We start from the raw sequence: 72,089 nt of genomic DNA on the forward strand, positions 1-72,089 counted from the left end.
AACATCACTGGGGTTCATTAAATTCTTTACTGAAAAGAAAATATTCTGTGCTGGAAACTTAATTCCCACAACCTTCCCCCCAAATTGGTGACCAACAATCAGCTTAATAAAAATTGCCCCGTAACAGTTGCAAGATGCCAGGACTACTGTGGCACTTGGGTGGGCTAAGATGCAGCGACTTCAGATTGCCAGGAAGAATGTGGCATCACTGCAGAATAATTCATAATATTGTTTTTACTACATCAATTAATTTACATTAACTGATATAAATCCCTCCCCACGGACACATCCCTTGATGTCAGCAACGAGAAATGGGAATTTCTTCTCTTCACAGAGGCTAAGTATTTCCAGCATTTTTAATTTCCATACCTGAAAATTTGTCCATTTAATTCAAGCCACCTGCCTAGTTAGTCCTTACGTGGCTCTATGTTGATAACGCCCAATGAAGATCTTTGGGATAATCATAATGATAAGAGTACTGGTGCTCTGGAATTTAAAAAAAATTGAGTCTCAGAGTAGAAAAGAGGTTTCCCTTCCCTGGCACTGTTTAATTCAGCCAGATAGTACTGCTGCTGTAACTTTGACTTTAATTCTGTTTTATGCACTAAAAAAACAAAACCCACTATTTTATCAGTGAAAGATTGCATGGAGCGAACAGGATTTTTGTTCAGTGTTCAACATGGGAAAGGCTTCTACTTCATGTCTTCAACTGTCCATTCCATAATATTGTTTAGTTAACAATTCATTGCATGTCTTTCTCGCACAAGATGTGGTTGATTCCATCTAAGCTGCATCCATATTGAAGTCAAGCAAGGAACAGGGAAAATAGGAGCTTTAAAACCACCTCTGCAGTGATGTTTTTGGTAATACTCAAAATTTAAAACAGAGCTCCACAGTGACAGTGCCATCATTTTTGTTACACAATCAAAACAATTCAGACAACTTTCATTTAATTCCAAGAAGTAAAGGGCCAATATTACATTTCTTGTTTAATCAATGCCATTTGAGTAAAGAAACAAAAATCCAAATGTTCCCCTTTCCACCTGCAGAGAAGTAGGATCGAGGCCTGCATTATATCGAGTTCACATTCCATACAATAAATGAGGCTTTTGTCTCACTGGTGCTTTTTTCATTCATTTTGTCTTTATTGGGTTTTCCTGAGGCTAGTCATCTTTATTATAACTAAATTATTTTGAGCTATTTAACATGATTTTTGTTCAAACAATGCAAAATTGATTAGCTGTTTACCAGTCATCCAGAGGAATTGATTGATTGAAAGATACAGCATAGAAACAGGCCTTTTGGCCCGAGTTTACACCAACCATCAATCACCAGGTCACCAAGCTCTATGTTATCTCACTTCTGCATCCATTCCTGACACATTAGGGGCGATTTATAGTGGCCAATCAACCTGCCAACCCATACACCTTTGGGACGTGGGGGGAAACCGAGCACCCAGAGGAACCCATGCAGTCATAGGGAGAAAGTACAAACTTCACACAGACAGAACCAGAAGTCAAGATCTGACCCAGGTCTTAAATATAGAAGAATTCCTGAAGATTTTTGATGACATTTTTAAGGGCAGTATAATTAAGACTGAAAGGTCATGGATAAAGCACACATGGACTGCCAATGCCACCTGATGCACACACCCATCAATGGTATCAAAACATATTAATTATGTACAGCTTTCCAAACACCATGAAATCCGATGGTCTGCATTCAAGACTAATAAAACAAGGCTTTACAAATAATATTGATTTAGATAGGAAAAAAGTTTCCACTCTGGATCTTCTGAACTTGTTTGTTTCTCCTTTTATAATAGCTGCAGAATTGTAATGACACCAAAATCAGACTAATCTACCAGAGAAAACTTCCCAACTGGCCCCTGTGAAGAAGGGTCTCGACCCGAAGCATCACCTATTCCTTTTCTCAAGAGATGCTGCCTGACCTACCGAGTTACTCCAGCATTTTGTGTCTGTCTCTAGGATGTTGGCCAAGTTATCTTCCATATCCCACAGTCCAATTACCTTTGAGAGCCGAGAGATTTCCTGCTTCTTTAAAAAATATTTATATATAGCTCAATTGGCAATCAAGGAAACAGAGCAATTTGGAACTTGAAATCTTTGTTGATCCTGGCAGATCTCATGTAAACAGAGACAAAAATAGACACACCACTAAGTTAAGATCCTCGTCTTGTGCTTATGTATCCTGGATAGATTTGAGAGGACCCGTCTTTTTCTATATCCAGGGAATTACCTAACAGACCAAATTGCCCATATCCAGATCTTTTAGTCTTGACACACTTGGATTGCTTAATCTTCAGATAAACCTTGCTGACAGGGAGGATGTGGTACCCATCTGTTGAACCAGACTAGAATCAGAGCTCATGAAGATAATGGCCAAAGGTTTAAAGTGGAACTCGTCGAGGACCTGTTGCCACCTTCAATCAACATTTCCACCATTTTGGCATTGGAGTGGTCCAGAGAAGTCAAAACACAAAGGGTTGTTATGGTTTAACTCTTTCTTCTCTGTTGTAGGATTACCTTTATTATTATCCTCTTACAGTCAGGGGGGTGTGGTCCATCAGTAGTTAATGGGTTTAGTGTCCTCTTGGAACCTCCTAACAATGGCAGACCCGTCAAAATTAATTGGAAATACATAAATGCCCTGTTATATAGTTATATTCCATGGATGAAGCTGCTTTTTTTTCCCATTTGTGGGATACCTCATTTAATTTTGGAGGGGGCAGGGGTGGGGAATGTGGAAATGCCTATTGTAATGTAACCTGCATTTAAAATAGTCTATATTACATTTAGAGCAGCTTATACTGTCTGTAGAGGATGATATCACCAATTATAAATATAGATCATATATACCTGAAACTAATTCATGTCATTTTCCTTTTGGTTCCAATTTTAACGCTCAAAATACATTTTTAATCTACTCAGCAATATTTTAAACCATATATCATTAACAAAAAAAGCATGGAGTCTGTGGAATTAAATGGAAATTATGCATCATGTCGATTGGAATTCTTTCCACCCCTGCAATTCTTCTACTGTTTGCGTTAAAAATAAACATCGGCACAGTTGACCTTTTCTCAGATGTCAGTTCTTGTTCTATAAATGATTATATAGCTTTCTCCCCTTACATCTCACATGTATAGAATCTCTCCAACTCTACAGGACAAATATAGGAGTAACCCATAACTCCAAATAGACAACATGTGGAAATCCCATTTAAGTGGAGCATGACAGTCAGTTACTGCTGTTGCTCTAGCCCTGACCACTCCTCCACGTGCAATTGGACTTTTATTAAACTGTAATAAAATACACCATTTGATTAGAAAAATTAAAATGTAATAATTTCAAAGCAGACCAAAACATTCTTCAAGCATCTTTAGGAAATGAAGCTAATCTGTCATTAAATATATGACTTCTAAAAAGTGAATTCTTGAAACTGGCACTGATTTTATTTACCAAAACTTCTTAAGGGCTATTTTTTTAGTACTAGGAAGTGAAAATAAAATAATCTGAAACTGAAAAGTCATACAGTGAAGCAAGATTAACCTAAAGCTATTAACCTGCACAATTCCACAGATACATCCAGTGTGGCTCCATGTTCATTCTCAGAGTTCACGCACTGTGAACTCCACACTTCAAACGACAGTGAGAAAGAAAAACCCCACTGGGCTCCAGGCAAGTTCAAATGTCATTCAGATATCAAAGTTACAGACATGTAATTCATGTGAAATGGTTTGGTGTCTTTAGTGGCCTTGGGACCATAAATCTTTAAAATACTTCACAGCGGTAGTCACTGGCAACCATTTTTCCCCCTTAATTTTCTTCCTCAGCTACATTACGTAATGAAATAATCATTGCTGTGCCGAAGCACAATCTTTAAGTCCAATAAATCATTTCTTCTTTTTCAATAGATCCTTGTCTTCGGTTGGTGTATTCTCCTCAGGTTCATCATGGCCATACCAGAGAGAAAGCAGAATGATTATATGACACACATGGAGCGAGATCGAGCTGGACACAGTTGAGGGGTATGTATTCCAAGCCATCTCAATTAATCCTAAAATTAGAACTCTGAAAGAACAATACAGAAATTATATCACTTAACAATCTACTTTTATCCTCTTGCATCAGAACAAAATCTGATAGAAAATAATCATAATCAACCCATCTATTATTAATTGAAGTTGAGGACATGCATATCTGCCCAGTTTTCAGCAGATAATTAATCCCAATAAAATGGGTCATCAGTTTAGGTAAAACTATTCCTCTTCTGCACACAATTCATTTAATCTTCTTCTTCAACATGTAAATACCTAGTAGTCTGGTCACTTTATTGTTGATGCTTGAGTAAACTAGAATTAACTAAAATTATGTTGAGAGTGCGAAAAATAAATGTGACATTTGACTAAAAATGAAATTTGAAATTTATCCCAAATTTACAGAAACATAATCATAAATCATTACAAATGCAATTCCCCTTGATTGCCAGACAAACCATGATTGCCAGACAAAAAAAATCACCAAAACATATTTTTAGTTTCTTCAATAATTTAAAAAAAAATTGGATTCAATAAAATAAATTACTATGCATAAAATGACTGTGGACTTGCTCCCAAGTGCCGTGTAATTTTCTCTAGACCCTTATAAAGTTCTATTGATTGGGTCAACTCTAAACTTAAAATAAACTAAGTCCTCAATTAAGTACCTTGGAAAAATCATAGATGGTCCACACTGAAAGGAGTGCACATTTAAAGTGACTGGTGTGGTACCAGTCTAGAAGGATGAGAGGGGATCTTATTGAAACATAAGATTATTAAGGGATTGGGCACACTAGAGGCAGGAAACATGTTCACGATGTTGGGGGAGTCCCGAACCAGGGGCCACAGTTTAAGAATAAGGGGTAGGCCATTTAGAACGGAGATGAGGAAAAACTTTTTCACTCAGAGTTGTGAAGCTGTGGAATTCTCTGCCTCAGAAGGCAGTGGAGGCCAATTCTCTGGATGCTTTCAAGAGAGTTAGATAGAGCTCTTAATGATAGCAGAGTCAAGGGATATGGGGAGAAGGCAGGAACGGGGTACTGATTGTGCATGATCAGCCATGATCACGGTGAATGGCGGTGCTGGCGCAAAGGGCCGAATAGCCTACTCCTGCTCCTATTGTCTATAGTGGGCTGCTTTTCAGAAAGTTACTGATGTTGCACTCATACAGGGACAGAGTGCACTCCATCGCACTCTTCACTTGTGCCTTGTAGATGGCGGAAATGTCTCAAGGTGTCAGGAGGCAAGTTATTTACACCAAGATACAGACAGCTGATGACTTACTCTTGCAGCTATGGTAATTGTGTGGTCAGCCTGGCTATGGTAAAACCATTGAACGTCAAGGGTAGGTGGCTGGACCTTTGTTGAGATCGTCTGGGCCTCGTGTAGCAAAGGTTATTTGCCACTTATCAGCCGATGTTGATTACTGTCTATAGTTTTGCTGCATGTGATGCATCATTTGTTGTGGAGTTGCGAAGGGTATTGAACATTGAGCCAATCGTCAGTGAATATCGCAATTTCTGACCTCATGACAGAGGAAACATTTATACCGTGAAGGGATAAAACTTACTTGAGGAGATGAGCAAGTTTTTTCACTCGTGTGCTCCATAAAAGGTAGGGCAGAGTATGAAAGTACCAGACATAGAATTGGTAGTGCAGTGATCGACTGAAGCAAATACCAATGAAATTCGAGGTGAAGAGAACAAACACAATTTGTACTCAGCAATTAAGGAAAAATTAAGCACTTAAATATTTGAAACATCACTTAAATTGACTGTATTAGCGCAAAGATTAAAACACTTTATGGTGGAGGAGCAAGTCACTTAACATTTAGGACCAGCTTATAATATTAGAAGTAATTCTTTGATTGTACAACGAGCAAAAACCAATCCAATGAAACAATGAATTAACTCATTCCCATGAAAGTACTTTGGGAATGACAGAGTGATTTCCTGTCCACTGCAGATTCCCCCAACTTTACAATTCTTGCCCCAACAGGTAATGGAACACAGCAAAATATCTGCAATTTAAAACAACTCTTTGACCCAACTACAATCCTTGCTTCCTGTGATGTAAGTAAAGTAAAGGGGGAGATGTGATGTAATTAAAGTAAAGGGGGCTGGCCAATGGGCTTGTGCCTTGTGACTGAGGTCAGGTGACCTTCTAGGGCCAATGGGCTTGTGCCTTGTGACTGAGGTCAGGGGACCTTCTAGAAGTTTCCTGGTGATGGATCAGTAATAAAATCTTCTTACAAGATGTCGGGCGTATATTCATTGTGCTAGCCACAACAGGGTCTTACAGTGGACATTACACTTCCTACAAGTCACCAAATGACTCCAATCTGGTTAAAATGTGATTCAATTACTGGTTCAAGATTATCAAGGACATATTGCTAATGTATAAAGACCCCACAGACTCTTTGGATTACAATGACACATTCCTGGAGATATTATGTACATATTACACAAATGAGAAATACTCTGAAGGTCAAGTGTAGGAAGGAACTGCAGATGCTGATTTACACCAAAGATAGGCACAAAATGGTGGAGTAACACAGCGGGACAGGTAGCATCTCAGGATAGAAGGAACGGGTGACAAAGTCTGAAGAAGGGAATCGACTCAAAACGTCAGCCATTCCTTCTTTCCAGAGATGTCGCCTGTCCCACCGAGTTACTCCAGCATTTTGTGCCTACTCTGAAGGTTAGTTTGAACTATCCAAAAAATAATGCAGGATCCATCGTTATATACGCAACGATAGAAATTGCAAGGCAAGAGGCTTTGCTGTTTCTCTGTTAGGTTCGTGCATCTGAGAAAAAACAACTCAAAATAATTGCACTTCAGCTTACATTAACAGTTTCAGTGTCTTACTATCTAGGCCTTGCTTCTCTTGACTATGTTGCCTATTTCTCAACAACATAAATATGCAAAAATCATAACATCAATTTTGAAAGGATATGATTTGCTGTTAAAGTTTGGTGCTGTATTTTTCTCTCTTCTGGGGCCTTCAGCAGTGAAAGTATTCCCTCCTCAGATCTGTAACATAAATCAGGGGAAAAAAAATTAGTGTCATAGTGGAATCAACAACAATTTCTTGTATAGTTTTGAAACTCTTTGCCGCAGATCATGTTTTAGAATAAGCATTTTGTACTCAGATCCTATGCAAAAGATGAGAGAAGTATTTAATACTGAGCGTAGCAATGTCCAATTCATTATGCTTCCTAAACAAAGGAACCTAGTGGGTCAGGCACTATTTGTGGAGGGTATGGACAGGTAACGTTTTGGCATGTGACCCTTCTTCAAAATGATTGGAGTATGGGGAGAAAGCTGGTAAAGAGAGTGGGGATGGGACAAAGCCTGGCTAGTGAGAGATGGATATAGGGAGGAGTACTGGCTGGAGTAAGTGACAAAGACCACGAGAAGGAAGCAGGAGAAGGATATGGGTGGAAGGCAACAAGGGAGAGCGGGATAAAAGAGAAATAGCAGACTCGGGAAAGGGAGACGGGTGTGTGAAGGAGGGGATAGGACCAGTGTGAATGGGGTGTTTGGAGAAGTGTGTGTGCGCTGGGATGGGGAGGGGAGGGGGAAGGGAAAAGGGGGGTATTACTTGAAATTGGAAAATTGGAGGAAGACAAGGACAGAAAGATTGGTGTGAGAATGGGAAGTTAATTAAAATGGTTAGTAACTGGGAACTTCATCAGGCATTGGCGAAGAAAATCGGTGGAACGGTGGCTTCACCTTGCCCATGATTGCCAGAGTGAGGTCACATGCAAACTGGAGAACCACATCTCATATTCTGCTGGGGTAGTTTACAAACCAATGGTATGAACATTGAATTCTCCAATTTCAAGTAATATTCCACCCTTCTCTTTTTTCTGTCCCCCCGACAACCCATCCCGATGGGCACACAAATTAGCACATTTCTCCCATTTCCCACCACCCTGCTTTCTTGTTCTTTGTACGCCATCTCCCACGCCCGAGTCCCACATACCCGTTTTCCTTTTCCAGTGTCCTTTCCCACCTCAATCCAGGTTAACACTTCACTCCCCTTCTCTGACAACCCTTCACTTCCTTTTCACCACTAGATTTTGGCACTTACTCCACCTATCTGCCAATTAGCCCCCTCACCTATATCCACCTATCACTTATCAGGATTTGCACCCCCCCCATCTCTCTTTCTCCCCCCCACCCCATACTCTAATCAGTCTGAAGCACACCGACCAAAAATGTCATCTTTCCATTTGCTCCACAGATGCTGCCTGACCTACTGAGTTCGTCCAGCACTGTTTCTTTGCTCCAGATTCCAGCATCTGCAACTTCATGTCTACACTTGTTTCCAAACCCGATTGAGCCTTTGGAATTCCATCATTGTATCTGGATTTAAAGGAATTTTAAATTATGTTACACAACACAATGGTCCTGGAATACCAGAACAATAATCAATTAAACCTCCTGATAATGATTCAACAATGACATTGGCTCAACTCTCACTCACCCTGTCTTAGACGTTCCCTTTCCGTCCCCTACTCCCAAACACATGCTGCAGCTTAACAAGCTTCTTTTCTCTCCTCCCCCTTTATGACAAAGCATCTTCAACTTGAAATGTTAACTCTGTTTTACCTCCCACAGGTGCGTTCTGACCAAATTAGTATTTCCAGCATTTTTTTTTTTTCATTTTAGGTTTCCAGTATCTACAGTTTTCTTGATTTTCATTCATGGTGTATGTGGAAAGAGATGCAACTTGAAGCAAACGTCAAACCTGCCCTCAAAAAAGGCTGAGCAGGGGATTTCCAGAACGCGATCTCACCCAAAAGGGCCATTCTTAGTCATGGGTGTGACCAAAATTGTGAAAAATTGTGGAATACATCTCTTCTAATTCTGAAAGCATTACAGGTATATTGTTTTGGACTGTATATATGACTTACATATGTCAAAGTTTATCAAGTGAAATGTTTATATGTAATGCTGACAATGTATGTTTAGGGTCAGAAGTCAAGTATGACTGGTCACGTGTGTGACCTCACATGGTCCAGTCATATTGGACTTATTTTGTCATATTTGGTCCAGTCATTTGAGTATGAAGAAGGGTCTCAACCCGAAACGTCACCCATTCCTTCTCTCCTGAGATGCTGCCTGACCTGCTGAGTTACTCCAGCATTTAGTGAAATAAATACCTTTCATTTGTACCAGCATCTGCAGTCATTTTCTTACAATATACCTGTAATGCTTTCAGAATTAAATGTATTTCACAATTTTGGTCACACACGTGACTACGAATGGCCCAATAAGGCAGCGGGTGGAAGGGAAGGGATAGATACGAGGGGGACGGGGAACATGATAGATGAGGAGCCAGCGCTGCCGTCGCAGCTGCGGCTTGCCTGCAGTCCGTCTGTCTTTTGTGTTTTTTGTTGTTTTTGTATGAGTTGTAGTTTTAATATGGTTTAGTGTTTGTATGTTATGTGGCGGGGAGGGGGTGGGAGGGAACGGGAACTGTAAAAAAAATCTCTCTCCCGAACGGAGACACGAACTTGTTTCTGTGTCGTGTCTCCGTTCCCGTTGCGGCCTACCAGCGGCCATGCACCTGGGACCACCTGGGGCTCTGGTTCGCAGAGCCCGCGGCCCGGACTCACCACCTGCGGCGCTGGCCGCCTTCGGATGCTGCGGGAGCGGCTGCGACTCGTCTCCGGAGGCTCCGGCGCGGACCGCGTGGACGTCGGAAGCCCGCAGGCCCCTGGGTGGGGGCCGACATCGGGAGCTCCGGCAGAGGCAGCGTGTTCGCCCGCCCCGAATCACGGGGCTTGGGTCGGCCCGCCGCGGACCTTTCACCGTCCGGCGCGGCCTGGAATAGGCTGTGGACCTTTCACCGTCCGGCGCGGCGCTCCAATGTCGGGAGCCCCGACCGCCCCGACGTGGCAACTACAACAGCCTGACCTCGGGAGAAGACGGCAGGGAAGAGAAAATACATTCTGGCCTTCCATCACAGTGAGAAGGGACTGGAGGAGACTCACTGTGATGGATGTTTCTTTTGTTTGGTGTTAGTGTATGATTGTATGTGTTATTGCATTTTTATTGATTATTCTTATTGGTCTTAATGTTTCAACTGCGGGTAATGTTTCATTTCACTACACATTTATGTGTATGTGACAAATAAACGACTATTGACTATTGAATATTGACTTAGTGTACCCACAAGTAGAAACACACATACTTATTCCATTTGTAGAGGGCAAAGAGAATCAAGACAGTCAGATGTGCCACCAGCAGTGAGAGATGGAAGTAACGATTCAGGAAGATGCTCTCAGGCAGAAAACGCCAGTTCACCGTCCACTTGAAGAGAAACTGGCGGCCAAGGTCAAACGCTCTTGCCATATACCCAATTGGATTTTCCATCAGGAAGGGCAAACCCAACGCCAACTAATGAATAGGAGGAAGAAAAATATTTTGATTGTCCGGTTGTGAATCCAGCAACAGGTCATATTAATCATCCAGCAGAGGACTCGTGTGTCAGCTCTTTGGACAAGCCATTAACTAATTTCACTTCCTTTTCTGACAATTGAACAAATGTTTCCTCCAAGTCTCTTGGAGATCAAAGTTTTACAAATGGCTTGATCATTTTGAACAAGCCGAAAAGGTATCTCGTGAATACACACACCCCTTCCACGCTAAACTTTATATAAAGTGGAGGAGGTATTAATCACTTGTGAACCGTTTACAGCAGGTTAAATTGCACATCAAATGGACAAACCAAACCCGACAGTCCCTTTTAACGGTTTAAAAAAAATAAATCAGCATAATGTAAATAATTTTGTGAACTGGTCCGAGAAACTGAGCTGATAACAAGATAGTCCCCACCACAGTAACAGGAACAGGTGACATAGACACATCATAGAAAAGCCCGGAAGGGCTCAACAGGTGACATAGCATTGCTGCATGGGATGGAAAGAGGAACAAAGTTGACATTTCCAGTCAAGGATACCTCCTCAGAAATTGAAAAGTGAAAAACATGCCTGTTTTTTAAATGTAAATGGAGGAAGGGGTGGAGAGACCAATGGTTCTATATTGTCACGAATGTACAACAGTGAAATTGTTTTGCACAACCACAAATGTGCAATCGCCACAATTTTGGCATTGTTTAAAAGAAAAAAAAGAGAGAATGCCTGCTGCATCAACTACTTTGGCCTGCATCCTGTCACAAACATCCACCTGTCTCTTCACCCCTTTCTAATTATTAAAAAAAACTTGTTTTCCGACTTTGCTGGTTCTGATGAAGGACCTCTGCTATTTTGTTTTTTAAGTCCTGTATGAACACATTAGACAGATGTGAATCTTCTAGATCAGGCAGCCTTGAAACCTTTTGCATCGTGTCGAGACCCAGTGGGCTCAGTGGAAGGCAAAGGTAAAGGAAGTACAAACGACCTTTTCCTCTCCTCCGACGCTGGCAACCTCAACATCCTCATCCTACTTGACCTCAGCGCCGCCTTTGACACCATAAATCACTCCATTCTCCTCACCCGACTTGAAACCTCCTTTAACATCACCGGCACAGCCCTATCCTGGTTCAAATCTTACCTCTCTGACAGGCACCAGTTCATCTCCATTAACAACTGTAAATCCCCCACCGCTCCCCTCCCCTCCCCCAAGGTGTCCCCCAAGGCTCAGTCCTTGGTCCCCTCTTCTTCATCCTCTACCTGTTCCCCCTTGGTCAATTAATCCGCCGTCATGGTCTCAACTTCCACTGCTTCGCCGATGATATCCAGCTCCTCATCTCCACCAAGTCAATCTCCCCCACCACACACTCTACACTGACAAACTGCATCACTGAAATAAAATCTTGGCTTCAATCAAATTTCCTCAAACTCAACTGCAACAAATCTGAAATCATCATCATTGTTCCAAAAACGCTCACCAAATCCACCCAAAACTTTATCCTCAATATTGATGGTCTCCCAGTATCCACCTCCCCTCACATCCGGAATCTTGGAATCATCTTTGATCAAACCCTCTCCTTCGACAAACACATCACAAAGACAGCCTTCTTCCACCTCAAAAACATTGCCCGTCTCCGTCCATCCCTCTCCTTCACAGCTGCAGAAACCCTCATCCACGCCTTCATCACCTCCCGTCTGGACTACTGCAACAGTCTATGGCTCACCCTCAAAAATCATCAGTAAACTTCAATACATTCAAAACTCCGCTGCCCGTCTACTCACCCACTCCCCGATCCGTGACCATATCACCCCCGTCCTTTACAAACTCCACCGGCTCCCCATCCCCCAGAGAATCCAATACAAAATCCTCCTCATGACCTACAAAGCCCTCCATAACCTGGCCCCATCCTACCTGACTGACCTCCTCCACAGGCACACTCCCACCTGCACCCTCCGCTCTGCTGCTGCCAATCTCCTGTCCCCCCCCCATCCGGACCAAACTCAGATCCTGGGGGGACAGGGCTTTCTCCATCGCTGCTCCCACCCTATGGAACTCACTACCCCAAACCGTCAGAGACTCCTCCTCACTCACCACATTCAAAACATCACTGAAGTCTCACCTCTTCAGCACTGCCTTCAACCACTGAAGGTCACCTCACCTTCTGTCTCCTTTCTCTGTTCGTTTACTTATTTATCTATTTATTCACTTCTCTATGTTCTAGAAATCCCTGTAAAGCGTCTTTGAGTGTTTGAAAAGCGCTATATAAATGTAATGCATTATTATTATTATTATTATTACTTACAGGTGACCAGCATGATCAAGTCCTGTATTAATAGTGCCTGCCCGTATGCTGTGATTTCTATCCCAATCTGGACCAGTAGCACAAAGTGAATCAGGACTCACTGTAGAAGATACTAACTGATAGGAAAACAATAATCTTCCCACACAGGAACCAGGTTGTAGTCATGCTTCAAGTCAAGTCAAATTGAGTGTATCATCAAATGCACAAGCACAGTGAGGGCCTTGCACACATCCAACAAAAATCTTACTTGGAGATACATAGACTCCGACAGACAACATGTACATGTTATAGTCTATATTTATATAGAAATACAAAATTATACATAAATTACACCATTTTATAAAATGGAGAGAAAAATATAGTATAAAACAAAGAGATTCAAGCAAAACAATTAGAAAAACAAGTCCATGGATATGCAAGAGATGGTCTGTAGTATTCTGTCACTGAGGTAGCTTAGTCTCAGCTGGTTTACACCGACGTCATTTCTAGAGAACTAGCAGGGAGCTCAGCACTCAAAGTACAGTCTATTGCAGAGGAAACTCAAGGGATCTTGCCAGAGCACTAGCTTGCTTCTACTTTGAGTCTTATATTCCGCATTCTACACTTTTCAGTTGTGTTGAACCACTGATCTTTATTAAATCCGGTGGAGGTTGGAAAGGATCGAGACAAATTGATCCCTTAACATTTCTAACAGCAGTTGCTGGATCCATGAGTTCAGACTTTAACCGTTCCGTCTTTTATTTCCTGTCAGGTTGCTGCAAGCATAGTCAACAGATATTTTGCTGACAGCAATGTGAAGCTGAATAACCTCGGGTTATTAAATTATTTGAGATATGGAAGTAATTTAAAATATCTAAAAAATAATTTTATTTATTTAGGCAGTGTATTTAACATTGTTTGATCTTCAAAACGAATCACCAATACCCACCATAAACTCATTAATCCCTTATAGAACATTATAAAATATTCTCACAAATCAAACAATGCATGTGATAAGAGAAAGCAATTACTCAGAGCAATCCTGTTCTGCAGAATGCTGGCAGCAAACTCAAATAAAAGGCAGCTCATTTAACTAATGAAATGGTGCATGGAGATTATCGGAACATTTCCTTATATTACTGCAAAGCTTTAATCTCTTGCAACTCAAGAGCATCACCGTTGGAGGACAAACACAAGATGCCAATTTTTAGCTAGTTGTCCCAGCATAAAACTGGCATGGCATGATTTCAATGGAAACTAAACCCAGATAAATTCTATCATAGTCAAATGGTCTGCAAAACTATATTATATCCAGATAGCTAGCTGCCCATATATTCCAGAATTTGAAGGCAACAAAAAAGTTGGAAGGATCATAGAGTGGTGAGGTTGCAGAGGAAGAGAAGACATTATTTTTAAAATTTTGTATGTAGATTTTGTACATCTGCAGAAGACTACATTTAATCTGATCTAATCTTTTAGAGATCAGCCTTGAATTAAGCAGACTGAAATACCAGATGTTAATAAACAAGTTTCCAAATGAACACGACTAAATAAAATTCATTCGTTTATTTTAGTGTTGTAGTGGGTGCGGTCACCGCGGTAATCAGGCCAGACGCCAGGTGAGTAATTAATAACTTTATTACCTGTGGTACCAAAACACCGCACTCAAGAAGAACGTGAGTCGACACACCCAAACCCTTTATAGTCCCAGACCACCTGACCCAAGGGGACTGACCCAGGAAGTGACCTAATCCCTCCCGTCCGCTGAGTGCCGAGTGGAATGACCAAGGGAGTGGCCTAGCCCCCGGGTGCCGCCACAGGACCCCCCCCCCCCAAGAACCGAAGGCACGAAACGGACAGAGGGACGGACGAAACGGCCAGCCCGTGTGCGCGCCACGGCGGGCGCAGGAAGCAGAACCACCCCGCCAGGGGAAGGCACCCGCGGGAACTTCGGGGGTAAGGGTGAGGCTGCGCCAGTAGAACCGGCTGGCTAATATCCACATGCGCCGGCTTCAGCCGTGAAAGAGAGACCGTCTCAGGACGACCCCCCATGTCCAACACGAAGGTGGCAGAGCCCCGCTCAAGCACTTTGAACGGTCCCTCATAAGGCCGCTGAAGGGTTGGCAGGTGGGCATCCAGACGCAGGAACACAAAAGGACAGTCCTGCAGGGCGGAAGGGACATGTGACCGCACCGAACCGTGGCGAGACGTCGGCACTGGCGCCAGCGAGCCCACCGTCTCCCATTGCAGGGCGGCTGAGGGCTGTTCTGCCTGACCCTGGGCGGAGGGAACGAACTCTCCGGGCACCGTCAACGGAGCCCCGTAAACCAATTCCGCCGAGGAGGTGGCCAAGTCCTCCTTGGGGGCGGTGCGGACACCCAGTAAAACCCACGGCAACGCGTCAACCCAGTCCGGGCCAACGAGCCGGGCCTTCAGAGCGGCCTTGAGCTGGCGGTGGAAACGCTCCACCAGGCCGTTCGCCTGCGGATGGTACGCTGTGGTGCGGTGCAGGTTAACCCCCAGCAGTTGGGCCATGGATGACCACAGCTCGGAGGTGAATTGTGGCCCCCTGTCGGACGTAATATTGAGCGGAACCCCAAATCTGGCAATCCAATTTGCCGCCAAGGCACGGGCACAAGTAGAGGCACACGTGTCCGGCAGTGGAACTGCCTCCGGCCACCGCGTGAAAAGGTCCACCATTGTCAGGAGGTAGGTGAAACCCCGAGAAGGCGGCAGCGGCCCCACGATGTCCACATGGATGTGGTCAAAACGGTGGCAAGGGACGGGGAACTCCTGGAGCGGCGCACGCACATGCCGCTGTACCTTTGAGGTTTGGCACGGGATGCAGGTGCGCACCCAATGCCCAACCTGCTTGCGTAACCCGTGCCAAACGAAACGGGAAGCCACGAGGGTCGTCGTCGCCCGAATGGAAGGGTGGGACAGCCCGTGGAGCACCTCGAACACCCGGCGTCGCCAGGCAACAGGCAGAACAGCCCTCAGCCGCCCTGACCGCACCCACTACACTGGTGACCCCGACTTTCCCTCGCAAGTCGCGATGGACCAGAACCTGCTACTACCCGACTCTTCCAGTCAACCACAACCACAACCGCTTTTGGACCATCCCGCGGACCCTGCCGCCCGCGCCGCTATCCACGCCGTGTCGGTGTGGCTGCCTCCATTGTGGACCGAGGACCCCGACTTCTGGTTTGACCAGGCCGAGGCACAGTTCGCCCTGCGGGGCATAACTGCCGACGCCACTAAATACTATCACGTCGAGGTCACCAGTGTAGTGGGTGCGGTCACCGCGGTAATCAGGCCAGACGCCAGGTGAGTAATTAATAACTTTATTACCTGTGGTACCAAAACACCGCACTCAAGAAGAACGTGAGTCGACACACCCAAACCCTTTATAGTCCCAGACCATCTGACCCAAGGGGACTGACCCAGGAAGTGACCTAATCCCTCCCGTCCGCTGAGTGCCGAGTGGAATGACCAAGGGAGTGGCCTAGCCCCCGGGTGCCGCCACAGTGTAGAGATACAGCGCGGAAACAGGCCCTTCAGCCCACTGAGACCACTCCAACCAGCGATCCCCGCACGCTAACAATATCCTACACACACTAGTAGTAATTTACAATTTTACCGAAGCCAATTAGCCTACAAACCTGTATGTCTTTGGAGTGAGGGATGAAACCGGAGCACCCGGAGAAACCCCAGAGGTCATGGGGAGAACGTACAAACTCCATACAGACAGCACCCATAGTCAGGATTGAACCTAGGTCTCTGGCGCTGTAAGGCAGCAACTCTACTGCTATGTCACCGTGCCACCTTTATTTGGAACCCTTTTACCAATTTTTAGAAAGGATTCTTCTGCAAGGTTTGCATTTGCAGTTACGATTGATGAAACAATCTGTAGTTTATTTGTGGAGAAATAATGGAGAAGTATTACGTGAATGCACTAAAGTGACGTCTAAGTATTCAATCGCAATGCAATGAAATACAGTTGTTCAAAAAAGATGAAAGGTTGCACTGAAAATAGAAAGGTTACATTAATTAGAAAGCACATATAAAATGAGAATAATCCATTCATTGGGGTCAAGGGAAGTGATGTTCACACTCTGATCAGACTTTGTGAACTGCGTCCACTTCTTAACAAACAATCCCAATAGGAAACATACAATTCAATTCCGTGACGTCGACAGAGCGGAGAAAGACACCAGCAAAAGTTAGGCTTTTAGGATGGTACGCAAAATTGTGTGAAGAAGGGTCTCGACCCGAAACGTCACCTATTCCTTTTCTCCAGGGATACTGTCTGACCCGCTGAGTGACTCTGACTTTTTGTGTCTAACTTATGCAAAATTGACAACTACATATAAAAGCAAATTAAGATTATGCCAAAGTAAACCATTAGAATGTGACAAATCTAAATCACTAAAGTCAAGACATGTGCACATGAAATGACCACTACAGATAAAAGACAAGACTCATTTAACTAACAACTGACACAGTAAATTGATGGTAAGGATGAATAAACCATCTGTAAAAACAAACCAAGACGATTGAAAATCTTTCCTGTGAATTATTTATCTTGTGATCAATAAAATGCAGACCCTTGTATTTTACATTTTAAACACAAAAACTAGTTTTACATTTCACTGTTATTTGAATTGAGATAAAAAGGGAAGACCTATATACCTGCATTGCAGCACAGATGCCCAGCTTTGGGATGCTCCGTACCAATCCAAACTCAGAGAGGAGAAGGAACAACAATCCTGGAGCGAAGAGCAAAATGTTCATCTTTACGGAAATAGCTAAACTGCCCAGGGAACAAAAACACAGTCGAATTTTCATTTTCTTTCCATGAAATATTGATTAAAGAAAGTGTGGTAAAAGTATACATGACAATTTTCAGTTTGACCACATTGACTTTGAACAGGTGAAGCTGATCAACAAGCCATTTGCGGAAGCCACCCAATTTCCTTTTTAACAGAAATCATTCAAACCCTGTTGTGTAAGTTTCTTGTTTTGTTTCGTGCCTATGTGGTCAGACAATAGACAATAGACAATAGGTGCAGGAGTAGGCCATTCAGCCCTTCGAGCCAGCACTGCCATTCAATGCGATCATGGCTGATCACTCTCAATCAGTACCCCGTTCCTGCCTTCTCCCCATACCCCCTCACTCCGCTATCCTTAAGAGCTCTATCCAGCTCTCTCTTGAAAGCATCCAACGAACTGGCCTCCACTGCCTTCTGAGGCAGAGAATTCCACACCTTCACCACCCTCTGACTGAAAAAGTTCTTCCTCATCTCCGTTCTAAATGGCCTACCTCTTATTCTTAAACTGTGGCCCCTTGTTCTGGACTCCCCCAACATTGGGAACATGTTATCTGCCTCTAATGTGTCCAATCCCCTAATTATCTTATATGTTTCAATAAGATCCCCCCCTCATCCTTCTAAATTCCAGTGTATACAAGCCCAATCGCTCCAGCCTTTCAACATACGACAGTCCCGCCATTCCGGGAATTAACCTAGTGAACCTACGCTGCACGCCCTCCATAGCAAGAATATCCTTCCTCAAATTTGGAGACCAAAACTGCACACAGTACTCCAGGTGCGGTCTCACCAGGGCCCGGTACAACTGTAGAAGGACCTCTTTGCTCCTATACTCAATTCCTCTTGTTACGAAGTCATCAACATTCCATTGGCTTTCTTCACTGCCTGCTATACCTGCATGCTTCCTTTCATTGACTGATGCACTAGGACACCCAGATCTCGTTGAACTCCCCCTCCTCCTAACTTGACACCATTCAGATAATAATCTGCCTTTCTATTCTTACTTCCAAAGTGAATAACCTCACACTTATCTACATTAAACTGCATCTGCCATGTATCCGCCCACTCACACAACCTGTCCAAGTCACCCTGCAGCCTTATTGCATCTTCCTCACAATTCACACTACCCCCCAACTTAGTATCATCTGCAAATTTGCTAATGGTACTTTTATCCCTTCGTCTAAGTCATTAATGTGTCAGGGTGAAATTTTTTCCATGTATCCAACACAGTGCACTATATTGATATATGGAAAAATGTATACAAATCTTACAAATACACATTTTAAACCCAACTGTTACAGAAAAAGATTTCATTGAGATAGGAATAAAACATTGAATCAATATGAAAGTTAATGACGTATCAAGGCCAGTCCACATTATTATAGTCTTCTATAATTTTGTCAATATATCACTCTATATTTCAGACCTAAAGTCAATGTTGCATCAATGTCTTATTTATACTTATTTTCTGGACATTTTTGATGACTGTACAACTACAATTACTTTCAATATTTATCAAATTCCAACTGTGTTTTTTAAAAAAAACTGCAACTGCAAACATTGCACCATGCAAACACCAAGATAACTCTGGAATGAAACACCACTGCACTTCTCCACATATAAAGAAGAGCATTGCCTATTGTGCGTGGACTGGAATACCTCTGTTCCAGAAAGAACAGTTGTACTTTATCAACAAACCTTAAGGAAAGCTTTCCAAACCAAACATTTAGACTTAAGTCTTAAGACACCAAGGCGGTTATGTAATAAACATTAAAGGACATAAAAGCTATTTAGTACAGTGGTGGCGTGCTCTAATCAGAATAAAAAAGATTGAAGATTGTAAACTGTCTGCAGAATTAAGCACATAATCTACTCAAGAAATGCTCAACTGGTGAGGTAGCGGATATAACTCTTCAAGTTGATGTCCTTTCATCAGGACTGTTCATTTTATATTTTCCAAATTTCTGTTTCTTTCCTTTGTTCCAAGTAATGAAAGGATTATCATTTAAAGATGCAAAACAAGTTAAATTAACTGCAGAAATGCTTTTTGCATGAAATTAACTTCTCTTCGTGCCATGTATGCAGTGGGGTGGGGTCATTTGCAAACATCTGAACAAGCTTGATTTATAAAAAAAATGCCCCGAGTAAAACAACATAGATAGATTAACACGGATTGCATGTCTCTGAAAATTCCACGATGACTTTTTATTGGGCTCAAGATATTTCAATAATCTGAATATGATCATGAAATGCTTGCAGTTTCATGTGCAACTTTCACATTGTTCTGTGACTGTCAGGAACAAAGGGAAACCCGTACAAGCAAGGAGAAAATGCAGACATCCCACAACTTCCCGACCAAAGCTTGCTGATGATTTCATAACTGTGCCTCACCACTTATGGCAACCTGTGATGGAGCATCAGCTTCCTTCAGCCGACAATCTGGGAGGGATTCCGTGACTCCTTTTATTTCAATGGGAAAGAACAACCGCGAGACGGAGCCAAATTTCAGAAACTTACTATTTTTCAATTAAATGAGTTAATAAATCTATTTAGTTGTTGCAAGTTTTCTAATGATCAAATGTTTAAATTTATTTTTACTGTCTAAAAAGTTTGAACCTGTGGTATTGGCCATATTCATTTTTTGGGTTAGGCTTGTTTAGATCTCATCACGTGCCTTTATGGTCAGAAAACTCTGCAGTGCAATGCCTCAATGTCTACATTGAACTGACTCTGAGGACAAAGCCGGATGACCTACACAGGGCTGGTGTGGAAACAATAAGCACAGGTGACTCCATGCTCCCAGATAAACTCGAGGACTCTAGAACCTTCTTTCTTTGCCCCAGGAGATCCCTCACCTTATGAGGCAAAGCAGCAATGTAGAAAACATTCTATCAGGAAAAGACAGCCTTGATGAACTATTTTTTGCTTAGATCCGTATTCCTTTCCTATTTGAACAAAAGGAAACATCCAAAAATCATTTTTGTTTTAAACTCTTGATAATACTTGCCTAAAGAAGCAACAGCCTAGCGACCACCGATTGCTCAGAAAGAGGTTCACAGCCAAGAAAAGGATCATCATGGCAATAGGGTCATTAAAGAGCCGAAGGATAAAGATAGAATGGATCCGATAAGAGGCACAGCACATGAAGAAAAACACAAATGGCGGAACCTAAAAAAAAAGAGAAGCGAGATCAGAACACCTGAGGACGTAAAGAATAAAGACGGCCCTTTACAAAACATACATAGTGTGCAAATTGTGTCCCCCAGCATGCACCATCTATCATTAATCACAGGTTTAAAAAGATAATGAAAACCAGAGACGCGGTTATCAAAATGCCATTGCTACTTAAGAGAAAACATCAAGTGACTTGCTCTTACATTTTGTCAATGTTACTGTTCAGCTACCTGCAAGGTGGTGAGCAACATGACCCCAGCTACATCCTTCTCATTCTTCAGCTTTCTCCTGTGTTATCCAACTACCTTAAAACTAATAGCTCAAGAGGTGCGTAAGCAAGCAGCACAACCTGTGCTGCATGAGGCAGGGTCTTGAGCCGAACAAGGGTCTCAACCCGAAATGTCGCCCATTCCTTCTATCCAGAGATGCTGCCAAAAGTGTTAACTTTTTGAAGTAACACAAAAGTTACTTCAGCATTTTGTGTCTATCTTCTGCATTAGGCAGGGTTGTAGGAAACCAAGCCTGTCTCTCACCAAGCATCAAATATCTGCATGCCCTTGACAGATCAACTTTGCATGTCTTCTACTGCCGGTTACTCAAAGGCTTTTGTGATTCATTCGCAGGATATGAATTTCAGTGGTAATGCCTGCATTTATCGTCTATCATTATTACCCAAGCTCAGGGGCAGTTAAGAGGGTGGGTCAAAGCAGTAAAGGCACGAGTCAACCAGATGGGTTTGTTGGTTTCACGGTTACAGTTATTGGAACTATATTTTGTTTTCCATGCCAGATTCATTCAATAATTTTAATTTTAATTTTTCAACTGCAATGGTGCAATTCAAACTCCAATTTCAAAATCAAGTGTTTATTTTTGGCCGCTTGTTTGGTCACATAACCATTACAATACTGTAGTAATGCAGAGATGTATTATGGTCACATCAAGAATACAGACAACTACAGTTAAATGGTCAAGAAATGGAGTAATAAAAATCAATTAAAAAATAGTTGAGAATGCCAAAAAAAGAATGATTAAACATAGAAATACGAGGTTTCACATTGAATGAGAGATGCAAGTTCAAGATGACACAAATTCTGCATTCTCAGCTTTAGAGGTAGGGGTAATTAAGTTCACCCAATTTGAAGTAAAGGGGGAAAAGAAGAATAATTAAAGAAATATTATTGTGACATTCATTGTGATAATTGAACAGTGACAATTTTCAAAATGCCTTCTTAGTAAGACATCAAAGCATCCAATATCCAGGCAAGCATCAGTCTGAAGAAGGTCACAACTTGAATCATCACCTATTCCCTTTCTCCAAAGATGCAGCCTGACCCACTGAGTAACTCCAGCTTTTTGTCTCGAATATCCAGGCAACACTGGAAATTCAAAATATCTTAAAAGAACGGGAATTAGGAAGTGGCAAAGCAATTATCCTCTCGTTGTGTGGGAAACATGACTGGCTGTGGCATCTTTCATTACCTCCTACATAACATTGAAAACCGAATATAATCTTTAGATAGGAATTTATTTATTGTCATATTATTGTATTGTATGAATGTCAGTGACTAATGTAGTCACATGGAATGTGATATTGATGTACAAAATATATAATCTAACATATGGTACATTTCAACTTATGAACATCTGAGGTTTACTTACCTTTTTTGTATGATTATAAATCCTAAAGGCCAGCAGCAGTGTTACGAGGTAGAAAATGGCAAACATGTACTGTGCAAGGCGAATGTTGACTCCATGATCTGTGACGTAATACAGCACCATGAAGACATAAACAAACCCTGCGGGATAGCTGTGCAGAGAAGGAATGCCGTTGTGTATTAGTGTCATTCATGTTAATTCCAGCGATTATACAAGACCATCTGCTGTCATCCACATTTGATAGCAATTTGTATGCCACATAACCATCATAATCCATTCATAATTCTAAGGAAAGGGCAACACAAGAATACGCCTCATGGGCCCACGATGTTCATGTTGAACACGATGCCAAATTAAACTAATCACTTCTGCCCACACGTGATCCATATCCCTGCATATCCATGTCCAAATATCCTGTCCAAAAGCCTCTGAAAGGTCACTAACGTATTGGTTCCACCACTACCCCCAACAGTGAGTTCCAGGCCCCCACCACCCTCTGTGTAAACATAATTGCCCCAACATCTCTATTGTACATTTGCCTTCTTATTATGACGTGCATTATGCCAGACATGTTCAAACTATGTGCCTCAGATACCGTGCTGGGATGCAGGCCTGGATTTATGACACTTTCTCAGAGCAGGCCTTTGATCTCCTGCACTAGTGTACAGGTGGCAAGTAGCAGTAGGCACATCCCCTGCAAAGATGCCTCAGCATGCAGGCTACTCCAATTCGCTGGCCTTGGAATACAGGTCCATGCAGGGGTATCAGAGTCACTGGACAGACGAAGACAAAAACAATCTAAGGTGGCTTGAAAGTTGCTATTTTGCAAATGTATTAATAGCGATACACTTAGGAAAAAATTACTAATTTACATTATCGATTTACATTTTAATACACAATTATAAAATTAGTGAGCTCACACCACTCACGCTGTTTGATCAAACAATTAAGTAGTTGTGATGTAGGAATTCAGTTTGATCTACTTACACCAGCGGTCCCGTGTCTCCTTTTAACTGAGTGTAATCATATGTTCCATTAATCACACCTTCCACTTCATCCATGTAGGCTCTCCAGTCAATCTCCGTGTCTGAAAATAGAGACAACTTTCCATTTATTCTATTATTTCTATGTTTGATTTAACTTAATTCATAGAAGATATAGTTGGTGTACTTTCAATTGTATTTCAATGCACTAGGTAGATAAGTTGATTTCAACCAGAATCTTTATATGCTAATTCAGGAAAAGGCCCCTTTCCTCCCCAGTCTCCCCACACTGAGCCTTTCAATAGCTCATCAGTGGCTGTCAGGAGTACTACTAAAACTAACTCATATGGATAAAGAGGATGATCATACAACAATGTATGCAGTTTGACACAAAATGCTGGAGTAACTCAGCGGGACAGGCAGCATCTCTGGATAGAAGGAATGGGTGACGTTTCGGGTCGAGACCCTTCACTGTGTTGGAATATATTGTGCAACAGCATACCAGATAGATTGACTTCTATTCACATTGTACTGTTCAGGAAAAGCATACCGCAATCATTGAAGTGCATTTCAGTTTAGTTTAGTTTAGAGATACAGCGCGGAAACAGGCCCTTCAGCCCACCAAATCCAGGCCAACCACCTGTAGTCAGGATCCTACCTGGGAATCTGGCGCTGTAAGGCAGCAGCTCCACCACTACCCCACCATGCTGCCCAATAACTGGTTCCAACTGGTAAAACTTTGATGGCAGATTTGCAAGTGCCAAAAAGCAATTTGAATAATTCACCTCCTTTAATGACATTGGGTGACTAGATAGGACCAGGGATACTTCCTCTGTAAAATATTGACATGGAATCCATCAAATTACTTCAGAAAGAAGATGGCGTCTAGGTCTAACGGGGAGAAAGGAACAATGCAGATTGACTGATGTCTTTGCGGAACACCTATGCCTAAACAGCAGGAGTGATCCCGAGCTTCCAATTGCCCGCCACCATAACTCAACCCCGCACTCTGGCCTCCTACACTGTTAACAACAAGTCCCAACACGAAGTTGAGGAACACCTTATTTTTCATCAGGCCTGTTGCAGCCTTCAGGGTTCAATATTAAATTCTCCATAAATTCATTTAGACCATGTCCCCCATTCTTGACCTCTCTGTTTCCATCATGGGGTGGCACGGTAGCATAGCGGTAGAGCTACTGTCTTACAGCAGCAGGGACCCGGGATCAATCCTGACTCCGGGTGCTTGTCTGTACCCCGTGACCTGCGTGGGTTTTCTCCGAGATCTTTGTATTCCTCTCACACTCAAGACGATCAGGTTTGTAAGTTAATTGGCTTGGCATAAATGTAAAAAAAATGTCCCTGGTGTGTTTAGGGTAGTGTTAATGTGCGGGGATCGCTGGTCGGTGCGGACTCGGTGGGCATGTATCTCTAAATGAAACTAAAAAATAAGAAAGACTATTGGCTGACATCTACAAGCCCACAGACTCCCACAGTTATCTGGACTATGCCTCCACCCACTTTGCCTCTTGTAAAGACGTTATACCCAACTCTCAATTTTTCTGTATCTGCTGCATCTGTTCTCAAGATGAGGCTTTCCATTCTGGGGCATCCGTCCTCTTTCTTTAGTAAAGATGGTTCCCCACCTCCCTCCCTGTTGTCCATAGATGGATCCCCCACCCATGTCTCCTCTGCGTTCCATAGTTCTGCCCTCACTTCCAACACCCGCCCCAGGTGGAACAAGGATGGAGCCCCCCCCCGTCATCCTCTCCTTTCACTCCACCAGCCTCCACATCTAACATTTTCACCACATTCAAAGCGATTCCAACACCAATCACATCTTCCCATCTCTACCCCTTTCCACCTTCGGCAGAGTCCACTCACTCAACAACTCCTTGGTTCTCTCATCCCTTCCCTTCCAAGCGATCCCCTCCCCAAGTGCAGTGAATGAGGTTAGAGGAGATACATGTGCTGAGGTCCCTGGTTGCATGTGAGGGGTGGGAGGTAAAGTGACAGGTGTTACATCTCCTGCGGATGCAGGAGAAAGTACCTGTGGAAGGGGTGGTTTGGATGGAAGGGATGAGTGAACCCTTCCAACAAATTGCAGACACTGCAAATCTGCTGAAAATGGAAAGGGATGGAGATGGGAAGGAGATGTAAAGACAGTCCCTACACTTCCTCTCTCACATCCATCCATGGACACCAGCAGTCCTTCAAGGCACGACAGAGGTTCACATGCACCTCCTCTAACCTCATCTACTGCATTCCATGTTCAATGGTCCTTTATTGTCACATATCCCGAGGTACAGTGAAATTTGATTTACCATAGTCATACCAAAAATTGGCCTCCTTTACATTGGCGAGAACAAACATAGAATCGGGAACCATTTTGCTGAACACTTGCGCCTGGTCAGCCATGGACTACTGGATCTCCCGGTTGCTAACCATTTCAACTCCCATTCCCATACTGACCATTGGGTCCTGGGCCTCCTCCATTGCCAGAGTGAGGACACACACAAACTCGAACAGCACCACATATTTAGCTTGGATAGCTGACAACCCAAAATTATCAACATAGAATTCCCCAATTTTAGGTAACTGCCCAATCGACCCCCATCCTACCACCACTTCTACCTTCCCTCTCTTCCCTGTGCCCCACCTGGGGGCCATTTCTCCCAAGCCCTCCCACCACCATTCCCTCCACTGGTTTCTCAATTCACAATTATTCCATTCTTATTTCACACCTTTTATCTTTTCATCCTTGTCATTTGTCCAACCATCTGCCTGGCAACCTTCCCCCCACCTGTAAGCACCTATTACTTGCCAAGCTTTGTGCTGCCCTTCCTCCTTTCCAGCTTTTCTCCCCACCACAATCAGTCTGAAGAGGGGTCCCGACTCAAAACAGCATCTGGCCACCTTCTCCAGAGATGCTGCCTGACCCGCTGAGTTATGCAAGCACTTTATCTTTTTTTGAAAATCATCTTTCTGTTTGTATCAGACGGGCCACTTGTGCTTGCTATTTCTCTCATCCACTTCCAACCACCCCTTCAGGCTAGTGATAAAAGAATGCTTTTCTAGATTGGAAGTGTATCATAGGGATTGGCGCTGAGACACTTCTTGTTAGCGATGGATATATATCAATGACTTGATGCAAATGCAGGAAGTAGGAATAGACAAATTTGTAGGTAATTTGAAAGTTGGTAGCATTGTGGATAGTAAGGAAGCTTGTGTGAAGCTATAGAAGGGTACAGTTCCGGTGGATAATTAGGTTGGACATTGGCAAAATTTAATTCTGACAAATGCAAGGTATATTTTGGAAAGTCAAATAAGGGTAGGTCATATACAGTAAATGATAGGGTACAAAGGGATATTGATGAAAAGAGGCAACTTGGAGTTCAAGTCCATAGTTCTCTGAATGTGGCAACACAGGTAGACAGGGTGATAAAGAGGGCATATGGGATGCTTGTACTTTGTAGGTCAGGGCATAGAGGGTCAGAATTGGGATGTTATATTGCAACTTTACAAAACACTGGTTAGACTGCACTTGGTGTTATGTGTGCCATTCCAGTTGCCCCACTACAGGATGTGGTTCTGCTGGAGAGAGTACAGAGGAGATTCACCAGGATGTTGTCTGGATTGGAAGACTTCAGATACGGGGAACAACTTAATGGTTCACTGGTCTTTATTGTCACACGCAAAGTGCAAACGCAGTGAAATTCTTTTCTTACAAACAGTCCAGGAGAGTATCACCATACCACCCCCAATTAGTAGTTGTACAGAAATAGTCTGGTGATCCAGCACACAAGAGGCTGGATAGATAGATAGGCTGTTAGATAGGCTGTGTTAGTTTCTTCTGGAGCAGAGGAGGTCGCGACGTACAAAATTACAAGGAGGCAGAGACAGGGCTGATGGAATGTTTTTACCCCAGTGTAGAGGTATCAAAAACAAAAGGTCAAGAGGAGGTTTAAAGGGGATTTGAGACGAAATTAATAACCGAGGTTGGTCAATATCTATAACTTACTACCAGAGGAGGTGGTGGAGTTGGGAACAATCCTTGCAATTTTATAAAGGAACATTTAGACATGCACATAAGTAGGCAAGTCAGATATACACACCTCGTGCTGGCATGTAGATTAGTGTAAATAAGTGAAAAGATCAGCGTGGACAGAAATGCCTTTTACTATGCTGTACAACTATGGCACCACAAGCACAAACAAACTGAAATGTTCATCAAATAACTACAGGTACATCACTCCACCCTTTTACAACATTGCCACAAGTGCCCTCCACCACTTTGACTGCCAACTTGCTTTCTCAATTCTGATGATGTGCCTTTGATCTGAAATGTTCATTGTTTCACAATCCACAGATGCTGCCTGACCTGCTGCATTCTCCACCAAGATTTTTTAGTACAACAAAAATATCGCCTTGACAATACGATAATCAAGGATTTCAATAGTAGACTTCAATTTTGTGGGAAATTAACTGGGCAACAAAATAGTAGCATGCCTCTACATAAAATAGTATTTACATTGTGGCAAGTAGTGTAAATCCACCTGCAGGTTCTCAAAGTTGATAAAAGCATAATTTCTGTATTTCTTAGCAAATGTGTTCATTTATAATAGTTCATCACTGGACCAGGAAATAACTGCTTATGTTTGGATCAACCACCAAACTGAGGGGAATAAGAGACATGCCTTGACATGTGAATCTTTAGAACGCATTGACCAATTAGTTGCATCTTGCCCTCAAGTCTCTTAATTAATAACTTTCTAGACTAGTACATACATTTTATAATAAAAATAGGCAGGCAGCTATCTCAGTGAGATTACCAACACCCATTCAGGAGCCTTTCAACATCTTTATCTTTTAATACAGAACACAGAAACGAGCATTCGGCACCACGCTTGTTCCACTCAAAACTATATATTTACTTGCTAATGTCACTCTTTTTCAGTTTACCACCTGCATAACTGTGGTCGTTGGAGGAACAGCACCTCATATTTCGCTTGGGCAGCTTGCAGCCCAGTGGTATGAACATTGACTTCTCCAACCTTAGATAGTTCCTCTGTCCCGCTCTTCCCCTCTCCCTTCCCAGTTCTCCCTCTATCTTCCTGTCTCCACCTATATCCTTCCTTTGTCCCGACCCCTGACATCAGTCTGAAGAAGGGTCACGTCCCGAAACGTCACCCATTCCTTCTCTCCAGAGATGCTGCCTGACCTGCTGAGTTACTCCAGCATTTTGTGAAATAAATACCTGCATAACTGTCACTACTTTTGAGTATTCCCCCAAGCAATTATAAGATAGAGACGTGGAGCAACGAAACAGGCTCTTCGGCCCAACTTGTCCATGCTGACCAAGTTGCCCAACCGAGCTAGTCTCGGTTGCCTGCCCATGGGCCCAGGTCCTTGCAAACATCTCTTGTCAAAAGGCGAGATGCCTTGGTGATCTCTCACTGCCGGAGTCCATGGATGGGGCCACATCTTCAATTTCCCACCCAGGATCAACCTGGGAAAGAATTCACCAGCCCGGGGGAGAGCAGCCCACCCTCCACAGCCCATGTGATCGGCGACCAGCAGCTACTAACTGCTGCCATTCCACCCTTCTCTCCCTCCCCCCCGTCTCCCTCTCTACCCCCTCTCCCTCAATTTCCCTCCATCCCCCTCTCCCCTCCCTCCCTCTCTATCCCACCTCCCTCCCTCTATCCCATCTTTCCCTCCCCTCCCTCTCCCCCCTCTCTCCATCCCTCCCATCCCTCTCTCCCCCTCCCATCCCTCTCTCCCCTCCCCTCCTTCCCTCCATTCCTCTCCCTCTCCCTCCATCCCTCTCTCCCCCTCCATCCCTCTCTCTCCCTCCATTCCTCTCCTCCTCTCCCCCATCCCTCTCTCCATCGCTCCCTCTCTCCATCCCTCTTTTCCCCCACTTCCCCCTCTCCCCTCCTTCCCTCTCTCCCTCCATCCCTCTCCATCACTCTCCTCCTCTCCCCCTCTCCCCTCCTTTTCCCCCTCTCCCCTCCCATCCCTCTCTCCCCCCTCCCATCCCTCTCTCCCCTCCCCTCCTTCCCTCCATTCCTCTCCCCCTCCCTCCATCCCTCTCTCCCCCTCCATCCCTCTCTATCTTTCCCTCCCCTCCCTCCATCCCCCTCTCCCCTCCCTCCATCCCCCTCTCCCCTCCCTCCATCCCCCTCTCCCCTCCCTCCATCCCCCTCTCCCCTCCCTCCATCCCCCTCTCCCCTCCCTCCCTCTCTATCTTTCCCTCCCCTCCCTCTCCCCCCTCTCTCCATCCCTCCCATCCCTCTCTCCCCCTCCCATCCCTCTCTCCCCTCCCCTCCATTCCTCTCCCCCTCCCTCCATCCCTCTCTCCCCCTCCATCCCTCTCCCTCCCTCCATTCCTCTCCTCCTCTCCCCATCCCTCTCTCCATCGCTCCCTCTCTCCATCCCTCTTTTCCCCCACTTCCCCCTCTCCCCTCCTTCCCTCTCTCCCTCCATCCCTCTCCTTCACTCTCCTCCTCTCCCCTCCTTTTCTCCCTCTCCCCTCCCATCCCTCTCTCCCTCCACCTCCCCCTCCCTCCCTCCCTCTCCCCCCTCCCCTCCCCGCCGCTGCCACTCACACGGCACCCTGTGGATGACCCAGAGGTTGACGCAGATCTCGGCCACCCAGAGGCAGGCGGCCACGGGCACGGTGAAGCGGGGTTTGAAGAGGATCCAGCGCTTCTCCTGCCACAGGCCGCCCAGGCGCTGGCGGAGCCGGAGCCGCCCGCGGCCCCACAGCGACACCGCCGCCGACTGCGGCCTCGACTTCCAGCTCGCCGCCTTCATCGTGTCTCCTCCCCATCAACGGGGGCCGGGCCGGGCCGGGCTGGGCTGGGTTGTGGTGGGCTGGGCTGTAGTGGGCCGGGCGCTCACACACACGGCGCAGGGACTGGCGCAGGGACCGGCGCAACCCCGCTCCCCTTTCACCTTTCACCTCTCACCCCCTGCACCGCCCACTCACTCAGTGTGAACCACAGATACAGGTGTGAACAACACACACACACACACACACAGAGTCACAGTGATACAGCGTCGAAACCTGCCCCTCAGCCCAGCCTGCCCACTCCACCCAACATGTCCCAGCTACACTACCCTGCCCACTCCACCCAACATGTCCCAGCTACACTACCCTGCCCACTCCACCCAACATGTCCCAGCTACACTCACCTGCCCACTCCGCCCAACATGTCCCAGCTACACTAACCTGCCCACTCCACCCAACATGTCCCAGCTACACTAACCTGCCCACTCCACCCAACATGTCCCAGCTACACTACCCACTCCACCCAGCATGTCCCAGCTACACTACCCTGCCCACTCCACCCAGCATGTCCCAGCTACACTAACCTGCCCACTCCACCCAGCATGTCCCAGCTACCCTAACCTGCCCACTCCACCCAGCATGTCCCAGCTACACTAACCTGCCCACTCCACCTAGCATGTCCCAGCTACACTAACCTGCCCACTCCACCCGACATGTCCCAGCTACACTAACCTGCCCACTCCACCCGACATGTCCCAGCTACACTACCTTGCCCACTCCACCCAACATGTCCCAGCTACACTCACCTGCCCACTCCACCCAACATGTCCCAGCTACACTCACCTGCCCACTCCGCCCAACATGTCCCAGCTACACTAACCTGCCCACTCCGCCCAACATGTCCCAGCTACACTAACCTGCCCACTCCACCCAACATGTCCCAGCTACACTACCCACTCCACCCAGCATGTCCCAGCTACACTACCCTGCCCACTCCACCCAGCATGTCCCAGCTACACTAACCTGCCCACTCCACCCAGCATGTCCCAGCTACCCTAACCTGCCCACTCCACCCAGCATGTCCCAGCTACACTAACCTGCCCACTCCACCTAGCATGTCCCAGCTACACTAACCTGCCCACTCCACCCAGCATGTCCCAGCTACACTAACCTGCCCACACCATCCAACGTGTCACAGCTACACTAACCTGCCCACTCCACCCAGCATGTCCCAGCTACACTAATTCCACCTGCCTTCGTTTGGTCCATATCCCTCCAAACCTGTCCTCTGGTCCTCGATCCCCCTAGTCTGGGCAAGAGACTCTGTGATCTATTCCTCTCATGATTTTGTCATCAGCATGATGGAAGTTTCTTTCCCCCACTCTTCACCACCCAACATTTACAATAGAAAATTATACAATTGCTCAGCTGGCCTAGCTGCAGCAACAACAAGCAAACACTCCCCCTCCCCATTTATCTCTCAATCTGGAAAGGGTTCAGAGATTTACGAGGATGTTGCCATGCCTAGAGGTTGAGTGGGCTGGTCTCTATTCTTTGGAGGGCAGGAGGATGAGGGGTGATCTTATACAGGTGTACAAAATAATGAGAGGAATAGATCAGGTCGATGCACAGAGTCTCTTGCCCAGACTAGGGGAATCGAGGACCAGAGGACATAAGTTTAAGGTGAAGGGAAAAAGATTTAATAGGAATCTGAGGGGTAACCTTTGCACACAAAGGGGAGTGGGTGCATGGATCAAGCTGCCAGAGGAGGTAGTTGAGGCTGGGATTATCCCAATGTTTAAGAAACAGTTAGACAGGTACATGGATAGGACAGGTTTGGAGGGATATGGACCAAACGCTGGCAGGTGGGACTAGTGTAGCTGGGACATGTTGGCTGGTGTGGGCAAGTTGGGCCGAAGGGCCTGTTTCCACCCTGTGTCACTCTATGACTCTATGGCCCAAGTGTAGGAAGGAACTGCAGATGCTGGTTTACACCGAAGATAGACACAAATTGCTGGTCAGGCAGCATCTCTGGAGAGAAGGAATGGGTGCCGTTTCGGATCTGAAGAAGGGTCTCGACCCGAAACGTCACTCATTCCTTCGCTCCGGAGATGCTGCCTGTCCCGCTGAGCTACTGCGGCATTTTGTGTCTATTCTCGATGCCCGACCTCAGCCCGGAACCTTCCACCGAACCCGAGGTTTCCGCCGGGCTACTCATCGGTGGCACAGGAGCGAGAGATCCGATTGGCTGGTCCGGGAACCACGTGGTGTGGGGAGGTCAGGTGACTCAGGCTGGCTTGAGCTGAAGAGCCGGCGGATGGATCAGTGAGCGGACCCACTGGTGTTGAAACACTCAGAGGATCCATCAGCTGAGATAGTTGGCAAGTGAGCAAAAGGGAACAGAAGATTAAATACGTTAGGCCTTGATGAGCTACATCAACTAGCTACATCCTCCTAACTACATAGACTATTATTGGGTTTTTTTATGTGTACATATGTGTGCATATGTATATATGTGTGTATATATATGTGTATATATATATATATGTGCGTGTGTATGGATGTATATGTATATGAATATATAGGTATCACAAAATGCTGGAGTAGCTCAGCGGGTCATTCACAATATGTGTGTATGTATATAAAAATATATATAGGAAAGAAAACTGCAGATACTGGTTTAAATCGAAGGTAGACACAAAAAGCTGGAGTAACGCAGCAGGTCAGGCAGTATCTCTGGAGAGAAGGAATGAGTGACGTTTTGGGTCGAGACCCTTCAACATCAGTCTGAAGAAGGGTCTCGACCCGAAACGTCACCCATTCTCTCTAGAGAATGTGTGTGTGTGTATGGCTATATGTACATATGTATATATATATATATATATGTGTGTATGGGTAATGTACATATGTGTGCATATATATGTGTGTGGGTATATGTACATATGTGTGTGTATCTATATATTTATATGTGTATGTGTATAGATACCCACACTGACATTTGTTTTCTTGTTTATTATATTGTCTATAGTGTACTATGTTTACATATTCTGTTGTGCTACTAGAAGTAAGAATTTCATTGTTCTATCTGGAACATATGGCAATAAAACACTCTAGACTCCACCCAGATAATCATGTTCTGCCTCCGTGAACACACAGACTGTGCCAGCATCAACCACCATTTATTCCAGTCCTGAAATTCTCATCAACTCTTCCTCCCCCGACTCTACCATCCATTTTAACACGATGGGGAAATTTGCAGCGGTCGGTTAACGTACATCGTAAGGAAACCCACGCAGTCACAGGGAAACGAACAAACTCCACACGGGGAGGATAGATACAAAATGCTGGAGTAACTCATTGGGACAGGCAGGATCTCTGGAGAGACCTTCATCCAAGAACGTCACCTATTCCTTTTCTCAAGAGATGCTGCCTGCCCCGCTGAGTTACTCCAGCATTTGGTCTCTATCTTCGGTGCAAACCAGCATCTGCAGTTCCTTCACACAGAGAGGGTCGGGATTGAACCAGGCTACTGGTGCTGGGAGACGAGAGCTTCACTGGCTGTGCTACTATGAATTAAACTTGAATTCCAGAGAGAGAAAAGCTGAGAAGGTCAACCTGGGTAAGGGTCTGAAGTGGAGGGAAGAGAGGACAAACAGAAATACAGAGCTGAGACAGTCATATTTTGAGATTACGGTCAGGCAAGAGGAGGGGTGATTGCTGGGGTACCAGGAGCGATACGCACCTATTCAAAAGTCACCAGGCTCAACAGAGAGCTGATGGTGCTCATTTTGTAGTAACTGATATGTCTGCAACATCTGGAGGTTTCTCTCTCTCCATTTATGGCCCCGTGTTCCTTGAATTTAACTGCTTCATGATCAGTGACTATGCCTTCAGTTGCAAAGATCAATAATCTTAGTATTCATTCACAAGTCTCACTGCCATTCTGGGTTTAAATCACTCTTTCAAATCAATGACCAAATCTATCATTATTTGTTAGTTGGGCAGCACTGTGGCGCAACTGTACAGTTGCTGCCGCACAGCACCAGAGACCCGGGCTAGATTCTGACTACGAGTGCTATCTGTACGGTGTTTACACATGCTCCCTGTGACCATGTGGGTTTTCTCCGGGTGCTCCAGTTTCCTCCCACTCCAAAGACATACAGGTTTGTGGATCATTTGGCTTTGGTAAAAAATATATAAATTGTCCCCAGTGTGTAGGATCATGCTAGTGTACGGGTTGATCACTGGTCAGCGAGGACTCAGTGGGCCGAAGGACCTGTTTCCGCTCCATCTCTAAAGTCTAAAGTAAAGTTTAAAGGAGGTTCATAATTCAATTTTTGCAATAGATTTTCCGTAAAATTACTTCAAATGTTTGATTACAAATGCTTCACCCCTTACTGCATGGAAGTAAGTGATGGAGGTAACAGACCATATCATATTTTGATTTGAGATAATGGTATTGAAAGCTGTGATGCTGCATGGGTGAACACTAATCAAAGGTAATTAGAGGTCAAATATATTCCAGTTGAGGCCAGTTGAAGTCAGAGGAAGTGAAAAATCTATTAAAAGATATGAGGTAAGGCAGCAGAGTAAGAGGAAATAGACTAGAGCCACAATCTAAGTTTAGAAAGGTAGGAGTTAGGTGGTGTACATTTATGTCTAAGATTAGAGCATTAAAAAGAATCAGCAGAATTTGGATATGAATAATAAGAGGAAGGAACATGGTCTAACCTGTTCTTGGATACAAGGAGAAAATGGAATTAGAATCATCTAAATTATGGGTGTGGACTTTTAGCTCACTGTGGATTCATTTCAAAAATTGATCCTTTACTTATTTAGTTTAGTTTAGAGATACAGCACGGAAACAGGGCCTACGGCCCACCGAGTCCGCGTGAGCGATCCCCGCACTTTAACACTATTCTACGCATACACACTAGGGACAATTTACATTTATACCAAGCCAATTAACCTACAAACCTGTACGTCTGGAGTGTGGGAGGAAACCGAAGATCTCTGAGAAAACCCACGTGGCCATGGGGAGAATGTACAAACTCCATAAGATAGCACCCGTAGTCGGGATCGAACCTGGGTCTGCACATACAGGTGGCTGATACCACCACGAGAAAGCTCTTTCACTGATTTAGTTCATTGCCTAGTTTGAAATTTTGCACGAGAGGGAATACAGAGAGTTTCTCTTCATGTGTCCATCAGCAAAAGTCTTCTTTCATGTCCTTTCCCCAGAAATGTTGCCTGACCTACTAAGTTACTTCAGCACTTTGAGTCTTTTGGTAATATTGATTTCATGAGACAACCCTGACCCTCAATTTGATATTCTCAATTAAAAGTTTCAGATGTTGCTCTGGGATGTTGTGAGTGTCATTTGTGTGAATCAGAAATACAATTAAGATTATTTGTAAGATTATAAGAGGATTAGCTAAAATAGTTGGCAAGTGACCACAAGGGAATAGTAGACTAAATGAATGCTGAGAACATGTTGAGGTTTGGTCTCCCGACCCAAGGAAGAAGGGAATGCAACATGGTTCCTCAGATTAATTGCTGGAATAGAGGATTTTGTCCTAGAAGCAGAAATTAAGAAGTCTGAAACAATGCTGTCTTGAATTTAGGAAAATGAGTTATTTCTTTGAAAAATATGATTTTGTTCCTTCTTGACAACAGGATGGCCTGATCAAAGACCAAATGTTCAGCTGCTAATTGGTGCCTCCGGAATAAGAGGAGTGAGATTCATTAGTTCACAGGAATTTAACTTGGAGCTGAACTGCCATTGTATTGCCACCAGGGGTCAATAGTGTACCTATTTACACATCTCATTTTCCCATCCAGTTGTTGATAAAAGGCTCCTGGACTCCTGGGACACATTTTTTCACAGGTAGACATATTCTGGCAAATGCATTACATTTTTGTATCCTTGCCCCTGTCGTGAATTATGTTTGGGCCAGTGTTTCGACCAAAAACTTGGTTTGAATGTATTCATTTGAGCGCAGAAATGGAACATGCAAATAACTGAGACATACAAATCACACCAGTTCAAAAGAGCATCAAGAAATAAAAGCTGATTCTTGTTAAAGAACGGGCAATTGCATGTCAGTTCAACTTTTTCAACTAGATTATTCTTAATATCCAATGTATTAGTGAACTCCATATGGTAAATGTTGTAACTTCCATCTTCTGCCAGGGTCATAACTTAATAGACAATAGGTGCAGGAGGAGGCCATTCGGCCCTTCGAGCCAGCACCGCCATTCAATGTGATCATGGCAGATCATTCTCAATCAGTACCCCGTTCCTGCCTTCTCCCCATACCCCCTATCCTTAAGAGCTCTATCTAGCTCTCTCTTGAATGCATTCAGAGAATTGACCCCCACTGCCTTCTGAGGCAGTGAATTCCACAGATTTACAACTCTCTGACTGAAAAAGTTTTTCCTCATCTCAGTTCTAAATGGCCTACCCCTTATTCTTAAACAGTGGCCCCTTGTTCTGGACTCCCCCAACATTGGGAACATGTTTCCTGCCTCTAACGTGTCCAACCCCTTAATAATCTTATACGTATCGATAAGATCTCCTCTCATCCTTCTAAATGACTTATACTAGATGACAGTATTTTGGTACTCTATGACATGAAAATAGCAAACACCAGGTTTTAAGGGCATCATATATCAAAACAGAAAATGCTGAAAAGCATCAGCAAGTAAGGCGACAACTCTGGATAGAGAAACAGTTAACATTTCCAGCCGAATACCATATGTCAGGAATTCTTTGGCCTAAAATGTTAACCCTGTTTCTCTTTTCATGGATGTTGCTTATTCTGTAGAGTACTTCCAGCATCATTTTGGTTTTGTTCAGTTTTCCAGCATCTGCAGTTTTTTGTATTGTAAGGTGACATGGGGCTTCATTTATAACCTTATTTTCCAACCTGTTTGGGCTTCACTTCTGTGTCCCACAGATATGAATACTTCACATAACTCCATTGCCTCCATTTGTTTTGCCAGATTTTCCATGAGCTACTGCATAGATTCAGCGATCACACTTGCGTTTCATTTTTGAATAGTTGCTACTGGTACTAGTGGTGTAAAATGGTTGAAAATGGTACATTACGCCCATAATTGAAGTAGAAGGAGCTTCAATTATTATGTTTTCGCACTGAGCAAAATTGTGTATCCTGCTGGAGTGGTTTATGTTTCTTCACTTATCACAGCACAGCACCAGTTGTATAAAATCAATTAATCACCAGTTGAAGGACTCACAGAATGATACTATCGTTCTTTTTAACTGCCTTTTGAAACAAACATTATTTTACTCTCAACTGTGCTTCCAATACCTGCTCAGTACCCCTACAATAGGAAAAGTTGTGGTCTCTTTCAAAATATTTATGTTATATGATTCACAAAAATTAATAATGGGAAAAAATGGGACTATAGTAGTTAGTTTCGGAGCAGGTAAAACAAAATGTTTGTTGAGATACATTAAGGAAATGTTGAACATTTATATTTTGATTATGTGCCAGAAGAATTTTGCGGGAATTTCAATCTAAAGTTAATTACATTTAGCAATACATCACCCCTTTCAGAAATGTTAAATATTCCAGGTACATTCAACTCTGATTAGTTACATTTATGGTGCCCATTCTAGAGTCATGGAGCTAAACAGCACAGAACCTGGCTCGTCAGTGCAACTCATCCACACTGACCAAGTTGCTTACCAAGCTAGTCCTACCTGCCTGTGCCTCACCATGACAATCCTTTCTTATCCATGTACCTTTATAAATGACATAATTGTACTTGCCTCCACTACTTCCTCTGGCAGTTCATTCTATGTCCGCACCACTCTTCATGTGAAAAAGCTGCCCCTTAGATCCCTTTAAAACTTTCCTTCTGACCTTACACCTATGTCTAATTTTTGACTCCCCGATCCTGGGGACAAGACTGTGGCTGTTCACCTTATAATAATAATAATAATAATAATAATGCATTACATTTATATAGCGCTTTTCATATACTCAAAGACGCTTTACAGGGATTTAGAGAACATAGGGAAGTGAATAAATAGATAAATAAGTAAACGAACAGAGAAAGGAGACAGAAGGTGAGGTGACCTTCAGTGGTTGAAGGCAGTACTGAACAGGTGAGACTTCAGTGATGTTTTGAATGTGGTGAGTGTGGAGGAGTCTCTGACGGTTTGGGGTAGTGTGTTCCATAGGTTGGGAGCAGCGATGGAGAAAGCCCTGTCCCCCCAGGATCTGAGTTTGGTCCGGATGTGGGGGGATAGGAGATTGGCAGCAGCAGAGCGGAGGGTGCAGGTGGGAGTGTGCCTGTGGAGGAGGTCGGTCAGGTAGGATGGGGCCAGGTTATGGAGGGCTTTGTAGGTCATGAGGAGGATTTTGTACTGGATTCTCTGGGGGATGGGGAGCCAGTGGAGTTTGTAAATGACGGGGGTGATATGGTCACGGATCGGGGTGTGGGTGAGTAGACGGGCAGCGGAGTTTTGAATGTATTGAAGTTTACTGATGATTTTTGAGGGTGCGCCATAGAGGAGGCTGTTGCAGTAGTCCATGACTACTGTTGCAGTAGTTATGATTTTATATACCTCTACAAATCAGTCCTCAGCTGCCTACATTACAGGGAAAAAAGACCCAACCGATCCTTATAGCTCAAACCCTCCAGACACCGTTACATCCTCGTAATTCTTTTTTGTATTCTCTTCAGTTTAAATTTATCAAAACTAGAGTTCCAATGTCGGAGGATAAAGTAAAAATAAAATCTACAACTTAAATGTTTTAAATTGGCATCAAGATATTCTTGATCCTTTTAGCACAACTATAGTATCTTGAGAATGACCTAAATTTGAGCATGATCTCTTTGGCCATATACAGCACTTTTTGTTTGGAATAGCTTTTCTAATCAGTACTAATAGATTTCCATTTTGCAACATTAGTCTGGAGACGACCAGCTGTTTATTTATCAGAATTTTTAGTGGCAATTAAGTTTGGGTGATTTATGTACCAATGCTTCCTCAGATATGTGGCTAGTTAACAGAAGCCAATTAACCTTACAACCCACACATCTTAAAGATGTGGAGGAATCCCAATGCACCTAAGGGAAAGCCACACAGTCACAGGCAGAATGAGCAAACTCTACACAGACAGGCCCAAAGGTCAGGATTGAAACCTGGCAGCAACTCTGCTAATTGCGTTTATTTCTTGGGCTTTTGAACTAAATTGTTGAAAGTTTTTTTATCTTTGAACATTGTATTTTTTATTGCATGCAATTATAATAATTTTTATAAAGCAGTTTCTACTTACATATTCAAAAGCAATAGCTTTTAGCCCATGGTAGGTCAAATCTTATTTCTCCAGTTGGATTGGTGTGCAGTAATTATCCGACAATGCTATCTCTATTTCTTTCTCTGTACTTCCTGCATGAACTATTGCATTTTTCCAGCATTCTCTGTTTTATTTTCATTTTGTGTTGAACCTTGGTTGGAGCACACTCAATGCTGCATATAGATCTGTTATGTGGTACTAGAGGGGTGCAGGGTAGATTACATAAGGGTAGCAGAAACTGAAGGATATACATCACAGGAAATAATGAACAGAATGGGTCTCATTTTCATTTCAAGAACGAAGGCTGAGAAGTGACCTCACACATTTTTAACTTTATGAAAGATTTTGAAAAAAATGGATGCAAAGGGTTTGATTCCATATCTGAGAAAGAGTATGACCAGAGGTCGTCTCTGTAAGATAGTCAACAAGAAATTCAGTAGGGGAGTCGGATGAAACTTTTCCATCTAGAATAATGAAAATGTGCAACTAGTTGTTACCATGGGAAGTGTGAAAGAAGATGAATTGAATGTCACTCAAGTGGGAGGCTAGACAACTAAATGAAGGAAATGGAAATGGAAGTTAAAAAAAGAATGAAATCAAACAAAAGAGAAGAGGCTACAGTGAACCAATGTAATCTCATGTGATTTGGTTAGAATGAATGCTTGAACATTTCTCGTGAGACTTTTGCGTTCTACAATAAATTAGCTTACATTCTAACTAGTCACCGGTTAAATGTTTGGAGACAGGTCAGCATCTGGAGCATTAGACCGATCATATCTATGTAATTTTAAAAAGTTATTTAAAATAATCTCACTTCCCATCAATCCGATGATTAGTGACTAAAGCGAGGCTCGTTAATGTTTGTTTGTATGCATATCGTTATAGTGAAACTACTGGAAATTCAATGAGGTAAAACTTTTAAACAATCAGTAGTTTTGTTAATATTAACTAACATTAATTCCTCTGTATAACTGATTATTTTGTAATAATGTTAGGAAGGATTAATTGATTAATTGATAATTGATAATTAGCATGATTGATAATTTAAGTAAAATTCAAACTTGGTAAGACTTTTTCTATATGAAAATGGGTACTTTAAACATGTAAATCAGACTTTAAAAATTGTTTTGAAGTATTAATCCCTGGTTTGAAGCATCTTTCTGACTCCAATGCCCTTGGCAGAAAATGAGGAAAATCAATCCTTCCTGGTGGAACTTGAATGAAATATCCAGGTTGCTCTTTATATGCATTTTCAACAACTATTATGTTGGCTGTTTAAACAAATGTCTCGGTTTTCTTTATTTTTGGGGCATACGTGATAAAAATGGCAAACTATCCCTAGATTAGTTAGAGATTATCCCTAACATGGTGCAGTGTTAGAATCATGCAATATTTGCTCTTGTCATGATTGAAAGTTTATTGCTGAGTTTCTTGTGTGTGAATTATCTCAAATTTATCCATTCTGTGGTTTAGTTAGAACATTTCTGTTTTGCATCTCAGTCTATGTACATGCATTTTCACCCTGTCTGTTTATGTCTTTCTCATGCATAACAAACCCAGTTTATTCAACTTGTCTTAAGGAAAAGTAGGTAAATGACTCAACACTACCAGCATGTGGTGTTTTTCCCCCTGTTTTGTATTTAGAAAAAAAATTAAACTGAGCAAAAGGATGTCTTGCAACGACTTTGCAGAAACTTGTAAGAGGAATTGGCTGGAGCAACAGGCAGTTGTAACATTGTTTGCAAGACTGCGAAGACATTAGGTCAGTCCAACTGTGCTGTCTGATTCTATGCCTAGATTACCATAATCCTTCTCAAAAGATTAGATTTAGGGTATCTAACTTGGCTAATGACAATTTTGTTTGTGCAGTACATTCAGTGCTAATGATAGAATCAGGAAATTACACCAAAAACATGTTGATTATGAAAGAAGAAGATTGGTCTATGGATCATTATTAGTTTATAGACCAATATCTTCCAGTGATTGCAAAGAATGTTTATAGAGTAAACTAAGGATTGTTTTCATATGTTAATATCAATATTATTTCACTTAAATAGCATCACATGGATAGGAAGATTACGAGACAACATAACAAAGTATATTACCTATTATTTTAATTTACTCTTTGTGTAAATCTTTTCAGGCTGCATCACCCAAGCTGATTGGTTTTCAACATATAGCCTTTTTTGATAAATTATTTGTTATTTTATACGCTATTACTATTGAACATTTTTACACGACAGGATTTAACTATTGATACATTTAGCACATATTTTAAATAAAGCCAAGGTTTTTTGTTTGTCGATGAGAACTGTTACTTATATAATTTACACATATCTCACAAATATATTTATTGACAGTTCATATGATTTTTGTGAATGTAAATTGTAGAGTTCAGAATTTAAAAACCATCCAATATGATATCAAAAAGAAAATGGCTGCAATTAGGAGTTGCTGGAAATAAGGAGTGAGAAGCGGAATAAAATGTGAATCCACTGAAGTTGACAGAAATTGCATTTTTCTCGAAAATAAATTAGTTTAGTTTAGTGATACAGCACGGAAACAGGCCCTTCGGCCCACTGAGACCGCACTGGCCAGCGATCCCCACACATTAACACTAACACACTACGGACAATTTTATACATACACCAAGCCAATTAACCTACATACCTGTACGTCTTTGGAGTGTGGGAGGAAACTGAAGATCTCGGAAAAAACCCACGTGGTCACGAGGAGAACGTACCAACTCCGTACAGACAGCACCCGTAGTCGGGATCGAATCTGGGTCTTTGGCAGGGCAAGCGCTGTAAGGCAACAGCTCTGCTGCTGCACCACCGTGGCCTCCGTTTAGGCAGTACCTCACTACAGTGGTTAAGTTACAAGACTAGTAGCCAGAGCTCTGAACCATAGACCCCAAGACATGGGCTTGAGTCACATAATGGCAAATTAGGAATTAATATTCAAGTAATTCAAAATAAATCTCAAATATAAAACAAAACTGTGAGTTTCATCATTGGCAACCATGAAAAACCTGGATTATTGTAAACAGATATGAGGTTTATTATACCCTTTAAGGAATTCTGTTGTCCTTTGCTGCTTTGATCTGAGTGTGACTCCAAACCCACAGGTATGTTTGACTGTTAACTGGGGCAGAAAGGGAAGAACAATAGATACTGATATCGGCAGCAATGTACACAACGTATGTTGGGGGGGAGAAATGGAAAGAAATCGAGGAAGATAATTTCCTTTGTTTTCCAACAATTATGAAAACAATCCAGATAACCACAATTTTTGAGATTATTTTGAATCCTCATCTGGAGAGCGAGGTGCAGGTCAAGGGCAGGGATTTGATGCTTTTTGTTTTCACTGATTGCATGAAACATTTAATCAGGTATGCAAATATTTCTGGCTGGTTTCCCTGTTCTCTACTAAATTTGAAATACTCTGTCACTGTTACAGTATCAACATGGTCCATCACCATGATCATACTTTGTGTCCCTGCTAAATCGTGCATCAAACATTGCCAGGGAATATCCTATTGAGTTGTAAGTTAGTATTCCATTAAAAAAAAAAAAGACAATAGCATGTAAGCAATTTGAATAAAAACAAGTATTCATCTGATCAGGCAACAACTGTGGGGAGAAAATGTTAACTTTTTAGGATAGCAAAGCTTCATCAGAATTTAACACTAATGTTGACTTTATAAAAGGCTAACGATGTATTTTCTAAATTGTCATCAGTTTGCCCAATTAGATTAGTTGAAGTGACATGGATTTCTCATGTACAAATATTATTGTTAAAAAATGAACATTTTACTGTGAGCCTTTTGGAAGATGCAGACAAATTCCCTTCATTTGCATGAAGTACAGGAGTAGTTAAATTGCCTATCAGGTTTAGATGTTTGAAACTGTACATGCCTTATGCTGAAAAGATGAAGCCAGTTGTATTGTAAGAACTCAAAAGATGCTGTGAAAGTGTTGGATAAATTACAACAATTCCAGATGATAGAAGCTATTCATTCTATCTTAATTAATCAAGTCAGAGAAATCAATGTAAATTCTAATTGTGTCTTAAATCAATCCAAGCATCATTAAATGCAGAGGTTTATCCCATTATTTGATCACTGCTCATTTAACTAATTTTATGATGGCAGTCCTAAATTATCCTTTCCTATTCTACAACAGCAATTTAATATAACTTTCTGAATAACGTTTTCTATTTTCTTGACAATCTTGTATACCTGAAGGATTCTTTTGCTTCAAATACCTAATTTTCCTGGAGCTTATTAAATGATCAATCCTGCTGATCAGCCTGTTTTCTTCCCTCTGTACAGGCTCCAGTCTGCACGCCTCTTTGTAGACGCAAGGAATTGCAGATGCTGGTTTGCAAAAAAAGATGCACAGTATTGGAGCAATTCGGCAGGTCAGGCAGCATCTTTGGAGAACGTCGACAGGTGATGTTTCGGGTCTGGACCCTTCTTCGGACTGATTGTGGTGGGCGGAGAAAGTTGTGAGAGAGTTGGGGGGGTGGGGGGCGTCAAAGCCTGGCAAGTGATAGACGGATACAGGTGAAGGATGGTTTTAATCCGTAAATGGTTGGACAAAGGCCAGAGATGAAACGACAATAAATATGAGTTGAGACAAGGATAGAAGATGTGCAAAATATGAAGCCAAAGGAAGGAATATAGGTGGAAGGAGATGGGAGGAAGGGGGTAAGGAGAAATGGGTGTCCATCCAACTGTTCTGTTCTCAAGGTACAGTTGGGGTTGTGTAGGTTGGTTCAAGAACCTTACAGTTGTAGGAAAGTAACTGTTCCTGAACCCAGTGGTGTGGGACCTCAGGCTTCTGTACCTCCAGCTCGATTGTAGTAATGAAGAGAGGGCATAGCCCAGATAGAGTTAAACAACAAAGAAACATGCCCTTTGGCCCAACTTGCCCATGCGGATCAAGATGCCCCATCAACACTGGTCCCACCTGTCTGCGTTTGGCCCATATCTCTCTAAATATTTCCTAGCCATGTACCTGTCCAAATGCCTTTTAAATGTTGTTATAATACCTACATCAACTATGTCCTCTGGCAGCTCATTCCATATACCCACCACCCTCTGTGGAAAAAGTTGCCCCTCAGATTCCTATTATATCTTTCCCCTCTCACCTTAAACCTATGTCCTCTGGATCTTGATTCCCCTACTCTGTATAAAAGACACTTTGCATTCACCCTATCTATTCCCCTCATGATCTTATACACCTGTATAGTTCATCCCTCATCATCATGTGCTCCTAGAAATAGAGTCCTAGCCTGAATCTCTCCCTATAGCTCATGGTCTTAAGTCCTGGCAACACCCTTGTAAACCTTCTGTGCACAGCTTCCAGCTTCCTATAGCAGGGTGACCAAAACTGAACACAATACTCCAAATATGGTTTCACCAACCTTTTGTACAACTGTAACATAACATCCCAACTTCAACTTCAGTCTGAAGAAGGGTCTCGACCTGAAACGTCACCCGTTCCTTCTCTCCAGAGATGCTGCCTGACCCGCTGGGTTACTCCAGCATTTTGTGTCTATCCCAACTTCAATACTCTAAGTTAAATGATGAAAGCCAATGTACCAAAAGTATTCTTGACTGCCCTATGTACCTGTGAGTCGGTTAGCTCTCCCTGGATCCCATTGCAATCCCATCTTACAGAGCAGCCTACCTTATCAAATGCCTTGCTGAAGTACATATACACAATACCTGCAGCTTTATCCTTATCAACCTTTTCGGTTACTTCTTCAAAAAATCAGATTCGTAAGACACAATCTCCCACGTAAACAAAACCAAACTGACTATCCTGAGGGTGAGCCCACGGAAAGCATCTGGCCCAGACGTAGTTCCTGGCCAGTCCTTAGTAGTTGTGTGGACCAGCTAGAGGTACCCAACTGCTTCAAGAGGACTACCATCATCCCGGTGCCGAGGAAAAGCACGATTTCATGCCTAAACGACGACTGTCAGGTGGCCTTGACATCCACCATCATGAAATGTTTTGAGAGGCTAGTTATGGAACGTATCAAATCCAGTCTACCCAGCTGCCTTGACCCACTGCAGTTCGCCTACCATCACAACAGGTCCATGGATGATGCCATCGCCCAGGCCCTACACTCTTCCCTGGAACACAGGGATAAGAGAGACACCTATGTCAGACACCTATTCATAGATTACAGCTCTGCCTTTATCATCATTATCCCATCCAAGCTCATCACTAAACTAGTGGAACTTGAGTCTGTGCTCATCTCTGCAACTGGATCCTCAACTTCCTGATCGACAGACCCCTGTCAATGAGGATAAGGGACAAATGATCCTCTCCGATAATCCTCAACACTGGTAATAATAATAATAATAATAATAATAAATGTTATTTGTCATATGTAGGTTGGCACAGGGTCAACGGTACAATGAAATGTATTTGACAAGACAACGGGTCACCTCAGCAGTAATATTCCAAAGGATAAATAAGATTAAAAAAATGGCATAAGGTAAAAAGACAATATTAAAAAAGGTAAAAAGACAATATTAAAAATAATCAACATATATGATTTGAAATGTGTTTATGAGTTCAGAAGCCTGATGGCCTGATGGTAGAAACTGTTCTTAAGCCTGGTGGTACGCGCAGCCATACTCCTGTATCGTCTGCCTGATGGTAACAAGGAGAACAACCTGTGTGCTGGGTGGCTGCGGTCCTTGATGATGCTGCGTGCCTTCCGCAGGCACCGCCGATAGAAGATGTCCTGAATGGCCGGGAGACAGTTGCCAGTGATGTGCTGTGCCGTCTTCACCACTCCCTGTAGTGATTTGTGGCTGTGGGCAGAACAGTTCCCGTACCAGACTGTAATGCAGCCCGTCAGCAGGCTCTCGATGGTGCATCTGTAGAAGTTTGTGAGGATGCTGGCGTTCATGCCAAACTCCCTCAGTCTTCTCAGGAAGAAGAGCCGCTGGTGGGCCTTCTTTGTTATTGTGTCCGTGTGCAGTGTCCAGGAAAGGTCCTCAGTGATGAGCACACCGAGGAACTTAAAGCTGCTGACCCTTTCAACCTCAGCATCACCGATGTGGATGGGGAGGTGTCCACTCCCCCGCTGTCTCTTGTAGTCAACGATCATCTCTTTAGTTTTGCTGACATTGAGAGAGAGGTTATTTTCCTGGCACCAGCTGTTTAGTGCCAGGAAAATGGCACTATGCAATGGAAAATGGTACTCTGCAAGGATGCATTCTCTTTACTCCTTGTACATCCATGAATGTGCAGCTATGTACAACTCTAATTCAATTTACAAATTTGCAGACAGCATCACTATTGTGGGCCGGATATCAAATAATGATGAAATTAAGTACAGGAAGAAGATTGAGAACCTCATGTCCTGGTGTCGAGAGAACAACTTTCTCTCAATATCAACAAGACAAAGGAGATAGTGATCGACTTCAGGAAGTAAAGGCACAACATTAGCCACTTTCCAGTCTTCTGGCACCTCACCCATGTCTAATGATGGTTCATATTGTCTTAGCCAGCTCCCAAGACTCTTTTTCCTGATGAGAGCCTCAATTTCTCTTGTCATCCAAACTTCCTTACGCCCAACCTCCTTGCCCTTCACTCTAACAGGAACATTCATGCCCTGAATTCTGGTAATGGTGGGGTTCCTTGAAGACACATGCCACCTTCTTGAGGCAACACCTCATGTAGATGCTTTCGAAAGCCTACTGGGCTTTTTACTTGCTGCTTTACATAACTTTGTGTTTTTTGCCATGTCAATTGTGACTCCTTAGTCGCTTGTTTCAGCATTAACTTTAACCAGACAATGCTTGGCATGTTCCTGTCATTTACACATTAGACACTTGTCTATATCAATTTCAATTAAGAATGGGTTCAGTTTAAAAAGGGGTTAGTTTAGGTTGGGTAAAGACTATCGTGTTTATGTTTTTATTTTGTATGTTTATTATTTTTTGAAAAACAGCTTGTTGAATTTTAATTCCAATTAATTATCTCAACTTGTATTTTGTTTACACTTTAAAAATTGAATGCAAATTAGCTTATAAATATATAGATAGAGACAGAAGGAAAAAGACACAAAGGTACCAGTTTTTTTTCCCACAGCCTAATTTATTAGTGTTTAAAAATTGGACATTGAAAACTAATGAGGCCTCTGAAGGAAGCAAGGCAAGAAACATCTTGAGAAGGAGGAGTGTTCTGCTGCCTTATTGTCTTCTGAGAGGAATAAATAAACTATTCCAAACTTGATCTGAACAAAACTCTGCACATGTTTATCATAACTTCTTTAGTTTTCAATGGAATCCCACTAGAAATGAATCCATGCGCATGGTTTTGCATTTTTTATGATGTTATTAGCTCAGCAAAAATAGCCGTGCATCCATACTCCCAGTTGCTTCTGTTTCTCTACTCTAGAAAAGCATCCATATTTTCTGGCCACCGAGCACTTGTTCATTCACAGTTATCCATTTTGATGTTCTTTAACGTCTTTGTGTATTCATTCATATTCATCTATATCCTCCTTCCTCATTGTGGAATCATCTGCACATTATGCAGCTGTGATTTGCACATCCAAACCATTTATGTTAACAGAGAATGATCGTGTGAAACATCATTTTCCTTTTGCCAGTGTTAGTAACAACTACCCTGTGCTTAACCATATCACTTTCCATTTGAAAAGTTGCCCCTTGACTTCACATGTTTTTAGTTCAGTCCTTGCATGGTTTCTCATCAAAGCACTGTTGTAAATCCCAAATAAATTGTTTCAGAATTTCTTCAGAGTGACTTGTTATTCTAAGTTGCTTCTAAATAAGCCCACTGCTACTTTGATCAGACTACCTGGCTTCACAATTCACATTTCTTCTAACCTTATCTCACACTTGTCTTTTCATCTCTGGTTTATGTTCAACCATCCCTTTACCCCAACAATCAACTTTTTTCCCTCCAAAGCAAGAACATATTTCCTTAAAATCAGTGGACCCTTGTGTGATTGGGTGGCAGTGGGTGGAGTTGCATTCTTAGAAAACAATCCACAACTCAAAGCCGTGACACTTGTACATATGTCAGGAAACATGAGTCGAAAATAAATTTGTACTTTAAAAAAAACTTTTTTCACATAAATTCTGTGGGAGTGCATTGTATTCCATATTTTTATTATTAGTATTGATTTGTCATAATGTGACTGTGGCATCAAAATGGTTCTGTTTCTGGACATGATGCCCCTTGTAATAAAGGCCAAAGTCTGGTTTGTTTTTCAAAGTTATTTGGTGTACTTGGATGCTAACTTGCCACTGCCTCATATTTCCATCTTGATCTTGGGTGCTATTATGTGGAGTTTACATATTCTCTTTGTGGCTTGCAGGGGTTTCATTCTACATTCCAAACAAATGCTAGTTGGCTAATAGTCTATAAGAAGTTACCACTTAGTGTAGGTCTTTATTCACAAAATGCTGGAGTAACTCAGCAGGTCAGGCAGCATCTCAGGAGAGAAGGAATGGGTGACGTTTCGGGTCGAGGCCCTTCTTCAGACTGAATAACAGCATCTGCAGTTATTTTCTTACACTTAATAATAATAATAATAATTCATTTATTTTATATAGCGCCTTATCGCATGCTCAAAGCGCTTTACAAAAACAATTAACATAGAAACAAACAGACAAACTATCCTGACGGAAAAGCGGCGAATACACAACGCCAGCGTCCTCTCACGTCAGGGTCCGGCAGTAGACATTAAAAAGCACAAGACATACAGATATAATTTTTTACACAAACAGCCATCACAGTGATTGCTCTAGGCATACCCTCAATGTGATGGAAGGCAAAGTCTTATCTCCTCCTCATTCTTCTCCCGTGGTGCCACGAGGTGATCGAGGCTCCCAACTTTTTGAAACCCCCACCGGGCGATGGAAAGTCCCAGGGCCGAGCCGAGCAGGCCGATGAAAGTCCTGAGCCCCCACCGGGCGATGGAAAGTCCCAGGGCCGAGCCGAGCAGGCCGATGAAGGTCCTGAGCCCCCACCGGGCGATGGAAAGTGCTGCGGCCGAGCCACGCAGGGCGATGAAGGGCCTGCGGGCGGGTTGATCGTACCTCGCGCTTCGGGGCGGTCGAAGCTGCTACGGCTGGAGCTCCCAAAAGCCGGTCGCCAGCCAGGGACCTGCGAACTCCCGATGTTGCGGTCTGCAGAGCCCATGGGCCGAAGCCTCCGAGATGGTAAGTCCAGGCCCTGCGACCGGAGTCTTTGAGGTCGATCCCAGCAGGAGGCCGCCGACTCCACGATGTTAGGCCGTAGCGCGAACGGAGATACGACACGGTAAAGGTCGCATCTCCGTTGAGGAGGAGATTTGAAAAAAGGTTTCCCCCAACCCCCCCACCACCCCCCCCACATACATAGAGTTAAAAATAAAACAAAACGTACATTTAACGACGACAATGACAAAAAAACAACAAAAAAAAACAGAGAGACTGCCGGTGAGCCGCAGCTGCAGAACACAGCCACGCCCACCACTTAGTGTAGGTCAATCGGAAAAAGAGCTGAAGAAAAATTGATGGGCAGATGCAGGAGTGAATAAGTTGCTGAAGTAACTTTTGTAGCCATGATATTTATGAGGCTAGTTCCAGTAAAGTTCCGGGGCAATGGTGAACCGCATGATATTAATAATGTGACATCACTGAACATTTTTATTTTTTATCTTATGATGGAAAGAAGGTCTTTGATGAAGCAGCTTAAAAATGGCCGGGCCCAGGCCACTGTCCTGCAATGATGTCCTTGGGTTGGTACTGTTGATCCCCAATAACCACAAACCATCTTTATGTAATGTATGAGTCTTACCACGATAGTGGGGGTCAAGGAAAGAGCGTTCACGTCGCAGCCCTGTTTCCATCAATCTTTCCACCACTATGCACAAGTAGCGCAGCGGTAGAGTTGCTGCTTTACAGTGAATGCAGCGCCGGAGACTCAGGTTCGATCCTGACTACGGGTGCTGCACTGTAAGGAGTTTGTACGTTCTCCCCGTGACCTGCGTGGGTTTTCTCCGAGATCTTCGGTTTCCTCCCACACTCCAAAGACGTACAGGTATGTAGGTTAATTGGCTGGGTAAATGTAAAAATTGTCCCTAGTGGGTGTAGGATAGTGTTAATGTACGGGGATCGCTGGGCGGCACGGACTTGGAGGGCCGAAAAGGCCTGTTTCCGGCTGTATATATATATGATATGATATGATAAGAAGTGCAAGACGCCATTGTATGCAGATGCTGAGAAGTGTGTTCAGCTCTGGCTGAGCAATTTCTAATCTTGTGTTGTGGACTCGATAAGAAGAAGACCACTGTAGTGCTTTCCTTTTGATGTTCATGGACTTCGGCTTTATGAGAATACTTTGCTACCACTCTCAGTCAAATGCTGCCATGATGTCAGGGCAGTCACAATCACTTCACTTTGAGAACATTGCTCCTCGACCTATTTTTGGACAAGGACTCTGATGAGGTTGGAGATGAATAGTTGTGGGGAAGCCAAGATTGCGTATCATTGCATTGGGTAATGCTGAGTATGTGCTTCTTGATAGCATAGTTAATACAACTTTGTTAATAATTAGCAGATTGTGTTAGTCATGCTTTCTGTTAACAGGACATTACTGGGCAAAAGAGAGTTGTAAATCTGTGGAATTCACTGCCTCAGAAGGCAGTGGAGGCCAATTCTCTGAATGCATTCAAGAGAGAGCTAAATAGAGCTCTTAAGGATAGCAGAGTCAGGGGGTATGGGGAGAAGGCAGGAACGGGGCACTGATTGAGAATGATCAGCAATGATCACATTGAATGGTGGTGCTGGCTCGAAGGGCGGAATGGCCTACTCCTGTACCTATTGTCTATTGTAAAATTCCATATTGGGGAATTGCTAGTATTGTAACAGTACTGGGAAAGCTTGACTAAAGGCACAGCTAACTTTGGAGCACAGGATCACATGAAGGCTCTTTGTTTATCAATCAGTAGCTACCGAACATGCCTCAGAAAATCGGACAGCAAATACACAAAGATGTCCAAGGGAAACGTGCAAGGCAAAAATAAGAGACCCAGAGATGAGAAAGAGAGAATTATTTTCTCAAATAGAAGAGTATCAACGTCTGTAATTACAGATCCAGGAAGTATGGAGATTTTTGATCAAATCATTTGTAAAACTGAACAACTATTTTTTCAGTGTATAATGGCAAACATGATGTATTGTAGTTTTCAGTTGAGAAATGCATGGTTCTATAAAGAAAATGTTAAAGTTTCTTATTTTTCCTTTTTCCTATTGTGCTGTAGTGATCTGAGTGGACAGTTACGGTTTGAATTTTCTCCTTTATTGTGTTTTTATCAGCTGACTCACACACAACCTTTTCAAAAGGAGCCTAAACTAAAATATTTTTTGTCTGGAGTTTCAGGATTTTGCCCCAAACAAATTACGTATGCCCAGTCCTGCTGGGATGATGTGAATAAGCAGAGATGTAGACACAGTTTGCTGGCTTACTTTCAAAAGATAATCACCAAGACAACATAAAGGACTGCAATTTAGTTCTTTATTCCTGAATTAACACAGTCAGTTATCTATTTTTGAAAGCAAACCAAAATGCTCAATGGTACAGAATTTTGCATACTGTCAGGGCTATAATTTTATCTGGCTAGAATTTTATTTAATGAAATTCAAGACGTAATGCTGGACAGGGATATGATTTGTAACTATTGTAGCACGTCATGATCCCAATGTCTAAGAGCAGAAAGTCTTAAGTTGGCAGTCAATTGCTTTGTGAGTTATTTGTGAAATAAATCTATGTAAATCTGAAGGAGGTTTAGTAAGGTAGATCTGTCTCAGAGTACTATTGTGTTTGGATGCCTAATGATGTCTGGGTATGCCTTTAGTGGCATTTTATGGAATCAATTAATGATATCCATCTTATCAAATGGGGAAAATTGGAATGCAAATTCCAATTACTGCATTTTAATGATGTAATATTTGTGTTTTTTAATTTTTATTTATGAAAGCTGATATATGATTCTACCTTACGGAATTCTCTTCCGGAATACCTTATGATGAATACCTCTACTCAATGTTATCTTGACTTACTAGTGCCATAATTACTGTTAAATCAGAGGTTCTGGGTTTGTGCATGAATTAATAGCAGAATGAGGCTATTCGGCTCCTCAAACTCACTACTATTCAATAAGATCATGGAAAATCTGACACATCCTATCTTTGTCCCGCCCCTTCCCCTGACATCAGTCTGAAGAAGCGTCTCGACCCGAAACATCACCCATTCCTTCTCTCCTGAGATGCTGCCTGACCCGCTGAGTTACTCCAGCATTTTGTGATACTATGGATTATAACCTGCCGCCCACATTTCCATCCATCTGTGGTAATCTTTCAGCCTGTTATTTTTGCCTGCTCATACGTTAAAATATATTCAAACATTCTGCTTCTACCATACTTTGAGGAAGAGAATTCCAAAAATTTGGATCCATTGACAAGGACCTACACTTCACCTCTATCTTAAATGGATGACACTTTATTTCTAAATAATAAACCCTAATTCTAGGTCCTTTCTCAAGAAGGCACACATTCTCCACATCCACCATGCCAGACCCCTCAGGATCTTGTATGTTTCTGTCAGTCTTCTAAACTCCAATGAGAGCATGCCTAGCATGTCTAGTCTTTTATCACAGGACAAACCAAAAACCTTCTCTGACCTTCCTGGGCCACACCATCCTGACTGGCTGCCCATTGGTTTCTTACAATTTTGTTTGCAATCCTTCATTCCAATTTACTTTGGCTAGATTTCTTCTCAACATTGAAATTGTCCCTATTTCAAATGAGTATTTGTGGCTCAGAGTGTTTGTTTACTCATCTCAACCTAATGATACAGTGATTGCTTTTACCAAGATACTCTTCCCTTGCTTCACTTGGCCTGCCTCATTCCCTGGAACCAAGTTGGCCAGTACCTCCTCTTCCTATACTGGACAAGGACATTTTACTGAACGCACTTTAGAAAAGCATTGCCCACTATTGCCATCTCAGCTCATGTTAGGACACAGAACCAGACAAAGAGAAAGTACAGGAAAGTCCAATGTGTATGTTCATAAACCCCGAAAGTGAATCAAACAAGGATGGTGAGCTGCAGGCAAATTTTGAAGGTCCAAGACAGATTTACAGTCTTTGACCTTCAAGCAGCCATGGAGACGTGGTCACTCTTCAAATTTGGAACATCTCTGTAATTTCCACACAAATTAGCTTCTCTATATCCTTCTCATTGTGAACTAATCCCAGTAGTGCGTTGGCATCTTAATTGTTTTTCATCTCTAACCAGATTTTTTTGACATAGACCTCTTCTGGCCATTCTCTCTCTCCAGCAATGAAGTATTTCCCTTTATCATAGCTGCCTCCACTCTGACTTCCTTTCTTCTTTTCCTGATTGTTACTGAATACTTTTTCAGGAATACTTGATATCCAATTTGGCTCTTTATTTTCCAAATAAAGTTGTTTGTAGACTATGAAAACTCAGCCTTTCTTCAATGTTTTTTTCCCAATGTCTACAGATGCATGGCAGAAAGCATCCTCTCAAGATGGATCAAACCTTGCTTTGGCAACGTCTGTGCTCAAGGCCCCAAGATGTTGCAAAGAATTGTGGATGCAGCCAAGTCTATGACGCAAACTAGTCTCCCTACAACACCCCCCCCCCCAACCCCTCCTCCCCCCCCTCAAGTCTCTGTCTACACTTTACTGCCTTGTAAAAGCTGGCAACAATCAAGAACCACTCACACCCAGGTCATTCCGTCTTCTCTCCACTCCTGCCAGGCAGAAGGTACAAAACCTTGAAAGCATGTACCAACAGATTTATGAACAACATCTTTCCTGCTGGTATGGACCTCTCATAGGCTAAAGGATGCACACCCACTATCTTAATCTATCTTTTTGTGGCCCTTGCACTTATTTTTTTTACCTGCACATTCTCTGTAGCTGTGACACTCTATTCTGCATTCTGCTTCCTTTCTTTTTACACTGACTGTTGTACTCATGTATGTATGTTTGTACTTTATGCAGGGTATGATAACATGCAAAAATAAGTTTTTAACTTTATCTTGGTACACATGACAATAATAAATTAATAATTGCCGCAATGTCATAATTCTATGTGTCCAATTGTGCCAAAAACTCTTGTTTAACGCACGTTCTATGTTTTACATAAATGTACAGTTAATCTGTCTTGGACCTTTTAACGTGTAGGAAAGAACTGCAGATGCTGGAGTAACTCAGCATCTCTGGAGAGAAGGAATGGGTGACATTTTGGGTCGAGACCCTTCTTCAGACTCCTTTTAATACTCTCTTAGCCTGATGTCATTTAACATTGTACTTTATCTTGCTGTTGTGCTAGTTATTTCTCACAATACTTTGTGGACTTTTTTCTCGTTTTCTATGCGATGCCCTAATGGTCACCCTTCTGCAAAATCAGGTTAAACACTCACAACCACCCTTACACCCAGCATTGTAGCACAAAAGGATCTTGGAATCCAAGTCCATAGCTCCCTGAAAGTGGCAACAAAAGTCGATGGTGTGTTAAAGAAGGAGTATGGTATTTTTTTTGCCTTCATCAGTCGGGGCATGAGTATAAGAGTTAAGAAGTCATGGGACTTTTGGTTGGGCAGCATTTGGAGTATTGGTGAAGTTCTGATCACTCTCTTACAGGAAGGATGTGGAAGCTTTGGAGAGGGTGCAGAAGTGGTTTACCAGAACGCTTGCTGCATTAGAGGGCATGAGCTATAAGGAGAGGTTGGAAAAACTTGTATTGTTTTTTCTGGAGCTTTGGAGATTGAAGGGAGACCTGGTGAAAGTATATAAAATTACGAGTGGCATAGATAGAAAGCCAAAATCATTATCGCATGATGGCAATGCGAAAGACTACAGGGCATAACAACGCTAAGGCCAGAGGGACAAAGCTTAAAGAAGATGAGTAGTGTGATTTATTTTTTTTAATGTACAGAAAATGGTCGGTCTCTGGATCACACTGCTAGGGATGGTGATGGAGGCTAATACGATAGTGGTGTTTAAGAGGTTTTGAGATAGGCACATGGGAATGGAGGATACGGATTGCACGCAGACACAGGAAATTAGTTTAACTTGGCATCATGTATGGCACAGACTTTGTTGGCAGAAGGACTAGTTTCTGGCTGTGTTGTACTGTTCTGTGATCTTATCCACCACACATCACCAGCTAATCTTTCACAGAGGATGTTGGTCCCAGCTAAATTGTATAACAACTTTTAATAAATACCAACCAGCACCTCACTCCATGCCACTGAATTCCCTTTTAATCATCAAATTCCTGCTCTGTTCACCGAGTGGACTCTGCTTTAGCAGAGCCCATACAGATTTATTCTACGTTTTCACATGCATTTCCATGTATTGTCGGTGTAGGACTGTGGGACATTTGTAATCCAATCTTAGAAACCAAGGGCATTCATATGACTAATATTTTAGGGTTGTTACCAATATCCTTACAGAGAGAATCTGTCATCGGGCTGCTTATTGAATTGGACATTCATACAAGCCTAATGATTATTTCATCATAGTTTTCTTTAAAATTGTCCTGCAAGCCATGTCTATCTCTTACAATAATGAGTTTGAAGCAGGAAAGTTACAGCTAACATTTTCTTTGCTCGTCAATATTAATTTGAATGTTGGGTGGAAATTGTCAAATGGCCTGTATTTGAAGAAATTAAATGTTATTTGTATTGCAGGCGACCCTTGGATTTTCGAGTAGTAATCAGCATTATATTTCATTTTTAAATATTGGAAAGTACCGGAATAGATTTTCTTCAATGCAGGTGATTTTGCTTCATAATATAACCCACAGCAATTAAGTGGGAAATTATTATATTTTAGTTTACTTTGCAATTGGTTTTCCATTGCAAACAGGGTATCTATCAAAAAAAATCTACAATGCATTTTGTTTTTGATTTTTTTAAAATTATTTAGTTTTCTGAGAAGATTTATTTGCAGAAGAAAAGACTATATTTAAACTTCAATGCCCGCAGGTAAGGTGCAAATCATAATGAAAAATTAGTTTCAGCTGAAATTTGGAATAATCATGTGAGATTACTATGCACCCACTGGTGGCAGTTACATTAACAGCTTCCACTGAAGCTGCTACAGCTCGTGAAACTGCAACAATGCAAATGACATCCTGATGAATTCAAAACAGATGGCACTTGAAGTGAGAGCTTGTGCATGATTTATTTGAAAGCAGTGCGAACTACAAGGTTTACACTATTCAGAGTGGCTTATGACAAAACTTACGAAACTGACACTTTTTTTTAATAGCGAAAAACAAAATGCTCATTTTCACTCCGTTTTGTAGGCATTCGACTGCAATAGTAGATCCTCAATGCTTTCATGTTCGCTCACATTCACACAAACATACATGAGCATAGAATGCCTCCCAATCTCACTTGCCAAAATAAAAGTGACAGAGCACGTTGGCGTAGCGGTAGAGTTGCTGCCTTAAGGTGCCGGAGACCAGGGTTTGATCCTGACTACGAGTGCTTTCTCTACCGAGTGTGTACGTTCTCCCCGTGACCTGCGCGGGTTTTCTCCAGGATCTCCGGTTTCCTCCCACACTCAAGACGTGCAGGCTTGTAGGTTAATTGGCTTGGTGTACATGTAAATTGTTCCTAGTGTGTGTAGGATAGCGTTGATGTGCGGAGATTGCTGGTCGGCGTGGACTCTGTGGGCTGAAGGGCCTGTTGCCGCTCTGTATCTCTAAAAAAAGAAAACTAAGACTCAGAGCCTAGGAATAAACAGGACTGATATAATATCATTTGGAAGGATGAGATTGCTGGTCCATTCCCCTACATTTCAAAACTGATGTTAGCAACCTTTCCTCAAAATAGCTCCCATCAATGGATTCAAGGGCATTCTGAATGGCCCTTGAATTCACCGTCACCTCAGAGCTAACTTGCTGCTGCTCTTTCAACTGTGTATGAATCTCTTCAAATAGCTTCTGCCCTACTCTTGTGAGAATCTCCTCTTACCCATAAAAAATCTCCTCTATTGAACACTCTTCCAATAGATGAATGGGAAAGATTGATTATGTCCTTCCTTTAATTAGTAAACCTGGTTTCCACCCCGCACTTGTGGATGGATCCCTCACCTGTGTAACCTCTGTGCCCCATAATTATGCTTTAGCTTCCTCGGGCAAAATGTCTGTCCTTGGGCAGCACGGTGGCGCAGCGGTAGAGTTACGGCCTTACTGCGCTTACAGCTTCAGAGACCCGGGTTCGATCTTGGCTACTGGTGCTGTCTGTGCGGAGATTTACGTTCTCCCCGTGACCACGTGGGCTTTCTCCAAGAACTTTCGTTTCCTCGCACACTGCAAAGACCTACAGGTTTGTAAGTTAATTGGCTTGGTATAAATGTAAAAATTATCCCTAGTGTAGAGTAGTGTTAATGTGCGGGATTCATTGGTCACTGTGGTCTCTGCGCTATATCTCTAAACTAAACTAAATTCTATTGACAGAACACTGTCATAACACTGACCATCAAATCCGATGGTGGGAAGCTTAAAGTTAAGGCCCTGTCCCATTTCGGCGAATTTTTAGACGACTACAGGCAACTAGGCTGTCGCCACAAGGTGGCCGGGGTGTCGCGGGCATGGTCGTCGGTAGTCTCCAAAGAGTCGTAGCGTTATTCTGGTCATCGCTGGATTTTATGAAGGCATGACATTTTTCAGTGACAGTTGGTTTGACGCCAATGAGCATAGCTTGACGTCTCCTGATGTGGGCGCTGTCATAGGTTGTCGCCAGGTTGTCGCCAGGTTGTCGCCAGGTTGTCGCCAGGTTGTCGCCAGGTTGTCGCCTGGTGAAGTAGGTTGTCGCCAGGTGATTCAGGTTGTTGCCGGTGCTGACTTCGGCGAATTCCAAGTGTGGATTTGATCTGATCATCCATCAGTGTAACGTGTCCATAAATGATGTTAGGTTTTGGATGTTTACGCACTTGTATTCTGTTTAAAGTTTGAATTTTAAAGTTTGAAGTTTATTGAAATTTATTGAAGTTTATTACAATATTTTTGTATGCACTGTTGTATGTTCTTATCAACCTTTAAAAAAAATTTGTATATCAATAAAGGAAATTTTGACGGAAAATTGATGTATGAAGTTATTGTATTTCAGAGTAGTTTCTCATGGCATCACTTTTAAATAGTCATGATGCAGAATGATTGGAAACTCTACCGTACACCCCCTTTTATAGGGAAAGTGGGTGAAACGTGAATTGTCTTCAGATGTCTTCAGTCTTCAGGGTCATAGCTTGTCGTAGCTTGTCGCGGGTGGACGTAGGTTGACTTTGGTTGTCGTAGGTTGTCGCCTCTGGTGGTAGGTTGTCGTAGGTGCGGTCGTAGGTGGACATTCTACTTGCGACGATTGGGTCGGCGGTTGTCGGTAGCTTGCCGTAGCTTGACGTCGACTAGGTGGCAGGTTGTTATAGCTTGTCGTAGACATTGTCGTTGGGGAGGTCCAGTGGCCGGTTTTTCGGCGACCTGCTACGACTATGACAGTCGCCGGCAGTCGCCTTAAAAGACGCCTAACTGGGACAGGCCCTTAAGGTATTACTTACCTGTTATACGAGAATTTTCCCTGGACAGTCTGTGACCCATGGCGCTGTTTAAAGTCAATAGCGCTCTGTTTAAAGCCCATAGCGCTGTGGCTGGTAGCGCTATATTTAGAACCATAGCGCTGCAGCCGACAGCTCTTTGTTTAAAGCCCCACGCGCTAAGCTGACAGCGTTCTGTTTAAACCTTTGCGCACCAAGTCTGTAGCGCTGTGTTTATTACCTTTGCGCGCCAAGTCTGTAGCACTATGTGTATTGATTTACGCACCGTCTGCAGCTGAGAGCGCTGGATATATTACCTTGTGTGACAAGTCTGCTGCTGATAGCGCTTTGTTTCCAAAGGGGGGTGGGGGTGGGGATGGGGCTTGCTCGGATGCCGTCCCTTGCCATTGGTTGTAAATTGAATTTGGGATCAGCGCTACTGGCTAGGACTTACCGGCATTTATTTCAACGGCTGATTTCTGCCTGTATTAAGGCAGGCCATAAGTTAAGCCATAAGGTAGTTCTTGAGGAGAAGGGTTCACCGACGGGCTGGGTTGTGATCAGCACCGCGGACGTAGGCCGAGAGAGAGGGAGGTGTCCCGCTGTAAGACGGGCCCCCGCGCACAACAAGATAAATGTTGCTTTTGTTCTCTCTCGTGCCAATAAAACTGATTTGTAACTTAACAGACGAGTGTGCCTTTTTTCGATTCTACTAGTCAGATCCTTGAACATGTTCCCTTGTAACATTACCAAAAAAATGATGAAAAAAATAATGCCAATGCCAATTTAATTGTTTTATATAACTTTATAATGCCATAGCATGATTTAAACCCCACGAACATTAAAGGAGTAATAAAACTAATGTTGAAGAAAAAAATCCTTGGGAAAACCCAGATTAGTATTGGCTGCAGTAGGAATTCTAGCAGTTTTAGTCACCTTTCAAAACAAGGTTACAATGATGTGTTTTGAAAAACAACAAATTGTTGAATTGTTGTTTAAGGATGTAGCATTTCATGAAAGATGTTGGCTATATTACACACAACACACTCTGAAGGGCATTTTGTAGGAAGAATCTATTATGGAAATCATTATCTATTTGAAAGAAAAAAGTTGTGACATGCTTTCTATTTATCTCCTTTTGCAGCAGTCAAAGCAATGCAATTTCTCTCTGTAGATTTTTCTTACGCTTTAGTAATAGAGATCAGTACCTTAAACTATGCCACAGACACACATTGAACTTGCTCCTCAATTTCTAACTGATTGCCACAATCTAACAGAACTGAACAATCTAAGCATCACATATCTTTGTTTTTTTAAAAGAGATTTTTATTTCATACTTGACTTTTTTAATGGTCCTAAATTTTGTTGAACTGATCGGTGAAGCAAGCATATTCCCCAGATAATGTGCACAAATTGTGTAAAATGAATAGCATTTACAAATGTAGTCTAATCGTTTGTATTTCAGCCAATGTAATAAGAGCGCTTACGTAATTACAGAAAAATACTCTAATTAACTTCTCCTTGAAAATCGAATAGATGGATTTCCCCCAAATCCATTAGTTCTAACGTGACAATAATTTGACTGGGCTAGCGTATAAGAGGAACACTGCAGAGAGGTGAATCACTACATTTTGTCATTTAATCACAAACACACAGCCTTTGGACATAAAAACTGTCGATTGACCATTGGGAATTGTTAGGTTAGTCATACCACTGTGTGACACATCTATCCTCTTTTCAGACGGACATTAGATTTGCACCTATCAAGCAACTAATGAGAAAACTATCAGCAATAAATTAAGGACCTTAAGTGAAAACACAATAAATTCAAAATATAGTCAATTTCCTAGTTAGGCAATCTTGATAGGGGGAAAAAAAAGTAATTAAAAACATTACCTGTTTTACCTTCAAATTAACACTGTGTGACTTTAATTGATAGTGTAGAAGAGGTTTCTAGAATGCTGCCTGAATTCCAGGGTATTAGCTCTAAACAGAGTTTGGACAAACTTGCATTGATTTCTTTGGAGCATTGGAGGTTAAGGTCATTCAGTAATTAAAAGAGATGTACGGGTCGATGATCTGATAGAAGTAATACAATACAATACAATACAATATATCTTTATTGTCATTGTACAGGGGTACAACAAGATTGGGAATGCGTCTCCCATACAATGCAATAAATCAATTAGCTAATCAGTATTCATTTAAACAACTTAATGAAACAAATTAGAACAGTTTTAAAACAGAATAAAGTTCAAGTAGATCTGTGCCGGTTCACTGTGCGATGTGACCATCCGGCTCAGCAGGACCGGTTCATAGCAGCTATGGCCCTGGGGATGAAGCTGTTCCTGAGTCTGGAGGTATGGGCATAGAAGGCCTTATATCGTCTGCCCGATGGTAGAAGTTCGAACAGACTGTTGCAGGGGTGTGAGGAGTCTTTGTGGATGCTGGTGGCTTTTCTGAGGCATCGTGTATTGTAGATGCCCTCCAAGGCTGGTAGCTGTGTTCCGATAGTCTTCTGAGCTCTATGGACTACTCGCTGAAGAGCTTTCCTCTCTGCCTCCGTGCAGCTGAGATACTACACAGGGATGCCATGTGTTAGGATGCTCTCTATGGTGCAGCGGTAGAAGGTCGTCAGCAGCTGTTGGGGTAGACCAGACTTTTTCAGTGTTCTTGGGTAGAAGAGTCGTTGCTGCGCCTTCTTGACCAACGCAGCAGTGTTATTGGACCATGTTAGGTCCTCCGAAATGTGAGTGCCCAGAAACTTGAAGCTGGACACTCTCTCCACACTGTCCCTGTTGTTAAAGATCGGGGCGTATTCCCCGTTGTGTGACCTACGGAAGTTGATGATCAGCTCCTTGGTCTTGGTGGTATTTAGGGACAGGTTGTTATCAGAGCACCAGTCCACCAGGTTCTGCACCTCCGCTCTATAGTGTGTCTCATCACCGTTGGTGATCAGCCCGATCACCGTTGTGTCGTCTCTAAACTTGACAATGGTGTTGGTGTCAAATGCAGGAACACAGTTGTGTGTGAAGAGGGAGTAGAGCATGGGGCTCAGAACACAGCCCTGTGGTGTGCCGGTACTCAGGGTGATAGTGGAGGACAGGTGCGGGCCCATTTTCACTGCCTGCGGTCGCTCCAGCAGGAAGTCCAGGATCCAGTCACATAACGACGAGCTGAGGCCTAGCTGGTGGAGTTTGGTGATGAGCTTGGTGGGGATGACCGTGTTGAAGGCAGAGCTATAGTCAATGAATAGCATCCTCGCGTACGTGCCCTGTCTCTCTAGGTGAGTTACGACAGTGTGAAGAGCCAGAGAGATGGCGTCCTCTGTGGATCTATTTGTCTTGTATGCAAATTGATGTGGGTCCAGTGAGTCAGGGATGCTGGATTTGATATATGAGAGGACCAGCCTTTCAAAGCACTTCATGACTACAGGAGTTAGGGCAACCGGACGGTAGTCGTTCAGGTTGATGAACTTTGCTTTTTTCGGCACCGGAACTATGGTAGCTGACTTCAGGCACTTGGGAACCGTAGCCAGAGATAGTGACAGGTTAAAGATCCTGGTGAATACCTCAGCCAACTGTTCAGCACAGTCGTTCAGTACCCTTCCTTGAACTCCATCCGGGCCTGCAACCTTGCGTGGGTTGACCCTTTGCAGAGCGCGTTATACTTCCTGTGTGCTCAGTTGCAAGACTAGTCCCTCTGCCTCGGCTGGGGTTCTTCCACTCAAGGTGGTGTTGCCAGTTTCGAAGCGGGCAAAGAAGGTGTTTAGCTCGTTGGTTAGTGTGATATCGCTGTGGGAGCAGGCAGGGCTGCTCTTGTAGTCAGTGATGTCCCTGACACCCTGCCACATACTTCTGGTGTCCGTGGTATTGAAGTGGTCTTCCACCTGTTGCCTTTGGCCCTTTTAATACCTTTGTTCAGGTTTGACCTGGCAACACTGTATGCTGAAGTGTCACCAGATTTAAAGGCATTGTTGCGTGCCCTCAACAGATTCTGTACCTCTCTCTTCTCCCCGCTCCCATCGGGCAAAAGGTATAGAAGCATGAAAACGCACACCGCCAGATTCTTCCCAGCTATTATCAAGCAACTGAATCATCCTGCCGTGCTGAACTACTAGCTACCTCTCTGATGACCCTTGGACTATCCTTGATCGGACTTTGCTGGCTTTACCTTGCACTAAACGTTATTCCCTTATCATGTATCTGTACACTGTAAATATTCTAATCAAGCATTTGTCTACCTCTGCCTTAAAAATATCCACTGATTTGGCCTCCACAGCCCTCTGTGGCAACGAGTTCCATAAATTAACTGCCCTCTGAATAAAGATGTTCCTCCTCACCTCCTTTCTAAAAGAGCGCCCTTTAATTCTGAGGCTATGACCTCTGGTCTCCCACCAGTGGAAACATCCTTTCCACATCCACTCTATCTATGCCTTGCAATACAAAATAGATTCATTGAAAAAAACATCATATTACTGTTAATTAGAACGTAATGCACAGTAAAGTAAAAATGATTAAAACCTTTGCTAATACCGTTGCAATGTAGAATGATGAACTGCAATGAATAGGGTTGTTACTTGTGTGATAGCCGTGACTGGTACAAAGCTGTGGGGCAGAATGCAAAGTATGTCCAACTCCTCAGCTCTGTACGATATGTAAACGTGGCCAGAGTCAGAAGATGAACTTGAGGGTGGTTTCTACAGATCGGGGTTGGTTGACAATGATGATTTATGGAATCACCTCCCACGATACAGCACAACCAGGCCTGGTATTTTAGCTTTGGTTGAAATAGACACCCAAGATTTATTCAAGTTTGGATATTGCTTGGAATGGAAGTGTGTGATTTCTGTGTAATAATTTACCACTGAATGAGACACAAAATTAAACATTAATTTCTAAATGTGTGAGTGTTGTTCTAACCAGAATCACCTTGTGGGTCAGTTTCCCCCTTATCTCCATCTGTGCCAATTAACCAATGTTTCTATTTGTGAATCTCACACCTCACTTCATAGGGTCCACTCACTTTAAACTTGCAAAATGTATGATATTCCAACAGATTGTCATTTATTGTGCTTTGTCTAACTTGCTTGGTGAAATTTGTTTGGAATCCTTGACATTTCACATTTTAAAATAGTGTCCATTTTGGCTGCTGTGACCCATGTTTCATTGTGTAGATCTTAGTTTGAAAAGGGTGTTTTATAATAACGTTGTGTGATAAAGCTTGCATCTGATTTGTAAAATGCTGGAAATGTATTATAATTATTTATGCAAATGGCCCCTTGGCAGAAGCATCCACGTCGTGGGGCTGGAAACTGGAAGTGTCCTGAGCTAATTCTGCTACCACCATCATCTATTGTACAAGTGATGGCTCCCACTGATTGTCGCCGGAAGCTTGCGGCCTTTTCAGGACCAACGATGGACACGAAAGAAGAAGATTTATGCAAATTTAAAAAAGCAAAATGTTTGTGCATGAGCCAATTATATAAACACAAGAAGCACTTACTATAAAAACAGAAAAAATTCAAATATTGGTAGGTCAGGGAGCCCCAGCCAAGTATGTTCAGTATTTGTAGGGAAAAAACTGCAGGTGCTGGTTTAAATCAAAGGTAGACACAAAATGCTAGAGTAACTCAGTGGGTCTCGACCCGAAACGTCACCCATTCCTTCTCTCCAGAGATGCTGCCGTGACCCGCTGAGTTACTCCAGCATTTTGTGTCTACCTCCTATTTTCAGTATTTATCAGGTATAGTAAATACAATCCCTTCAAAGATAGGCAGTGATAGATGTGCTGTTTGCAATCTACAATCTACTGGCTCGAGTGAATTAGTATGTTTCACACCAATAACACTTACTTTGTATGTAAAATCCCCACCACCAAAGTCCCCTATACATCCTCCACCGACCGACCCCAGGCTTCCACAGCACCATTTGGAACTTTTCCATCTTACACACTCTGAATAAAAGTCATTTCAGCACACTTGATTCAGCCCTGTTTCAAGGATATTTTCACCAATTAAGCAGCCATATAGAACAAATAACAATACTAATTTTGACACATGTCAATACAAACATTAGCATTTAATGGGAATTGAACCTCCTTACTGCGACTAACTGCTGCAAAGGTCTGTGCTTTCCTCGATTGACCATTTCAGATACAAGCACAATTGTCTCTATTGCTTTCACATTTGAGTGGGAAGGAGATTGCTATATTGCATTGTGTCAGTCAAATGGATATAGTTGTTACTCATAGTCCTTTGTACCAGATATAAATACAACACGTATTATATGCACTCTTAAAAGCTCATTGTGCTCGAGCTTGGGTTCCAATCATTCATTCCCATATTTCAAATGAATATGTGAAAATGCTGTAGCTCAGAGCTATTTCACCAACATTATGGGTCATCAATATGAACTACCATCCCAAAGAGAGGAGGAAAAACGATGGATTAAAAACAAAAGGAAACAACAAAGGTAATAATGGATCAATGTCGTAATAAGTGGAAGAAATTGATCAATGTCTTAACAGTGGCAGCATTAAAACAAATTGTTTTATTCTTAATGAATAAGAATGCTGCTCAGACCTGTTGGGTCTTGATATTTGCTTAATAATTAGATGTTATTCTAGATTAAAAGCAAATCAAGTAAGTTTGAGATTGGATATGAAGAAATTGCAGCATTGACTCAGAAGCTAATCATTAGTTGGATTCAGAAATTACATTTATCAATCTCCAGGTTCATATCATCTGTTTGAAAATCCAGAGGAAATATCATGGTGCTGTGATACTCGACACTAATTATATCAGTGACATGGCAATTTGAATTGGAGGAATTTTAAAACAAGCAGTGATGTGCAGATTTATATCAGTTTAGTTTGGAGTTAAAACCACCATACAAACAGAAGATTGGGAGATGTAGAAATTATTTCTTGTTCTTCAAGTTCCGTGTACTGAGGAAAGCCTGCATGAAATTGTTGCCATGGAAACAGAGAGTCATTTGTGGCAGTATCAATAGAGGTGGGCTTATGAAGAACCCGAGGAAACATTATGTATTTACCAGCAGAAGAGGTAGATGAAGAACTGAGAGCTGTTGAAAGTTGGGAAGTATTTATGTGAAGTGAATTAACTAATAATGTCTGTTTGTGCTTATCTTTGTAGAGAATTGAGAAGAATTAGTTTGTTGCAATTATTTAAGGTGCCTGTTTATGGATTAACTCAAGTTATTTGGACTAGCAGATAATCCTTGGCTTTGACTGACTGAACACATGCAATGTCAGTAATTTATAATTCGTTCTTCCATGAACTTTTGTGAAATTGAGATTGTCAGTTTGAATGCATGGTATCGAAAATCAGTTCAGTATGTTTGTGAATACTGCAATACTTATAGAAGCGATGGTTAAGGTGAAAGTACTTTAGGGGTAATTAAGTTTATAAACTTTATTCAATCTGTTTCATCTCAGTCCTCAACTAGGATGTCACCGATAAAATCCATGTAACAACTTCCCACACATTCATGGATAAGAAATGTCATCATGTGTTGAAATGGTGGCTTGAGGTATTAGGCCATATTCCCATTGATTTGAACTTCAGTTATGCCAACAACAGCCCTCAAACAAGTTAAACAGAGGTGGGTATGTGGGTGGGTGTAGTCAGGGAAAGAGGTTAAAGATTGTGGGTGGCTGATTTCTTGGGGCAAAATATAACCAAAGTCAGGGAGAAAGATGTTCCTTGGAAGGTAATGGCTATGTTGAGGGTGAACGGGTGATAGCTGGACAGTAAGGGAAAACCATGGTCCTGCCAGTATTCCTTGGAGTGGGATGGATAGAGTGCTATTTTTGGTAGGTGATGGTAACCAGGCAGGTAGTTATTACTGAGTGGAGGTAATCGAGGCCTGCATGGAGGACCTGGTCACAGTGTCCAGTGGGAGGTTTAGTTGCCCAGTGAGAGGCAGCAAGTGCTGGAGTTAGGATGGATAGCAGAGGGAGTTTTGAGGGAGTTGTCCTCAGCTGATGGTACAATGGGAGGGCCATATAGGGTGTCATAGCAACTAGGGTGAGAAGGTAGTACTGCCAGTCAGCAGCAAGTGACGGGCAAAGGCTTGCATCCTCGAATGCTGGGTCAGCCAGACCACCTCATGGAATATCTTATCACTGGTGACTTGCCTCGTCCTGTTGAGGATGCGCAGGTACATTTAAGGGGAAATAATAGAAGCCTGCAAGGGAGAAATGAATAGAAGGATGGGCAAATAATCTTATATAAAGCAGAATGGGAGAAACCTGGGTGGAGTGTAAATGTTGGGACGGATGACTTGGCCTGTTTCTGTCTTGTTCAAAAATTAAACCTTTCTTTCATATTGCCAGCCGAGGATGATGGTTTACTCCTTACGATGAACTCAGGAGCCACACTCTGGCATGGCAGTCTCGGTCACACCCACTGCACACGAGACAGTGGGGTGAGAAGCGGCAAGCCCTGGTTCCTTTGTTTTCCCCTACCCTCGTCCCAGACAATTGAACCTTCCATTTTTCCATGTCTCTTTCTGGGTCCTCCTAGACTCTCAGCCTTCTCCCAGCTGTCAATATTTGCCATCTTAAATGATAGTTGGCTTTGTTTACGTTTCTTTGTTGTTACCTTCTCCTAGCTAACAATGATCTATTCTACATTTCCCTTGATATCCATCCCCCGGTCTCGTTTTCACACCATATACTTCCTTATCTCTGTATCTCCCTCTCCCCTGACAGTCCGAAGAAGGGTCTCGACCTGAAACATCACCCATTCCTTCTCTCCCGAGAGGCTGCCTGTCCCGCTGAGTTACTCCAGCATTTTGTGTCTATCTTCAGTTTAAACCAGCATCTGCTGTTCCTTCCTACAACATGGCTGATTTATTGATGCCCAGCTACTTGTGATTCAATGGACAGTTCAGAATGTTGTTGGGATTGCAGCTGTCATTAGTGTGATGAACGTACCTAATTGACCACATTGACCATTTGATGTCATAATGATTGCATAGTGATGGATTTGGCATTCTGCAGGATCTTTCAACTGGTGACCTTGTTCCTGCAGGAGATACCTGGACTGTGATGGCCGGCCTCCCCATCTTACAACCTACCATAGACTCAGTAGACTCACAGTATTGTGTTTTCCATCAGACTGTGTCTCCTCCACAGTTTATTGATCAACTTGCAAAGGACACCACAGATTTTGTAATGTGCTTATCGATTTCAGCCTCAAGTGACTGATTGATGCTGATTGTGGAACCAAGCAAACTGTCAACAACTACCAGTATCACGTGTAGGAAGGAACTGCAGATGCTGGTTTAAACCGAAGATAGACACAAAAGTCTGGAGTAATTAACCAGACAGCATCTTTAGACAAAGGGAATAGGTGACGTTTCGGGTTGAGACCCGTCTTACAGACTGTTATCGTTGTAAATGAAATAGTTTGGCAGACTCTTGCTATTTGTTTATTATTGCGGAAACATTTTGTTAGCATGCTACACAGTTTGCATCATACATCAGTGTAATCAGGTAGCTCTAAAGAGAAAATAAACACCATGCAGAATATAGTGATATGGCTACAGAGAAAGGAAAGATTCTAAAAAATGCAAGGGGCATAATAAGGTAGATTGTAAGATCAAGAATTCGTCTTAGGTAAATGAGAGATCCGTTTAAAAGCAAGGAAGAAATTGTCCTTGGAATCTTTAGAGTTTAGAGATATGCATTAGTAGAAATTAGTAAGTCATTGGAAACATACTGAATTTCCTTTGTCTTCTGAGGAAGTAGGACCATTTGTGCTTTCTTGGCCATTTTCTTGGCGTCAAAGTGGTTGGACCAGGATAAATCTTTGATGTTTACACCTAGAAACCTGAACGTCCTGACCATCTCCATTTCAGCACCACTGATAGTCTAGATCATCCCACTCGCTGACGTCGAAGACAGCTCCTTTGTTTTGCTGACATTGAGGGAAAGGCTGTTGTCTTGATACCATCTACGGAGCTCTCTATCTGCTTCCTAGACTCTGTCTCATCATGGCTTGAGATCTCGCCTACTACGGTAGTTTCATCTGCAAGCTTCCAAATGGACAGAGCAGAATTCGTCCAAAGAGTCACAAGTGCATAGGGATTATAGTAAGACTGCATTACGGGGCATTAATGTTTGTGAATTATCTTGGAGGAAGTTTCATTGCTGATCCTTGCTGATCGTAGCCTGTGGATTAGGAAGTCGAGGGATCCAGTTTGCAGAAGGGGTGCTAAGTTATAGGAATTTGAAGAGTTTAGTTGGAATTATGCTGTTGAAGATGGAGTTTGAGTGTGTGAGAAGGAACTGCAGATGCTGGTTTACACCGAAGATAGATGCGAAAGGCTGGAGCAACTCAGCAGGCCAGGCAGCATATCTGGAGAAATCATCTCTGGTCACCCATTCCTTTTCTCCAGGGATGCTGCCTGACCTGCTGAGTTACTCCAGCTTTTTGTGTCTATCTGTAGGTGTCTGGTGTTCGAGGGGTGTTGCCCTGTCAGAGATGACCTTATTCCTTGATTTTCTCTTATGATCAGATCACACTGAATATCCTTGGCTTGTAGCCAGCTGCCTTCAGCAGCTTGAATAAACCACCCATGCTCATACAATTGAATGCCTTGGTAGTGATCAATGAAAGTATTATATAATGGCCTTCTTTGTTCATGACATTTCTCTTGCAGCTGCCAGACTAAGAAGATAGTATTGATTGTGGATATCCCAGGGATTTGGAATAAATGTTTTCAATCAAGATCTGTACTCAGTCCAGTCACGTGGGCAGATTCTTCTCCCTCAGTACCCAACAGGGAACTGCCTGCACATTTCATATTCTTTATGAGAGAGGAGGGCATTTTAACCCTTCAAGACTATACTGGCTCAGACAACAATCCCATCCCCCCCCCCCCCCCCCCCCCACTAATTTTCCCTGTAATCTATTCTTTCCAAATCCTTCGCACCAAAATACCTCTCACCTGCACCCCAGCGGCAAATTGCAATGTCCAGTTTAACAAGCCATTGGCACGTGCGAGGAGACCAGAACCCTTAGGAGAAACACTCACAGGCACACGGAGAACGTGCAGGTCAGGATTGAACCCTTGCTGCTGCCGCTGCATTGTGATGCAAATGCAGTGGTTGCTCTTGTTCTTGTACAAGTCAAGTCAAGTCAAGTCAAGTCAAGTCAAATTTATTTGTCACATACACATACTCGATGTGCAGTGAAATGAAAGTGGCAATGCCTGCGGGTTGTGCACAAAAATAATTACAGTTACAGCATATAAATAAAGTTAATAAGTTACTAAACATAGCACAAAAAGTGTCGACAAAAATTTAGTCTCTGGGGTCACGATCAAATGCCTCAGTTTCTTCCCACATGTCTGAGGCAGCTGGTTGGTAGGTAAATTAGCCAATTTTGTTTTAGAGATGCAGTGCAGAAACAGGCCTTTTGGTCCACCGAGTCCACGCCGACCAGCGATCCCCGCACATTAACACTATCCTACACACATTAGGAACAATTTTGTTCCACTTATACCAAGCGAATTAACCTACAAACCTGTACTTTGGAGGGTGGGAAGAAACCGATGAGCTCGGAGAAAACCCACGTGATCACAGGGTGAACGTACAAACTCCGTACAGACAGCACCCGTAGTCGGGATTGAACCCGGGTCTCTGACGCTGCAAGCGCGCTGTACGGCAGCAACTCTACCGCTGCTCCACCGTGCTGCCCTATGAATGTAAACATTATTCCCTTTACCCTGTATCTGCGCTGTGAACGGGGTGATTGTAATCATGTATAGTCTTACCGCTGACTGGTCAGCACGCAACGAAAAGCTTTTCACTGTACGTCGGTACGCGTGACAATAAACCGAAATAAACTAAACAATGTCCCTCCTGTATATGTGGGATGGAGACAGATGTCAAGGAAGGGAGAGCAGGAGTGAACCATTGGCATGTGAAAGTGAGAGCAAGCAAAACCGGCAGCAAAGAGGATGAAATATTTGATTTTTTATGAATGAAACATCTGATCTCATGACCAGGTTTTCAAATGGCAAACAAAAGTAATCCATATTGACATAAATTATGTAGGAAAGAACTGCAGATGCTGGTTTAAATTGAAGGGAGACACAAAATTTGTAAATTTCCCCGGTGTGGGACGAATAGAGTATATTATAATGCTGGAGTAACTCTTCGGGAAGGTCTGAAGAAGGGTCTCGACCCGAAACGTCGCCCATTCCTTCTCTCCAGAGATGCTGCCTGTCCCGTTGAGTTACTTCAGCATTTTGTGTCTATCTTTGACATAAATAATTTTGCTTTTTTACATTTCTATATATTAAATATTCATCTTCCTGTCACTCAGGTTTGATCAACTCTAATTGATCTTAATGTAAGTTTACTCCTAAAATGGCTTTTAATTTCATTTTTAAATGATCAAGTACATGATCAAGCATGTACATAACAGGGAATTTTCAAGGCTAAGAGCTTTCAAGGCTAAGACCATGATAACTGCAGTAAATGGTGAATTTGAAATTGTATTTCAGACATTGTGAAATGATAATCAGACAGTGAAAGTGGGAGTGCAAATAGTTGCAGGAATTTGAAGTAAGGTGCAGACGCAGGTAGCCTTTCAAGATTCTGTGGAGCCGTGTCTCCACAATGCTAAGTAACATCGATTTGGTGCATTATGTGTTTTCGCTGGTGATTTGTGGTGATTCGCACTGAGTCACAGTGACTCACAGCGAGGGATGATAAATACATTCAAATTTGCACCTGGCGCCTTAGCTGGGGAGCAACCGCTGGGTCGTCAGTAAAGGAAACGCAGATGTAACGAGCGTTCACTTGTCAACATTCACCCTTTGAATGTCGAGTGCCAGTTTGCAGCTTTCAGATTGGACTCTTTAACAAACATATAGCAGCCGTGACCATGATGTCA

The 72,089-nt window shown here is 42.8% G+C and overlaps 1 protein-coding gene across 1 annotated transcript; it reads right to left on the reverse strand.

The window, feature by feature from the left end:
• Window positions 1-933: 933 nt before the first annotated feature.
• Window positions 934-30,348, reverse strand: alg3 (ALG3 alpha-1,3- mannosyltransferase). Its single transcript, XM_078410277.1, has 9 exons — window positions 30,018-30,348; window positions 23,414-23,513; window positions 22,430-22,577; window positions 20,604-20,764; window positions 17,460-17,580; window positions 10,266-10,471; window positions 7,016-7,093; window positions 5,631-5,774; window positions 934-4,094 (listed from the first exon to the last, which is right to left on the reverse strand). The coding sequence occupies exons 1-9, from the start codon at window positions 30,223-30,225 to the stop codon at window positions 3,917-3,919; spliced, it is 1,344 nt and encodes a 447-aa protein (XP_078266403.1). The 5' UTR covers window positions 30,226-30,348; the 3' UTR covers window positions 934-3,916.
• Window positions 30,349-72,089: the final 41,741 nt, after the last annotated feature.

The sequence above is a fragment of the Rhinoraja longicauda genome, chromosome 13 (genome assembly GCF_053455715.1).
Source record: "Rhinoraja longicauda isolate Sanriku21f chromosome 13, sRhiLon1.1, whole genome shotgun sequence".
NCBI lineage: Eukaryota > Metazoa > Chordata > Chondrichthyes > Rajiformes > Arhynchobatidae > Rhinoraja > Rhinoraja longicauda.

Excerpts from the sequence above, each read along its gene's own strand:
- alg3 (XM_078410277.1), bottom strand. The coding sequence starts at position 30,225 with ATGAAGGCGGCGAGCTGGAAGTCGAGGCCGCAGTCGGCGGCGGTGTCG. Across the intron at positions 22,578-23,413 it reads GGAGACACGGGACCGCTGGT|CTATCCCGCAGGGTTTGTTT; the intron begins GTAAGTAGATCA and ends TTCTCTGCACAG. Across the intron at positions 5,775-7,015 it reads CAAACTTTAACAGCAAATCA|AATTGTGTTTGTTCTCTTCA; the intron begins TATCCTTTCAAA and ends TTGCTGAGTACA.